This window comes from Peromyscus leucopus, chromosome 6, assembly GCF_004664715.2.
Source record: "Peromyscus leucopus breed LL Stock chromosome 6, UCI_PerLeu_2.1, whole genome shotgun sequence".
Taxonomy (NCBI): Eukaryota; Metazoa; Chordata; class Mammalia; order Rodentia; family Cricetidae; genus Peromyscus; species Peromyscus leucopus.
This window is the reverse complement of record NC_051068.1, coordinates 55,507,315-55,579,403: the sequence shown is the minus strand read 5'-3', so window position 1 is coordinate 55,579,403 and position 72,089 is coordinate 55,507,315.

The window sequence follows — 72,089 nt, the reverse complement described above, 5'->3', positions numbered from 1 at the left end:
GAGTTGGTCTTAGTGATTAAAGATGTTCTTTAAAGAAGTTGAGCAGAGAATACTCTTGGTGTGATTTTTCAATCACTTTGCCTTTCAGTTGTGGTTCAGACAGCTATTTTTCATGTAGAAGCATTTTGTTATTATGCGATCAAGTCTAACCTTCATTTTTATTATGTTTTACTCTTTTGATGGCCTCAGCTTTTCTGCCATGCTTCGTAGTCTTTTATGGCCCCTTAACTTCCTTTCCCACCTCTGTCTGGCTTTCCCCACTTGGCTCTGCTGCAGCCTGGCCCTGCTTTGGGCACACTTGTTTTGTCTGTGCCTCCTTCCAACCTGTATCTCAGCACAAACCGATCACTTCAGAGGAACATCAAAGGGACGCCTACTACATCTCTCACTATCACTTTATTAAAATTGTTATTGTGTACTAGCACTATCTAGTGAGTCGATGCTGTGCTTTATCTCCCCCTTTTAGAGTTTATTTTTATTCTTAAATATGGTTTTAATTGAAGTAGAATTACATTCTTTTTTCCCTCATACCTTTCCTCCCATCAATATCTCCTAGCTCCTCTTCCTCAAATCCCTTCCATTTTCCCAATTCTCAAATTGATAGTCACTTTTTCTTTGATTATTATTGTTATATATGTATGTGTATGCACATGCCCAAATATATGAATGCAACCTGCTATGTCCAATTCAACTACAACATGCTAGCCTGCTGAGTCCATTTTTGTTGGTTGTATGTATCATTTTGAAACTGAATACACACATGCACACACATTTTCCCTCAATCTTGATAGATGAAAATTGCACTACAAATACACAAATCTCACCACATGCGTTTTCTCTACAAAACAATGACCTCTGAACAAGTAGGATAATAAAGACCATTGCAGGGAATATACATGTCATGTGAATTGAGTCATTTGTATTTCACAGTGACACTAATGTAGCTTTTCCATAAGACTCCATTTTAATCATTTATACCATTATTCACATAGTCAACCATAACAGTGGTTAACTTCCCAGTCAAACAGATACAGATTCACTGCTAATCTGTCATGAATGTACTGGGTGGTGGGCAGTCAAATTGTATCCCTGCTTCATTGTGAGAAGGAAACAGGACCCAGGCAGTCCACGCAGCAGCTCCTTGAGTTGATTTCATTATGTATTGGTAAACAGCACTTTAAACAGAAACAACCAGAATAATTGAATTATCATTTTCTGTTTTGAAATGGTGGTGGCTGTAACTGAATCATCAAAGATCATCTAGAACCGTTTGTGACTACCCACTAATAACAGAGTTGGTGGTGACCAGCTGTGGTATTTTCTCATTACTGTGGAGCTGGATCCTGTAATTTACTTATCTATCGACAAAGCCATTTGTCCACAGCCACAAACAAAGAAAAAGATTGTATTTAGAAGGCTTCAGAGCAAGAAATCCACTACTGCTTTTTTATGAATACTTTTTATATCAGGGAAATCTGTAGCCAAAGGCATTTCTTGGGATTCAATCTAAATTATAAGAACAAACAACACACACAGTTCCTGGCTGAGTTGTGGGCCCCAGTGACACGTCTCTATCTCATTCCAGCTTTTATATGCATATATTTCTCTAGAGATAAGAAAATAATGCCTCAAAATCGTAGAAGACGTAATCACTATTTGTAATGATTTTAAAAGTATGAAACCAAGTTTGTATAAATTGGGGAACAAATGACACCTATGTGAATAAACACATTCCTTCCATTGAGTGTGCTGTTGCCAAAGGCAGAGAAACTCCCTGTGCAGACCTTATTTCTGCTACAAAAACGAAATGGAGCTCAGAGGCTATTGAATCCACTTGCATTGTCCTTAGTCAGAAAAAAAACCTTAGTTCCTGTATTGCTTTTTCCTTCTTAGGTGTGCTATAAGATTCCTTAGAAGCATAAATGTCTGTGATGTAAGTACTAAGTTCAATATTTGCAAGTAATTATCAATTAAGTTTGGCTGTGATCTTTTCATATTAAAACATAAAAATATTTATTTAGATATTAAAATACCCAAATAAATTTATATTAATCATTTTAAAGAATGTGACTTTTACACTATAAACCACATATATTTTATTTTTCTGGCTTATTCCTTAGAATACATTGGTTAGAGTAGTATTTGGAATGGGTTAGAAATTTTGAGATGTATACTTTTTTTTCATATAAATTACTCCTTAAATATGTAAGAAAAGCTTGGTGTGTTTTGTGAGAAATGTATTGAAATATCTGTTCCCATGAATATGTGTTCTGGAGACTTCAGGCTGAGTTTGCACTTGAAAGTATGCCAATTTATAAAATAGATTATTGGCTATACCAGCATGATCTGTTCAGACTTTGTTGATAATATAGTCCAGCCTTTTATCTGGGAGCTTAAATGTTTGTGTTTTACTCTAGTAATTACCACTCATTGTAGCATGTGAATGTTTATAGGATCAAAACCAGATTTTCAGTTTCTGGAAATTTTATAATAAAATTCTGAATGTGAACATCTCAAAGGTATAAAGTTTGGGTAATATGAGAAATGGATTTTTATAACCTATTCTAGGCAGCATTGTATATTCCCAAAGTCTTTGGGATGTGATTCTATCTAATCCCTAAAAATCTCAGGAAGATGGTGGGTTTTTATCTCTGTGTGCCCACAAGGTAGCTTGTTTTTATATTGTTGAAGGTTCTTAGAAATGTGATTATAGCAATTCTCCTAAGAATAGAAAAGAATGTTATACAGAAACTTCTTAAAAATCTATTCAAAAGTTTGCCTGCCAAACAACATTCAAACTCATACTCAATATAGTCGTGAAATGGCAGAAGGATGACACATTTAAATTAAAATGATGGTTAGTCTTTTGCATAGCTTTTCTAAACCTTATCAACATTTCTGAATTAAAAATAAAACAAAATAAAATAACAAAAAAAAAAAAAAAAAAACAATGGCCACTCTGCCTGTGAATCAGGTGGGTGATCTTCCTTCTCCCTCCTGTCCTTCAATTCTAGTCTCCCAGTCTTATCCCAAGCCCTGTAGACTTCCCCATGCTGGTGCCTCTCCTCTATCTCTCTGCCACCATTCCTAGGGTATTGTGTAAAAGATGTTTCCTAGATTAAAACATTACATCCTGCAGGAATATCCTAAAATAGGAAGGTAAACTACTCAAAGAAGCTTCAGGATGTCCCTGAAACTGATCAGATTCACTAGGCCCCTCCTTGTCAGGGTGAGCAATAAATCCACAAAGAAGACTCAGCCTTGACCAGCTATTTGGAAAAAGCAGAGTCTAGCTGAGCTGCATGGGGGAGGTTTTGACCAGAGTCACTTGAAAAGGACATGCTCCAATTTTGTCAATCTGCCTTCAGGCTGTGCACTGTGCTCCAGGTTTCCAGGTTTTGTGAGCTGTCACTAAAGCTGGGGTGGGTTTTGGTGATACAGCTGTAGTTGAGTCATTTCTGTTTCTGTAAATAACCTCTTAGCACATTCCTTTATGTAAGCCCAATAAAACTTACTGGTTCACCAACCTGGATGTTTATGGTATCCATACTTTGGTCTGTTGTAATTTCTTGTCTGGAGGGAGAGAGAGAGAGAGAGAGAGAGAGAGAGAGAGAGAGAGAGAGAGAGAGAAGAGGAGAGGAGAGGAGAGGAGAGGAGAGGAGAGGAGAGGAGAGGAGAGGAGAGGAGAGGAGAGGAGAGGAGAGGAGAGGAGAGGAGAGGAGAGGAGAGGAGAGGAGAGGAGAGGAGAGGAGAGGAGAAGAGAGGAGAAGAGAGGAGAGAGAGGAGAGAGAGGAGAGAGAGGAGAGGAGAGAGAGGAGAGAGAGGAGAGAGAGGAGAGAGAGGAGAGAGAGAATGCAATTTCCCAGGAAAAGTTTTGTCGTACAACACAGGGGATCCCACAGGTCCCTCAGGACTCTTCCCTCACTCCATCACTTTGTCTCAGTCACCAAAACCAAGAAGCACTTTTTGTTGGACACCCACTGGCCACATCAGCCTGGGATCTAGTTGATCTTCAGTCACATTCCTGTTCTCCAACTTCAGTTTCCTAGTTTTATCCCCAGCCCTATAGCAGCCCCTCTGCTGGGATCTCTCCTCTTTTCTCCTATTCCCAGTGGAGCCCACAGATCTCCTTCAGCCTTCCTACCTCTCCTTTTGTCTCACCTGAAGGCACTCTTGCTCTGAAACACTGCTGGGCAACTCTGTCTGGGAATCAGGTAGACAGATCTCCACCCCCTTCCTGTCCTCTATATACAATTCCCGTCTCATCCCCAGCCTTGAAGCAGACCCATAGCAGGACGGAGCCTGTCCATCTTTCCTGCCTCCACTCATGAGGGACTCCATGGAGCCTCTCATTGGACTCAATCTTCCTTGCTTTGGCCTGAGAAACAAGTAGGCTGTCTTTATTCATATTCCTGTTCTCAGATTTCCAGTTTCCTAGTCTCATCCACAGCCCCTGTAGCAGACTACCTGTAAGGAGCTGTACCTTCTCTCTGATTCTGCTCCCTGAAGACCCCGCCAAATCTCGTGGAGAACTCAGATTTCCACCTTCTTGTGGACCCTTTTAGCACCCACCCCCTTTTAGGCCACTCTATTCCTTTGCGTAAGCCTCCAAAGCTCAGAAATTCATTCTACCCTGAACCACTGGTGACCAAATGTGACAGAGACTCAAAAGCACTCTACCAAACAACTCACAACCAGTGCACATTTTAGCACACAGCCAGCACACAGATCTGTTGCAGAGAAGGCAACAGAAACCAAAGAACAGAGCATCCAGCTGACAAAGACAAGATACCTAGAAAAACAATCATCACCCCAAACCCAGATGCCTAGACACCAGCACAAAAACACAATCAATAACAACCAAAATAGTGTACCTCCACCAGAGTTACCCTACTATTAATAGGCCTACTATAGTAGGCCCTGAGAAATGCAGTATATCTGAAGTACAAGACAAGGACTTTAAAACAGCTATTATAAATATGTTCATGGACCTTAAAGAAATGAACAAATTCAATAATGAAATCTATGAAAATACAAACTAACAGTGGAATAAAATGAGCAATCCAATACATGAATGTAAAAATGGAGACACTAAGGAAAACCTAAACTGAGGTAAGATTGGAAATGAAAAATTTAGAAAGTCAAACAAAAACCTCAGAGGTGAGCCTCACTAAATACTAAAGAGTTGGGAGGGAGAATCTCAGGCAGAGGTGAGGAAATGGATACTTTAGTCAAAGGAAAGTTTAAATAGAAAATATCCAGGAGCAAAACATCCAGGAATTAAAGACACAGTGAAAAGACAAAACCTACAACTAATACGAATAGTGAAAGAGAGCAAAGCCAGGTCAAAGGCCCAGAAAATATTTTCAAATAAATAATAGAAGAAAACTTCCTAATCTAAAGATGCCTGTCAAGGTGTGAGAAGCATAAAGAATACCAAACAGCCTGGACCAGAAAAAATTTCCCATGATAATCAAGACTGTAAATGTACAGACTGAAGAGAGAATATTAAAAGATGCAAGGGAAAAGAAACCAAGTAACAAAGGAAGATCCATTAGAATAATACTTGATTATTCAGTGGAAACCCTAAAAGCCAAAGGGCCTTGGCAGGTGTTCTACAAACACTAAGAAATCATAGATACCAGTACAGACTTTTATACCCAGAAAAAATTCAATCACAATAGATGCAGAAAGAAAAACATTTTATGTTAAAACAAAATTTAAGCAATGTCTATCTATACATCCAGATCTATAGAAGGAACTAGAAGGAAAACTTCAATCTCAAGACATTAACCAAATCCAAGAAAAACATAAGGAACAAATAATCCCCGAACAACTAATCAAAAGAGGGGTAACAAAACTCCACATCATCATAGCAAAATAGTGGAAATCAACAAACACTTCTCATGAATAATTCTCAACATCAATGGTCTCAATTCCTCAATAACAATAAACAGACTGACAGACTGGATATTAAAACAGGATCTATCCTCCCATTACATCTAAGAGACCAAGGATAGATGTTAAAAGTAAAAGGACAGGAAAAGGTATTCCAAGCAAATGAACCCAAGAAATAAGCTTCTGTAGCCATTTTAATATCTGATAAAATAGAATCTAAATCAAAACTATTTGGAAGAGATAGGGAAGGATGTTATATACTCACTAAAGGAAAAATCCACCAAGAGAATATTACAATTCTAAGTATGCATCAAATAGAAGGGCAAAAAAGTTCATAAAAGAAGCACTAGTTCAATTAACATCGCATAATAACCTTCACCCTATAGTTATGGGTGCCTTTAATGCCCCACTCTCACCAATATACAGGTAATCCAGACAAAAACTAAACAGGGTAGTGCTGGAGCTCACTGACATCATAAATCAAATAGACTTAGCAGATACTTACAGAACATTTCACCCAACCACAAATAAATACACCTCCTTCTAAACACCTCATGGAATTTTCTCCAAAATTGACCACTATACACAGACACAAAGCAAGTCTCAACAGAAACAAAAAAAGCAAAATAAGGCCTGCATCCCATGTGATCACATATTAAAGCTTGATATTAAACAAACAAATAAACAACAACAAAATCAAACAACCAGAAACAGCAGAATGCTTACAAACTCATGGTAACTGAACAACTCACTGCACAATGAAAAATGGGTCAAGTCAAAAATCAAGAAAGAAACAGGAAACTTTTTAGAATTGGATGAGAATGAAAACACAACACACCAAAATCTAGGGGACACAATGGAGGCAGTTCACCGGGCAAGTTCATAGCACTAAGTGCCTACATAAAAGATTTGAAGAGATCTAATATGAATAACTTAATAGCATACCTGATAGCTCTACAACAAAATTAAGAAATAATCCCAAAGACGTATATGGAAATAAAACCCAGGGCTGAAATCAATAAAATAGAAACAAATAAACAAAACAATGCAAAAACCAGTTGATTATTTGAGAAAATCAAATTAATTAAAAGGCAGAGAGAGAAGATCCAAATTAACAAAATTAGAAATAAAAAGGAGAACATTAAAACATATACCAAGGAAATCCAGAGAATCATAAGGACACACTTTAAAAACCTATATTTCACTAAATTGGAAAATCTAAAAGAAATTAATAATTTTCCTAATATATACCACCTACCAAAGTTAAGCCACGATGGGATAAGCAATTTAAATAGACATAAACCCCCCAGTGAAATAGAAGCAGTCATTAAAATCTACAAACCAAAAAATTTGTAGGGACAAATGGTTTTAATACAGAATTCTAACAGATTTCCAAAAAATTACCACCAACATTCTTCAAATTATTTCACAAAACAAAAACAGAAGGAACATTCTCCAACTCTTCTTACAAGGCTTCAGTTACTTTGATATCTAAACTTCATAAAACAAGATGATTACAGACTAATCTTTCTTTTAAGCATGGATACAAAATTTAAAAAAAATTATTCTATGTGTCTTTTATACATCATGTATCTTGATCCTATTCATTTCTCCATTCCTTTGCATGTGCCCTCTGCCCCTGTACCCTCTCCACAATAAAACATTTAAGAGAAAAAGGGGATAAAAAGGGAAAACATTAAAAATCTCGTCATGAAAGCTGTTAGTGTGACATAGTAAGTCACACTGTAAACCCTATCTGTTCACAATCATTACTTTCAAATGTTAGTTGCAAATCAAATACTTGTAAACTGAATATAAGAACACATCAAAAAAGGTCTTTCAGAATGATCAAGTAGGCTTTATCCTAGAGGTGTTCAACATACAAAAAAAAAAAAAAAACATATGATCACCTCATTAGATGCAGAAAAGTAATTTGACAGAATCCAACACTCGTTCACAGTAAAAGTCCTGGAGATACTAGGGATACATGGAACATAACTCAACATAATAAAGGTGACTCATAGCAAGCTCATAGCCAACTACAACATAAATAGAGAAAAATTCAAAAGATTTCCACTAACATCAGGAACAAGACAAAGTTGTTCACTCTTTCTATATCTATTCAATACAGTACTTGGGATATTAGCTAGAACAGTAAGACAACTGAAGAAGAGCAGGGTGATATAAGTAGGAAGGGAGGAAGTCAAAGTATCTATTTTCAGATGATACAGTTGTATACATAAGATCCTAAAAACTCCACACTCAAACTCCTACAGCTGATAAACACTTTTAGCAACGTAGAAGGATACAAAATTAATACAAAGAAATCAGTATTATTTCTATATGTAAATGACAAATGGACTGAGAAGGAAATCAGAAAAACAACACCTTTCACTCTAGCCTCAAAAAATAATAAATAATAATATTCTTGAAACATTTGGTTAAATAAGACATCATCAAAAAAGAAATAAAAATAAAACTGCAGACTCTTTCCATGTTCACTAATATTTGAAGAAATATGTACAAAATGTGTCTACTCAATGACATGTAGTAATTATGTTAGGTTGATTTAAAATTTTAAGGATTAAAATTTAAACTTTCTGTAAAACAGAGACCGGAAACGATTCTGTATGTGTTAATTTATAATGAAAAGGAAGCAGTGGCCACTGACAATTTTCTGATCTCATGGTTAATGCTAGCTCATGAACTCATTCTAAGGCTACCCAGCTTCTCTACTATATAACGGGTTAATAAGCAGAGTTACTATAAACATGATGGGAGAAACCTTTTCATGTTCCCCTTTCCATGATGGTCTAAACTGATGACACATAGTAAACATACAACCTGCCATGCTCAAGAAATCTAGAGAAGTTGGATCAAGTTACAGGAGAAAAGTCCAATCAGTTGGCCCCATGTACAAGGCTTCATTTGTTTGATGTTGTTCAATGGCAGCCTTGATTTGAATTGCTTTGAGTTAGGTCTTGTCTTTGGACAGATCTGAACTCTATATTTCTTAATATTAATGTGACCTTTGGGCAAGCTGTACACTCTATACCCTTTAAGTGACTCTCCTTTATTCATTCCTTTGTGAATTTTCTAATATGGGACAATACCACCTCACATCATTGTGTGGTATTTGGGACATTAATTTTTCATTTACTCTTCACTTTTTTTCACAGTAGTGAAGTCTGAAGCCCAAGAAACTTCTGCACATTTTAAAGTTTCATACTTAATTCTTATGTCATTCATCCACACTTCAATTTCTCACACATATCTAAAATTTAGTTACTTCAATTTATTTTTTTAACTGCAAATAAATTATCCTTCATTATTGTCTCTACCCTGCTTCAAGTACAAACTAAAATCATTAGTAATCCTGATTGTTAAACTTCCTTCCAAACTATATTTCTACCCTGTTAGAAACTAGTTTTTAGATTTCCACTGTGGTCTGCAACCCACCTCTTTTCATTCAGTGTCTGTCCTATCCAGTGTTCACACTGTTACAGCTGTTCATAACTGGATCAGTTTCTTTTTCCTCAGCTTCTGTCTCAATCAGCTTTTGGTTCTTGTGACAGAATACATGAAATGATTGAGTTACAAGAAAGATAGGTTTATCTTGGCTCATAGTTTCAGAAGTCCCTTTGACCGGTGGGGTGACAGTGCATTGTGGTAGGAAGTGTGTGATAAAGTACAGATGCTCGCTTTATAGCAGCCTGGAAGTGAAGAGAGAGAGAGAGGAAGAGAATCGATTTCTAATATCTGCTTTAAGGGCATTCTCCTGATGACCTACACCTTTTTCCTGCTGATGTTTCTATTACCAGCACTGTGAGATGGTGAATGAGTCTGTAACACCAATGATGGAAACCTTAGTGTCTTCTCCAAAGGGTTGCTATGGATCTTTTAATAAAAGTACCTATTTCTTCAGCACAACTCACATGGTGGTTTCTTATGATCATGTGCTGTATGTATTGTAAAACTGATTTTGGGTTATATTCCTCTTTCTGCTGGCTTACAACTGTTATTTTTGTTTCCAGTTCTGCAACCAGTCCAAGTGCTTACTGGCCTTCTACAGTTGACACATAATAGTTCTTTTGCTCAGGACATCCCCTTGATCTTTCCTTTGTCTCTCAACTTTGTGTTCTCATATCATCACTTAATTGTAGCAGGAATCTTAAAAGTTCTTATTAATAAAATCAAACCTGAGGTGAGTTATTGGGTTCCATGCTGGTAGATCAGAGAGACAGAACAAGCCACAGCTATCTCACCTCGCCGGATCCTCAGCTGGTCTTGTCTCCTCAGACTGGAGGCCTCTGAGTCCTCATCTGGAATGGGTCTCAGCTGAACTGCTGCTCAAAAGCCTGAATGCTTAACCAGCCACATGCTTAACCAGCCAAATGCCTCTAGTTTCTGGTCCTCACGCCTTATATATCTTTCTGCTTTCTACCACCACTCCCTGGGATTAAAGGCTGGCTTTCTGGGATTAAAGGCGTGTGTCACCATGCTTGGCTATTTCCAATGTGGCCTTGAACTCACAGAGATCCAGAGGGATTTCTATCTCTGGAATGCTAGGATTAAAGGTGTGAGTGCCACCATTTTCTAGTCTTTGTATCTAGTGGCTGTCTGTTCTCTGACCCCAGATAAATTTATTAGAGTACACAATATTTTGGGGAACACAATACCACCACACTTAATTTTAAGACAATTTTCTTGAGGATCTTTCCCAAGTGCCCTAAATAAAGAATATACTTTTATTTTGACTTGTTGACTTTTTGTGTATTTCTGGGTTGGTGTTTATTATGAACTGAAATTATTTTATTATTTATCACCTTACATTCTTTCATGTCTGTATTCTTCATGAGAGGTTGAATTAAGTAAGAGCAATATCTGCCGCAACCTAGTCTATTACAGGTTACCTAACATAGTTTCCTACATATAGTTGACATGGAAACATACATGCATATTAAATGAGCATATTTAATGAGATGTGTCAAAAGCACAATATGCAGCATCCCACTTTTATTAAGTGTTTAGTGAGAGTGCTTTGTGATAATTTGAAATTATATCTCACATTTTGATTTCCCTTGTATAATCGGGGGATATAAATATTCTGTGAAAACATCAGTGACTGATTTTTTTCCCTCACTCTTTGTAGTCTTTATATTTTTTCCGTGAAGGTAATTTTTTTCCTTGTTTATTTTCCTGCCAAGATTTTTTCCTGGTGATTTTGAAGTACTGGCATAGTGAAAGGATTAATGCTGTCCAAAGAGATAAGAAGACTATAGCCTTTTAATGTGACAGGTTAATTTTTAAATAACAAAAATAGTTTAAAGAGTATGAGGTTTGTATATTCAGAAATTAGGGGGAGAAAAATGAATCTTAGAGAACAAGTGCTGATAGGAATTTATGTATGGTGGGGTAAAGAATCCACACTCATTGCTGGTGATAATACAAATTAACACAGTCAGTATGAAAACCAAGATTCCTCAAATAATTGAAAACAACAGAGTATGGTAGCACATACTTATAATCCTAGAGTCAGGAGTCTGAGACAGGATTGAGATTTCAAACTAGTCTGGGATACATAAGCAAAATGTTAAAAATAATATTAAAAGTAGACTTTTCACATGCAGTGTTTACTGTAGAACTGTTCAATGCTGTGGGATGTTCTGTATGTCCTGTGGAAGCCCTTCTTGGGTTCTTTGTGGCGTTACCCAGCAGGTCCGCATAGAGGATGATTAGGACCATGGGCCTGAGTGCAGGTGTCTGAGATGGTCTGCACTTGGCTGTGCTGGGGGATGGTCTGTATGTCAAGTTGTTCTGATTGATCAATAAATAAAACCTGATCAGCTGTGGCTAGGCAGGAAGGATAGGCGGGACTAACAGAGAGGAGAAATAAAAGGACAGGAAGGCAGAAGGACTGACTGCCAGATGCCGCCAGTACAAGAAGCATGTGAAGATGCTGGTAAGCCACGAGCCACATGGCAAGGTATAGATTTCTAGAAATGGGTTACTTTAAGATATAAGAAAAGTTAGCAAGAAGCCTGCCACGGCCATACAGTTTGTATGCAATATAAGTCTCTGTGTTTGCTTGGTTGGGTCTGAGCGGCTGTGGGACTGGCGGGTGACAAGGATTTGTCCTGACTGTGGGCAAGGCAGGAAGACTCTGGCAACAGTTCATAGTGGCCAAGATATGGAATCAGATTAGATGCCCATCAACAGAGGTGTGAGTGAAGAATATACATTGTGTAGTGGTCATAATAAGAATAGCCACTATAGTCTTTTGTTTGGATGCTTGGTTCCTCTGTTAGTGGAAATGTTTGGGAAGGATTAGGAGGTGTGATCTTGTTGGAGGAGGTGTGCCATTGGGAGTGGGCTTTGAGGTTTCAAGAGCCCTCTCCAGGCCCAGGCTCTCTGCCTTTTACATCCAAATCAGGATGTAAAGCTCTCAGCTACTGCTCCAGGGTCATGCCTATCTGGTTATAGCCAAGATGATCATGGACTAACTCTTTAAAACTATACGCAAGCTCCCAACTAAATGTTTTCTTTTATAAGAGTTGCCTTTGTCATGGAGTCTCTTCACAGCAACAAAACAGTGACTAAGACATGATATATACACAGAGGAGTTTATTCACCATAAGGAAAGATAAAAATGTGTCATTTTCAAGAAAATGAATAGAACTAGAGATCATCAATTTTAAGTAAAATAAGACAGACCCAGAAATTAAATATTTCTCTTATATTGAGACTAGCTGGGGAAAAAAGAATACTAGAGATATGAAAGGCATAGGGAAGACAGGATGAGAGAGAGTAATAGAGGGGCTGAACGGATCAAAGTGCATCATACAATGCAGGTGTGGAAATGTAATAAGGAATCCCTTTATATTTTACAATTTGTGAGTGATAAAAATAGTTGCATGTCTCCCCTTCTAACTCCAAATAGGTGACATTTTGTGGCCTCTATAAATGATGGCTAAGTCTTCTCTGGAGGGAGCCTGTGCCTTAGTTCAAATGGTGCAGTGGGAGGTAGTCTGATGTTGTCTTCCTCCAGGCCAAGTTCACTTGTGCTGGCCTTTGCAAATCAATTCCCAGGATTGGAATAAAGATCTCTGGTCACTTTCAGTTTGTTTGAAATTCCATCTCCTTTCAGCCATGAGTCCCTCTAGTCAGTCCAAGTCTGGGTGAAGTAGCATTTCCTGTAAATTACTCCATCTTTCTAAATGGACTCAATATTGCTATCTCAGCTGACATTCCTGGGTTTCATCCACATTAGAGAATCAAACTGATATCCCTTGAACGGGTTTAGAACTCTTTTCAAGTGTATTCTTCCACATTCACAGCAGCAGCATGAGAATATCCCCACCACAGAGCATGTATCCCTGATGTAGAACTGCAGGAAATGGCTGTAGTACTAGAGATGGGGCTGTCTATCTCCAGGAAAGGGGGCTGTGCAACTCCAGGGAAAGAATATTCTGGAACTTCTAGGAGGATGCTATTGAACACTGTTGGGGAAGGATGTCCAGTGCAGGCATCTGTTCCTTGTATCTTCCCAGTCTCTTTCCTTCATAACCTCCATAGGCTAAGAGAACCTTAGTCTTTATTTTAGTTGCCCTACTTTGTAATGTAGCATAGTACTATTTCCCCAATAATGAAACACTTTTTCTATTTTTTGATCACTCTGTTGCTCCCAGTTTAGTTCTTACTATACTTCTGAGGACAGGAGGGAATAGGGATATCCTATTAGGGAGGGAATAGAGAAATCCTTTCTTCAAACAGGAACCCTGTTTTAAAGAATTTTTCTTCCTGCATAGTTCTATTTTGCTGAAAACATAAAACATTACCAGACTTCTCATTCTCCCTTTTATTATTTCTGCAGAATGTCACAAGCTTATATCCTAAGCAAATGGATCCCTTTTATGGATAAAAAGTAAAGATCATACAAAATAAATGTAACCATTAAGGTCAACAATCATTATACTCATAGTGGCCTGTGTAGGATCTCTTCTATGTAAGACATTTTCACAGAAGATAATATTGAGTAGAAGAGTAGAAATAATTGATTTCAGGTGATCACTTACTTGTAAGACTAAAAAACATGAAAAACCTCTAAGAAAGATGAATGTTAAAATACATTTCAATGCATCTTAGACTTTCGATATATCTGCTGAGTGTACAAATGATCATATAGGAGATATATTGGCCTCACCCATGTGCTAATATATGTCACTCATGAATACACACTATGGCCCATTTAGGCTGGCAAAAATGCAATTTGAAATTATCTGTTCAATCGTCTCAACTTTGAATTCTTCCCTGCACCACTTGCACACGTTCTGTTTGTCTCCAATTCATCTAGATTTAGAACGCAGCAAGGTCTGTCTAAAGACACTGCACAGTCAGCACTCGAGCAGGGAGTAAAATTTGTAGGCTTGGCTCTGGTGGCAGATAAGCTGTAAGAAAAGATTGCAGTTATTAAAATAAGATAGTGACTGCTGGCTGCCTTTGCCAAGAGGTTTATTATAATGGGATATGGATCTTGTTAATTAACTCAGTAAAAAGTACTAAATCTAGAAGGTCCCCTCTGGAAAATTTAGAAGTGACAATTTATATGCTCTAAAGAATGTTATTAAAACCATTAACTTTTTGCCCAAATGTGTATAGTACCTACAATGCACCCTGCATTCCACCATTTTGTTTGAGTGAGTCACGAGGATATTACATTAAATTTCAAAGTGGGGTCCAGATCAAAATGAAAATTCTTAAGGGAAATGCCAAGCTGCAGCTTGACACTTGATATTTATAATTTATCTGAGATCATAATACAACAAAGAATAGATATTGAATGAGAGAACTTTTGGAGATCCCTGCTGCTGGGGATTGGCAGGTCTATGTGTCGGTACTCCAAGCATGCTTCTGACTGAACCATCTCCCTAGATAAAAGCTGGCTTTTACCATATTGTAAGAGTAATTTTAAAATTAATAATTCAAATAGGAATTGCATATAATTTATTTACCTATAATGTAGTCAATTGATTGATCAGATACATGTATAATATATCTATGAAACTCCTTTTGAGAGAGAAATGATATTGGTCATGTGAAAATATGTAGGTATCAATCAATAAATGCCATATAATTTTGGCTTTGTTAGAAATTTGTCAAGGGAATATATCAAATGGATTTATTTAGCAAGCAGGTTGTACTTATGCATTTAGGAAATATATATCTATAGTACACATGTTATGATAATTTAAAAAAAGAGGCCGTGAATTTTAAAGAGAACAAGGAGGAATATGTGGGAGACCTTGAACAGAAGAAAGAGAAAAGGGAAAGGGAAAATGATGTAATCATATTATAATCACACACACACAAAGAAATTTAAAAAAAATCTAGCAAGGAGCAATGAGAAGTCATAGTAAGTAAAGCTCAGAGTGGCACAAATAAGTAAAGCCTGTATAATCTCACGGACTGTGATCATGGTCTTTGATCACTATGGGATGCAAACTCTTGGATTTGAGAAAAAAAAATTTCAGAAAAGCTTGATTTTCCAGTTTTTTTTCTTTGAACTCCAGAAGCCATCTGGAATCACAGATGAGGAGTTAGCTCTAGGACAAAGCTTTGTCTCCTAGAATTTGGTCTGCCCATCTCTAGCTGGATGATTGAAAGGAAATCATTTATCCTCTCTTGCTATGTGTTGTATATCTTAAAAGTGCCTTTTCCATTTCAAAGCCTATCTTTAGAATTAGAAAATTATCTCATTTACGTTGTCAAATACCACTTAAGTTGTTATTATTTTAGAAATAGACCTGGCTATAAATCCTGTCCCGAAGAGCTCAGGGGATTAGAATTCTGCTTTTAGTTCTTATTAATTGTGCATCTTAGAGCAGATTATTTGATCTTTCAGTGTGTCTGGCTTTGCACATCTATTATGAATATCAGGAGGATTATAAATTAGGTAGGTTTCCAGTTGAGGTATTAGTATGTATAGGTATTTATAATAACAACAACTATTTATTAATAATAAAATAATGTTGTATTTCACTTAATGAGAGGAGCGTTTTCTAGGGGTTGAACTGATAGACTAGTTCTTCATTATGAAAATATCACATATGTTGTGGGATGTCCTGTGAATATATTTTGCTATGATTTATTGATAAACAAAATGCTGATTGGCTGGTAGCCAGGCGGGAAAAATAGTGCAGGTGGGACAAGGAGAAGGCTGGGTGGAAGAAGGCTGAGTCAAGAGATGCTGCCAGTTGCCACCATGAGGAGCAGGATGTAAAGTACCACTAAACCACAAGCCACATGGCAAGGTATAAGTGAATAGAAATGGGTTAATTTAAGATATAAGAACTAGATAGCAAGAAGTCTGAGCCATTAGGCCAAACAGTTTAAACAATATAAGAGTCTCTGTGTGTTTACTTAGCTGCGGGACTGGCAGGTGAGAGAGATTTGTCCAGACCGTGGGCCAGGCAGGACCAGGAGATAACCCCAGCTACACACAGCAAGGTGTACTTTACTCAGCAAGGTCAGATAGCTATAATCTCATTAGATGACTTCACTTTATGGGACAGCTCTCATCTGCTACTGACCAAAACAGTCACACACTATGCCATTATGATATAACTTGTCATTATTATTATTTAGTCTAGACCCTCTATCCTTTCTCTAATTATTTAAGATCAGAACTTCCAATCCAGTCTTGATAGTTGTGTTTAATTTTTTTAATCTACCTTATCTCCATATAGCTGACAGGTAGGTAGATACACTGAGCTGAATAGGTCATCCAGAGCTTCATGTTTATGATGTTGGTCTATGTTTCCTTATTTTTCTTGTTGCTGGACTCTGTGTGCATGTGTATTTTTGCAATTCTGCAACCAACACAGTTTTGGTCCTTTTTTTTCAGTACTGGGAATTAACCTTGAGGTCCTCCTATAAGTCAAACAATCACTGTGCAGCTGAACTAAATCCCTTGTTCTTCACCCTCACGCTCTTGATAGTAATTCTCATCTCATCATTCTTTTTGGAAGAGATTTGAGATCACTTAAAAATCAAATTTATTAGAGATTTTGACTTCTTAACTCTGAATATGTGGCTAGAAGTCTTTTTCAAAAAGTGCAGTTGCCTCTGTTCCTGCATTCCTGTCAGAAAGACACCTAAGGTGCTGTCAGCCACTCTAACTCTGATCAGTCTATGTCACCAGTCACATGGCTTCCCAGCTTAGCTTGCCTGTAATGCAGATGGGCATGTCTTTTCTCACTAGCAAAACTGAAACCAAAATTACAGTGATATTCTTGTGAGCACCCATACTCAGGGTAGATATTTGTGCACTTAACAAAGCAAACCAACCAACCAAGCCAAACCAAACCAAACAAAAACAAGCAAACGAAGGAATAAACAAAAATAACATACCTTTTAAAATGGCCCAAACCCCATTCTCTTGAATGGGGTGAGACAGGTGGTTTAAACATTTGTCGTGACAACTTGCTCCTTAAGCTAACTAAACTACAATAAAAAAGAAGCAGAATGTTTCCCATCCTTGGTCAACCACAGATTGCCCCATGCTCCAGGATTCCAGGAAGGTATTACTGGCCCATATTCCACTATCTGACATTCTTAGTCATCTCTAGTGAAGATATTTGAGATTTTTAGAAAGGTGTTTTTATAGCTGCCAGAGATCATTTGCAATGCCTTGTGATCAAGTATGTTTATAGTTCTGTCAAGAAACATGCAATTGTCAAACTTAACTGCACAAAATAGAGACTGTAAAGCTGCACATTATTCAGGCTGTCTTTTGCTTCTAAACTCAGTTATAATATTCCAAGTATTGATGGTAAATGAGTTACAAAAACAACTTTGGGTTTTAGAAATTGTAGATCATGGACTTTCTCACAGAAATGGAATATATATTAGAGTCCAAAGCACTGTATATGGATGTATGAGATAATGACTAAAAGTTCTGAATTTGTAATCATATCATGCAAATGCTCTGGACTAATTCAATTCACAGGGAAGATTTAAATGACATCATAAGCTAACAAGATTGTGTTTGGGTGTTCTGTTAAGACTGAATTTTACTAACTTTTCTTACTGCTCTGGAGGTTGCGTGTCTAAGATCAAAGCATCAGCAGCTTGAGGGCTTGACCACTACCTCAAGGTGGTTCCTGGGACATCACATTCTTTAGGCGCTGAAGCAGGTGCAAAACTCTTTTCTAAAGATGTTTATCTTTCAAGAGGAAGGAACTCTCTAGACCAGTGGTTCTCAATCTGTGGGTTGAGACCACTATGGGGAGTGAAATGGCCCTTTACCAGGGGTTGCATATCAGATGACCTGCATATATGATATTTATACTATGATTCATAACAGTAGCAAAATTATAGTTATGAAGTAGCAATGAAAACAATTTTATGGTTGAGGGTCACCACAATATGAGGAACTGTATTAAAGGTTCTGTCTCAGCATTAGGAAGGATGACAACTACTACTCTAGACCTAGTCATTTCTGAACACCATGTACCTACATCTTGGAGGGAGCTCATACAAACCAAAGCATGGATAATTTGAGATTTCAGAGATCCAGTTTTATCTGTGTACCTTCTTAGGTCATAGTAACACAACATTCCTACCTCAGCAGTTTGTCCTGTTGTCTCCTAACTCCTGGTTCTGCATACCCACTGCAGTACATACCATCTTCATCCAGTCATTCCTAAATAAAGAAGTATTATTTCTGTTTCTGCTTTTTTCTTCCTGATGGTTTACCAAGTCTGACTTGATGATTCATTATTTAGCATAAAAGGGACCTCAAAACCACTCCATGTTGAACTAAACTGTTTCTTCATCAACACTTCGTGCTGTGCCAATGCATTACTTAATATGCCTTGATGATTGCCCATTACACTAAGCAGAAAACTAATTCCTCACTAGACCTGTCCCCCCTCTCATATCCCATTATCTTACATTATTTTGATATAACTAAAATTATTTTTTTTCAAGACAATATGCCTTATGTCTGTTATGAGAGTAGTTTCCCCCACCCAACTGCACATGTCTTCTTTTCTTTCCTTTCCTTTTCTTTTTTCTTTTCTTTTCTCTTCCTTTCCTTTCTTTTCTCTCCCCCTCTTTGTTTTCATTTGGTTATACTCCTTTAAAGTCTAACTTCCTGAAATCAAGGTAAGTTTATACTCTTATTGTTTTGCATAGGACTCATGAATTCTTTTCAGTTGATCACAGTTTTAATTACATACTTCTCTATTCTCTATATTTCTCTTAGGCTTTGAGATCAATTATATCTATTTATCAATCTATCTACCTATCTATCTATCATCTATCTATATTTTTGAGTCATTTTGATGTGCTCAGTGCTTAAGATTGAGTTGACACAATAAGCTAGGAGCTGAAAAAAATTGGATAAATGAATAACTTAATTGACAGTGACCATCAGTTAGGAAACAGTCTTACTTCATTACCAAGTTTAATCTCAAATCAACCATGTGAGGTAAGCAGGACATGTGCAATTATCTCCAGGTTACACATAAAAATTCCAAGTTGGAAAATATTAGCTGATTTGACTATAATCACATGACATCAAGAACAACATCTTAGTCAGGTGTGATGGTATATGCCTGTAATATTAGCACTTGTGAGGTGGAGGCAGAAGGATCAGAAGACCAGGTTATCTTCAACTACACAGAGAGCTTGAGGTCAGCGAAGGTTATATAAAAACCTGTCTCAAAACACCTAGAAACAGCAACAACAATAACAACAACAAAAAACCCAAATGGAGGTGGGGTGATATCTTGAGATTTTGTTCATAGCCCATCTCTTCTTATTACAGCTCTCCAATTGCTGTATCTACCATTATCAAAAATGAAAATAGATCCTGAAACCAACCTCAAAGCTTCTAACAGAAAAGTCTATATGACATATTTAGCAGGTAATTCTAGAAAGAAATCTTCTTCCTCATTATTTCCTGTACCAAGAAGATTTTGCCAAATTTTAGGAGATGATAGAACAAAGGGAATTGGCTTGGAAATTTAGAAATGCATTTATGAAATGGAGAGAGAGAGGGAGAAGGAGAGGGAGAGGGAGAGGGAGAGGGAGAGGGAGAGGGAGAGGGAGAGGGAGAGGGAGAGGGAGAGGGAGAGAGAGAGAGAGAGAGAGAGAGAGAGAGAGAGAGAGAGAGAGAGAGAGAGAGAGAGAGAATGCTTGGTTTGAAAGGTGTGCTTTAGGAGGAAACTCAAAGGGTTGAGACTCTGCCTGCCCCCAATAGAGAGGGGAGTATTCCTATGAAAGGAAATAGATGCTCTTTATTGTTTGCATGAGATTGATTTCCAAGGCCTTATCTGTCAGTGAGGCAATCCTTTATCTCTCCTACTTGATAAAACCTCAGGTAAACTGAAGGGTGAGCAAGTGCTCAAAAGCCATCCTGGACAAGGACACAGCAAGTAGAGCTAGGCTTTCAATGGAAAGGCTGCCGAAGCTGTCCACACTGCCCGTTTCTCCTCTCTATAAAATGAAAAGATTTCACTAGGTGTTTCTTAGTCATTTCAGTCTTAACATTATGGATGGAGCCTAAATTAAGAAGGAATGGTGGAATAGTATTTATTACTAAACGGGTAAATCAGAGTGAGCTGTTTCTCAGATGTACATCATTTTGTCTTGAAATGAGTCTCTTGTATATGTGTTCTCTCTAAAAAACACAGGACTTAGCCTTCCATGGGTCTATCCATGAACTGTCAGATGAAAAGATCAAATCTGCATGTAGAGTGGCTCTAGGTATGTGTGATGCATTGAGGGCGTTCATTTGTTCGCAGTCCATGCAGGAGAGAACTTCATCACAATGTTTAGCCAGCTAAGAGCTAGGTCTGAATCCTAGCTCTGAAATGCCCTCCTTCTGTGGTATTGGAAGCACAGTATTCCATCTGTGCTTCACTCTATCATATTCCACAAATCTTTTTATTAGTCAGATAATGTATGTAAAATATTTATGTTCCAAGTGTTACTGTTACATCAGCTACTCCTTATTTAATAAAATTATGGATATTTTAGTATAAATTATTCATACTTCCATGTTATGATTAAATTGAGGGAGAAGAGAGAACAACATCATCCTTGTTAGCATGATTACTAAGAAATATAGCTTTAGACTTTGATTGTTTTAAATTATTTTACTAATACAGAGTGATAATGAATTTATTTTGAGCTAATGGAAACCTGCCTTAATTGGTAAGCTGTCTCTCTCTCTCGTTTTGCAAAGGTATTTCAGTTAATTCATCTCTAGTTCTGTGACTTTAGATGAAGTGCTTTCCTCAGCTAAGCCAGGATTTCTGGGGTTACTCTCCCTGGTCACATGCTTATGTCTTTCTGCAGAGCTCCCAGGCTGGAAGGCAACAAGTACAGTGTGGGGATTGTGCACCGTTGTAAGTCCTCCCACTCAGCTTCCATTTTTGTTCATTGTAAGTAATTGCATTGTTGATCTCAGCTGGATTGTGTCCTGTACATTTATTGACACCGGGGTTGCTACTGGCTACACGTTTATTTTGGAAATGGATTTAAAGTAGAAGCACATAAAAATCCCAGTTCAAGAATTTCACTTATTTAAAAATATTTGTGTGCAGTTCCCAGAGAAAATATGCCCAGATTTTGCTCATGATTACTTTGATATGGTTAGGAGCTTATTTCTTAGGAAGTAACATGAGAACATATCATCTTGCAACAGGTGCAGAATGGGGTATTTTGCCGGGAGATGGAGAGAGGTGAGAACAGTTATAAACACATTTAAAACATTTAATTCAATTCATGTACACAAGAGTTTTGCCTGCATGTATGTTCACTATGTGCATGACTGGTGACTGAGGGGTCCAGATTCCCTGGGACTGGAGTTATGGATGGTGGTGAATCACTATGTTTGTGCTGAGAACAGAACCTGGGTTCTCTGCAAGAGCAACAAACGCTCTTAACTACCAAGCATTCTCTCCAGTAGAGTTATTTGTCTTTTAAAGCCTACAAATTGGACAAGAAAATTGGAAATAACCTAGAAGTGAGAAGAAACACCAAAAAAATTTCTGAATCTCACCCTCACCGTTCTTACCATTTGATGCATCAGGGTTTTCCTAGGATGTATCAGATAATGCAATGTCTTGAAAATACCCAGATGGTCCAATAAGTTTTTTAATATTCCTTCCCAAGCACAGTGTATATGCACATATTAAAAAATTGAAGAGTTACTACACTAAATCATTTTTTCTTTCTTTCTCTCATCTTTCTTTCTTCATTTATAATTTGACAGTTTCATACAAGTATATAATGAATTTATCACTTTTGTCCCCTATAATCATCTCTGATTCCCCTCTCCTCACCTCCTATATCCATCTCTCCCCACCTGCCTTCACCCTTATTACCATTTCTTACCCCTCCTCCATCTACTCCTGAACCCCTCCTTCTTTCATCAAGTCTTTCTTCTACTTTCTTGTCTTTTTGTCTGTGTGATGGTCTGATTTTAATTAAAGTTACTTGTTTGAGCATGGATGGAAACTTATTTATTGGTGTGTGGGCAATTTATCAGTGGATATACTGTGGAATAAAGTATTAATCTCACCTTCCAGCCATTATTTAAATACTCACTATCTCTCATGGAGAGGTGGGGACTCATGAGTCCTTTGCATTTCCACAATGGATGTTGAGGGCCCCCAAGGTTGCATCATAGCTCATGTGTGGTAATCCATAGCTGCCATGATTTCATGAATACAATGGTCATGTCCTGTCTAAAACAGGTTGTTTCTACAAAATAACTTCCAGGTTTTTTTTTTCTTTTTTCTTTTTTTTTATTTTACAATACTATTCAGTTCTACATAATAGCCACAGATTCCCTTGTTCTCTCCCTTCCTGCCCCCCTACCCTTCCCCCCAGCACATCCCCCATTCCCACCTCCTCCAGATCAAGGTCTCCCCCGAGGACTGGGATCAACCTGATAGACTCAGTCCAGGCAGGTCAAGTCCCCTCCTCCCAGATTGAGCCAAGCATCCCCGCCTAAGTCCCAGGTTTCAAAGAGCTAACTCATGCAACAAGCCCAGGACCTGGTACCACTGCCTAGATGCCTCCCAAACAGATCAAGCCAATCAACTGTCTCACCTATTCAGAGGGCCTGATCCAGTTGGGGGCCCCTCAGCCTTTGGTTCATAGTTCATGTGTTTCTATTCGTTTCGTTATTTGTCCCTGTGCTTTATCCAACCTTGGTTTCAACAATTCTCGCTTATATAGACCCCCATCTTTCTCACTAATTAGACTCCCAGCGCTCCACCAGGGGCCTAGCCGTGGATGTCTGCATCCAGATTCCTCAGTCCTTGGATGGGGTTTCTGGCCCAACTATTAGGGTGTTTGGCCATCCCATCACCAGAGTAGGTCAGTCCCGGCTGTCTCTCGACCATTGCCAGCAGTCTTTTGTGGGGGTATCTTTGTGGATTTCTGTGGGCCTCTTTAGCTCTTTGTTTCTTCCTTTTCTTAATTGAGGTTCCCTCCTTGCAGATGGCTTCATCTTGTGTCATTTGACACAAAATTATCCAGTATAGTCATCAATAGTTTTACTCAACTGTGAACCCTGTGAGTTACAACAGAAACTAGCTCAACAACACATGACCACTAGGACAATAGTGGCATGGATATTATGTGGCTAATCAAGCACTTTCTGGTTGGAATCAAGACCCCCTCCACAGGAGGAAATGCATGCTTGGTACTTCAGGCCTGGTCACAAATTAGTGCCTGTGGAGACCATAGGCCCTAATGGGAACCTACTACTATCATTTTGCTAAGTGTATCTGTGAAAAGACTACCTTCTAAATACTCATGGTTTTGTATCTGTAGATTGGTTCTGCCCTTAGCCTTCATCAGAGAAGCTTCTCATTGTCGAGGGTAGTAGTTAATGTTAATTAAAATGCTGAGGATAAGAATCCTTTCAACACTGGTCAATCTAGCATTTCCCAAATTTATCTTGTCATGGTATTTTACTTTTTGGAGTTATAATTATGAAACTGGAGACGTACATATAGCGAGTTATTGGTTAAGTATTGCCTGTGGAAAGCAGAGCCACTAGTTGCAGAAATACTTAGCTATAACACTCAATATGAATAAAGCTTACACTACCAACATTTCACATGTCTTTAAGAATAAATTACTAGTATATAGTATACTACTGAAATGGGGTTAAAAGTGATTATTTTAATAAGTATTATTTTGAAAAGTCACTATAATCTGCTTTTATGTATGATATTAAGTATTTAATTTTATTTAAAGTTCATTAAAAATCTAACAGACATATATTTATTCAATCTCTATCTTCAGAAAAGTAAAATGATTAAAAATAATAATCAACTTAAAAATATCACACAGTCAACTAAAAAAAAAAAAAACCACCTGAGAATCCCCCCTGCATCTCTCATGTACTAACCTAGATTGAGTGTCAGGGGGCAGGAGTAACAATCTATAAAGGGAACACCTCATTCCCAGGGATTTTGTACAACCAAGGACAGAGGTCAGAGTGAAAGATGACTGATGGTGTGTGGGAGGGAAGGAAAGACAGAGATATAGCTGTGTTCATAGTTTATCCATGGTGGGGCTGACTTCAAAACCACAAAAAGTTATGGAACACAAAATATTTGCCGAGCTCAACTTTTAATAAAGTAACTTCAAAAGTTATCATAGGGCCTAGTTATTCTGAGGAACTCCTCCCAACATCTAATTTTGCAATAATCTGACAGATGATAGCACATTAATCTTATGACTAATTAATGAATTTTGCCTAAAGGCTGATGGGTTTATATTAAAAAGGACTCTTAGCAGTGAAAGAGGTGTAGTTGTTATTCTTAATTATGTATATAATTCTAAATCCTAAATCTCATTTTTAAAAATTCTGGAACTAATATTACAATAATAGTTGATAACGAGCCAATAAAATCAATAAATAGGAAAAACAGCTTTATTCCTTATAATAGTTAATTAGAGGTGACAGGAATTTAATTTCACATTGGAAGGCTAAGAGGAAAATTAATTAGACATGTTACCTACAAAATGTTGATACTAGAAAAAACTGCATCTTAGCATAAGTACTTTGCTCTTTCACAACATTTGTTCACTTTCCACAATAGACCATTCCCTAAAACCTATTGTGTCTGCCTATGAAAAATCTCTCTCTGTGTTACATCTTTTGAGCCTTGATGTGCTACAGATCACTTCTTGAGTGGGCATTTGCACCTGGGTGGTCATTGTCTTTAGTACCATGACCTCTTTTAATCCAACTCTAGTGTAGACCTTTGAGAGATGGTTTTGAGTGTCTCATTGCCCACTTAATTATTTCAGTGTCACAGTGACTCCTATCATCTTCACTCACAGATAGCCTGACCTTTTGGACATATTTTTAAATATTATCTGAGCTGCAGCTTTGTTCCCATCAAAAAAACCCACCTTCCTTGCAAACATACATATATACATACATACAGACAGACACATTTAATGCATACATACATATATACACATACACACACACATAATATATATATACCATTTATCTCAATTCAACTATTCTTCTGAACATTTTCCCTGGGTAGAAACTACTAATTTTCAGTTTTATCTTACATGTCATCTCCTCTAGGAAGCAAACATCCCTGGAGCTGAGTATGCTTTCCTGAAAATATTGCAGAATTGGATACAAATGTTCCTGTTACAAATCTTCTTGTTTCTCTCTGACTACCATGGTGGGAGATTTTCTCATTTACTTCAGAAACACAACTTGCTAAATATACAAATATCGAATATGTTTGCAAGTACAACCATCACTAGATCCTGGACACCAATACATAATTTCTGATATAAGGCAAATAGTAGTTCAATTGATGGCTGGAGATGTAAAGACAATTCCAGTAACATAAACTAAGTATGATAGGAAAACAAATGCCATCAAAATGAAATGATCTAGATGAACAACAATTATTTGGATACCACAGACAGCATATTAAAAATTAGTCCCTTGGGAATACAAAATTAAATAACTCCAAGATATATTTTGAGCAATTACAGTATTTTCCCCCTTTATAAAAAAGAAAATCTATTTTATGTAAATGTAAATTAATTGCTTCTGGTATTCTGGTCTTGTACCCACAGGAAAGGAGGCTATAACAGGTTCATAAAGTCTGTCATAAAATAGATAATGCCATTACAAATGACACTGTATCTTTAAAGTAGAGCATTTGGCTCAAACAAACTTTACCCATGAAACAATGACACCAAGACTTAAAGTTACTTTGTCACATGATAAATACATGCCGTGAGCAGGAAGAGAACATCAGTGCTTTGTTTCCAAGACCAGTGAACTCTTTCTTGAACAGAATTTCTACCCTGTTTATCTTGTAGAGAAATGAGAAATGTGGGAATTCTTTTCTCAACAGTGCAGCAGATAGATGCAAGAAGTAAGTCATTAGTAGTGATTTTAGGTAATTATAAATCTTGTGTGCTTCGTTCTGATAAGGAATAAAAAGGGAAACCCATCCTGTACCTGAGTGACCCTCTGAGTGGGGTGAGCAGATACTGTTCTGAAAGCTCAGGAAGCCCCGGGCACAGAAAGGTCTTCAACTGTTACCTAACTGTCAAAAATGAACTGAAGCCATTCTGTAAGCTTCAGGGTCAGTGCATCACATCACTGTATTCTTATCCAAGCCTAATTATTATAGAAGGTAAAATATTATTGAATGAGTTCTAATTGTTAGATAAAATTATGTATTTTTTGCACAATACAAAAATAAGAAATATATTAAAACTATCTATCTTTTAAAAAATTACTGATATTCAGTTGCTTGAAGGCTTATCAGTTCAGTTACTTGAAGGCTTGCTAATTTTGCTTATCTTTTAAAAAATCCAATTTTTGTTTCATTGTTCCTAACTCATCAAATGTCTTGTTTTGTTTGCTCCTGTTTGTAACTTACCATTTACTCCTTCCTCTCAACTTTGGGTTTGGAATTTCTTGCTTTTCTAGTCCCTTGAGTTGCCTTGTTCAGTTTCTTATTTGAAGTGTTTCTTTCTTTTAAAAAAAAATTTATTTATTTATTCGTTTGTTTGTTTTGTTTTTTCAAGACAGGGTTTCTCTGAGTAGTTTTGGTGCCTTTCCTGGATCTCACTCTGTAGACCAGGCTGGCCTCGAACTCACAGAGATCTGCCTGGCTCTGCCTCCTGAGTGCTGGGATTAGAGGCATGTGCCACCACTGCCCTTTTCTTTAAAAAAATGTAGATCTTAATTGCTGTCAACTTGCCCTTAATTTTTCTTCTTTTTGAGACAGGGTCTCTGTTTAACATCCTGACTATCCTGGAACTCATTTTGTAGACCATGCTGGCCTTGAACTCATGGAGATTCCCCTGCCTCTGCCTCCGGAGTGCTCAGATTAAGAGCACGTGTCACTATGCTTGGTCCTTTCCCCTTAATATCTCTTCTGTTGTATTCTATAGGTTTTGAGGCACTGTGACGAAGTTTCATGTATTTCAAGACATGTATAAATTCTCCTTTATTTTGTCATTAACTCATTAGTTATACAGAAGAACTATAACTAATTAGTTATACAGAATAATAATAATAATGTCTTTCAAATTATTCTACAAAAATATAAAGAAAAAGCACATTATCAAATTCATTATAAAAAACATTTTTATATTGATATAAAATAGTGGGTGTGAAAATAACAACCAACAAGAAAGAAAAAAGAAAATAATAAAATTATGGGCAATCTTTGGGACATTGTATAAAAATGCAAAATTTCCCATTAAATACTTACAAGTCAAATTGAATTATATATAAAAAGATCTCTCATTATGACCAAGTAGACTTCATTTCAGGCATGCAAGGATGGTTCAATATAGGCAGATCAGTACACCATACATTTACTTAGTAAACTCAAGGACAGAAATCACATGATCATCTGTATAGAGGCAGAAAAGATCTTTGAAGTCCAATGTTTGCTCATGATAAAAAGCCCTGAAAAACAGAACTAATATTTTTCAACATAATGAAGTCTGTATATGACAAAGAAGAGCCAACACAAAATTCAGTGGCAAAATTTCATAATATTCCCCCTAGAATTAAGAATAAGACAAATGTGTCCATTTTCTCTACTTTCAATTCAATACTTAAAATTTGAGTTATGCAGTACAATAGGAAGAAATAAGACATACAAATAAGAAATGTGTTGAAAGGACTTGCTGGTCATAGGTTGCAGTCTATCTTGGCCTGTCAGCTTTATCCAAAGCTTGGTGACATGGGGATTCCCTTCCCAGATGAGAGATTTCCTGCTTTCTACCTACCCTTATCTGGAGAATGTCCCTGGGCCTGGAGGACTGACCTAATCTGAAAGCTGTCTCTAAGCCTGGATGCCTGATTTATCCTTGGCACAGTGTCCTGCTAGAAACCTCCCTGCTAGAAATGCTGCACATATGGTAACTAAGACTTATAGTAGAAGTTTGCTATAGAACCCTGCTGCCATATATGAAGAGATAGGACTGTGGCACTTAAATGCAAACTAGGGTTTGTCCCCAGGCTTCCCAACCCTATATATTTTCCTGTCGTCTTCTCTTGGAGGGCTTTTCCCACTGTACCTACAGCCATCCCAACACTGTTCCCCGCTTCTGCTCCCTCTGCCCTTGTGGAGCAAATGTAGCCAACAATCCCAAGGAGGAAGCAGAGCCACAGAAATGAAAACTCAATTTTTTTTCTAATTAAAGGTAATATAATCCTAGATATTAGAGCCCTCAAAACTATTATGTCTGTTAACTCTATTAGCAAAATATGATACAAATTGAACATACAAAAGTCATTGACCTTCTGACATACCAAGCATTCTGACCAAACAGTCAAGCAGCACAATTCACAATGTCTTCAAAAGAAATATCATGCAAAATGCCTAATCAAGAACATGGAGGATTTTCCCAGTAAGAACTTCAGAGCGCTGAAGATAGAAATTGAAAAAGACAATAGAAGATAGAAAGATCCCCCATGTTCTTGAATCAGCAACACTAATAATATGAAAATGATTTTATTACCAAAAGCAATCTAAATATTCAATAAAATCTTTATCATACTTCTACTAATATTTTTCAATAGAAACAGAAAAAGAGACTAAAATGTATATGGAAGTACAAAAGATTCAGGATAGCCAAATCACTCCTGAGATATCACCATGTCTGGTTTCATGTTACTAGAGCAACAAGAACAGATACACAGATCAGTGGAATAGGAGACAAGACATATAACAAACCTATGTAGCTAAATCATCTGATTTTTCACAATGTCAAGAACACACACTGGAGAAAACGCAGTCTGTTTCACAAATGACATTAGGAAAAGTGGATATCCACTTGTAGAAGAATGAGTCTAGATTCATATCTCTTATTCTTTACAAAATAAATTTAAAATAGGTCGAAGACCTGGAATGCTGAAATCAATAGAGGCGAACTTGGGAGAAATACCTTGAGATATTGGCATAGGAAAGAATTTTTTAAAAAGGCATCAACACACTTGTTGCATGAAGGTGAAATATCTTATACACAGGTAAGGAAACAATCACATCAACAGACAGTACATCGAACAGATTAAAGAGTTTTCTAACTATGAATCTGACAGATGATTAATATCTAGAACATATACAGAACTAAGAAGCCCTAAATATCCCAAAACATCCAGCAAATCAGTCAACAAATAGGCCAATGAAATAGACCGTTCTCAAAAGCTGTAGTATAGATGCGCATAAGTCTATGAAAATGTGTTAAAAGTCCCTAATTATCAAGGAATGTAAATGAAAACTACATTGATATTTTTACCCCATTCCACCCATCATAAAGAAAATATGCCTCTGCCTCCTGATTGCTGGAATTAAAGGCTTGTGTTACAAAAAAAGAAAGAAAATATGTAACATCAAGTGCTGATGAAGGTACAGGGAAGAGAGAATCTTCATATAATGTTGGTAGCAAATGCAAGTCAGCTCAGATGCTCAAAATCATTTTGGGCTTTCTTCAAAAAACTGAACATAGTTATACCATTTCTGAGTCTGTACCCCCAAAAATTCTAAGTAAATATACCACGGAATACATAGCTGTCTATGCTTATTGCAGCATTATTTACAATAAGTGTTTTTTTTTTTTTCTGGTTTTTCAAGACAGGGTTTCTCTGTGTAGCTTTGCGCCTGTCCTGGAACTTGCTTTGTAGACCAGACTGGCCTTGAACTCACAGAGATCCACCTGGCTCTGCCTCCCGAGTGCTGGGATTAAAGGCGTGTGCCACCACCGCCCGGCTACAATAAGTTTTAACCTCCGACTATGCGTGTCAAAAATGAATGGATTAAAAACTACTGTATGTGTGCATGAATAAGTTCGATTCAACCATAAAGACAAATGAAATTATGTGGTTGACAGGAAAATGGGTGAAAGTGGAGCTCATCACATTAAGTGAAATGTTTGTCTCAGGAAGGCAAAGGTCACATTTTCTCTCATTTGTTCATTGCAAGATTTATATAGATATATAAAATCATGTGATGCCCTTGCACTTGTGTGTGTGTGTGTGTGTGTGTGTGTTTGTGTGTGTGTGTGATGAAAATAGAAGAGATACTGGAAAATGGAATTAGAAAAGGGCAGAAAGAGTAAAGTGTTGGGGTGGTGAATATGGTTAAAGTATGTGACATGCGTACGAAAATTTCACAAAACCCATCAGTATGTGTAACAAATGTACAACACATACTTTAACAATAATTTTATGTGAACAAGTACATTAATTAGAAAATATGCAGAAATTAATCTAACAAATGGTGAAAGGACCACCAAACAGATTCTAAGCGTCACTCTATTTCTCTGGGGCAGTGGACTATACTTTTTAAATTTTAGTGACTTTCATTTTATAGTTTCTAGCTTAATTTTCTTGGCTTAGAAAATAGTTGAATGGTGGAGATAAATAGAATTATACCAGAAATACTCTCACATAGAAAATTGATGATAGAAGGAAAAACAGAAAAATTAGTGAGAAAATGTAGAATAGTGAGAAAGTGTGGTATAGATAAAATAGGCCAAGTGGTGTTCTCCAGAGACTTAGATGAAAGAGCTTTAGCACCTGCAGTAAGATCCATTGGGTAACAGACTCCTAGCAACCTAGCACTGTTTCCAAAGTCCCGAGAGACTCTTCCTTTAGTTCAGTTGTGATTTGTGTTTAACATGCTATATTACATTATTTAAAGTCAGCTTCTCACTAGGCTTATGTATCGTCATTATTTTACATATTGTAAAAAATGCCAAAATATTAACAATTATTTCAGGAAGCTTAAAATATATACTTTCTATAGATAGTAATGGTACAACATGAAAAATGTTTCTCATTTTGAATGTCTGTATTGTTTATGTCAATATATTTTCTCAATTTTGCCATTGTAATTCTCCCAAAAACTTGACCATATATTTCAAAACACACATTGTAGAAATATTTGACATTGACTTATTATTTATAAAATAAGGATATGACAAGACCCAGAGTTTTTCAGTTGCTATACAGCTTGCATGAGACACAGAGAAAGTCATTTCACTTGTGATCCAAATGCTCAGAGTCTGTTTGAAGATTCTTGAAAATGACCACAAAGTTATGAAGAACATGCCATGCACAAGCAGAGGTAAGAGTTTGGGGTTGTGGGAAAGTTTACCACAGGAAGGGTGTTGTGTGATATTTTGTTTGTTTTCTGACAAATAAAGCTTGCCTAGATATCAGAGGGTAGAGCTAGCCACTAGTTAACCATAGAGATCTGGAGGTCTATACAGAGAGGAGACAGGAAGTGACAAGGTAAGGTGGAGACAGGAAGTGATAAAGCAGTGAGGAGACAGGATCTCAGCCCTTTTGGACTGGAGGAACAGAAGAGGAAGGAAGTGACTGTGGCTGCTCTCCTGCTTCTCTGATGTTTCAGGTTTTCCACCCCCTGATATCTGGCTCCTGGTTTTTATTGATAAAATTACCTAGAATTATGCTTCAGAAGGTGGAGCTGAATGAAGCCTTGAATGAGTATACAGAGGAAGAGCATTTTAAGGAGAACACATAAAAAGGCATGACCCTCAAAAGGTCAGCATTACTAAATGTTGTGCTTGGTGCATGTGAAGGTTGATAATCAATGAGTTTAGAGAACTTAGATCTTGCAGAATCTAGAATGCCCTGTTAAGGATGTTTAGATCTTTTCTAAAGGATATGGAAAACTAGAGTTTAAATTTCCCATTCTTGAACTAGATTGTCAAACGAAGTCTTCTAAGGTGTGTAGTTTGGGAAGTGATATGCCAGCTCTCTCAATGTAAGCAGCTTTGACAGTCAACAGAGGCTACATTCCTGTAATTTATAACTACAGAAGCATTCCTCCCTTGGCACTGAGAAGGTTAGACACAAAAAGAATTAATGATTCATTCCATGACAGAAGAATGAGCACATTAATTTGTTCCCATGAGCATTACTATGATCTATATTAACTATCTTGCTTTAGCTCATTCTTTAGTTTAGCATCAACTAAATACCATATACAGGCTAGTTTATAAACAGCAAACATTCCCTTCTTACGGTTCTGAAGGTTAGGAGGTCCAGGATCAAGGTGTCAGCAGAGTAGGTGTGTGCTGAGTACTCCTTTCTCATAGAGTGTGACATGTGTTAGCATTTAGGCCTGCCCTTAGGGTCCTGACAGGATATATCCTCAGATGTAGTCACTAAGGGCACCTCCTGTGTGCTTATAAAAGGCAAGCCCTGCTCACCTCCTGTCTCTTTCTCTTTTTTTCACTGTCATCCCCAGGGACTGGTTTCTACTCCCTTCTCTCTCCTCCCCTCAATAAACCTCCCACCTGGGCCCTGTTGTATGGTGTGACTCCTTCCCACCATTTTAAAAATAGATCAACACGTAGCTGAGTCATCACCTGGTACAAAGGGCAGGACAGCCCTGTAGGGTTTCCTTTATGAGGGCACCAATCCCAGTCTTGAGAGCTCTTTCCTTTGCCTACCTGCTATGGCCAGTATGTGTACCCAGTGCCATCCTCTGAATCTTAGGACAGTGTGAACATTCAGACTTTTATCACAGCTGAATTTCTTCTAGGGATTGGCCGTTTTGTGAACTTAGCCCTTCAGTTAAATGCTTTGCACTTAGGTCTCCACTTCTGTCTTTTCTAATCCAGAAGCTATTTCATGTTTGATTTTTAAACCAATGCATTTAAATCTTTGAGGAAACACAGAAGTATTTGTTCCATAAAAATGAAACTGGACACCTTAAAAATGAAGATAAATATGACCATTCAAATAATCACTGCTTATCACTTCATTTCCCATGAAGCCATGCAGGTAATAAGAACAGAGTGGAAGATGTCTTGGGTCGATTAACACAGCATAGTTGACTACACATTCACAGTGAGTACACAAATGTTCCTCCATGAATTAGCCTTCTAATATAGGTAGAAAGATTCTCTTGTTTTGCATAATAAAAAACATGACATGTGAAACTAGATTTGGAAATGAGAATACATTGGAAAGTCACTATTTTGAATAGGACTTATATAGACTGATAATTTTCTCAGATTGATCTTTAAATGTGTAGTTTATTTTAATTTTTCTCACAATATTATATTAGTGGGTTTAGAAATTTCTTCTGCAAGGGTTTTCCACTTTATGCAATTAAAATAAACTAGTGATGGGAAAACAGTGTTGCTTTTAAAATGTGTAACACTGGACAAATTCAGAAAATATTAACTTATGAAGCTTATGCTTGGAATATAGGTTAGGTTTACAACAACATTCAATTTTATAATACATACATCATATAAAGCAAAATATAGGTTAAAACATAAAACTCCTGTGAGTTTAGAACTTAAAACATGGACATCATTTGACTGGGAACAATAAATTAAGAACTACAACAGAATAGAATATATTGAGAAAATACAAGGACCAGGGGGCTCTAAATCATTTTACAGTAATATTGATTCCTGTTCCATCATGGTAAGATGGATAACTCCCATTTTACCATGCTTTTTCTGATAGTCTCTTTGCTGCTATGTAACACTCATTAATTTGCCTCTGTAAACTCATGTGGTATTTACCAAAAAGACTTTAAAGAATCATGGAATTGGGCAGAAGCTGAACATCACTCATCAGGAAACAGCCAGCTGCTGCAGAAGTTTAGGAAGCCTGGCAGGCCAGATCTGCCATCAGTGCTAGCCTGTATGAGAATTTCCATCCAAATGCTGTGTTCATGAAGAGGACCCATGCTTTAGACATCACTCCTTCAGTTTTATAGCCCAAGAGGAAGCAATTGATTAATCTGTTCAGTAACTGTACAAGGACAGGGAGCGCTCTCTTTCACTTTCATGGTGGGATGTGAATGCTGGTTTGCAGGGAAGCCTCTTGAGAAAGACAGAATGACACTGGGGTAGGGAGCAAGAAGTGAGACAATAAGAAGAGAATAAGTGTTCACGGTATAGATTTGTCTTTTTGGGACGTGCAGTTTATAGTCATATTTTTGAAAAGTAAGTTATAAAGATATGGCTGTACTGTACTGTCTATAAAACATCACTGTCAAGTCAGGCGGTGGTGGCGCACGCCTTTAATCCCAGCACTCGAGAAGCAGAGCCAGGTGGATCTCTGTGAGTTCGAGGCCAGCCTGGTCTACAAAAGGAGATCCAGGACAGGTACTAAAGCTACACAGAGAAACCCTGTCTCAAAACAAAACAGAACAAAACAAAACAAAACGACAATAACAAACAACCCATCACTGTCATTGTTACTTAAGAAATATGCAGGTTTTTGTTAAAATATATCAGCAGAAACAAAATATGTGGGAGTTACCACTCAGAGGAAATGTGGATATTTCTCTCTCATCTCTGACATTTTTTCAGATGTTATTTTATCATTTTAATCTTACTCTAAGATTACCTTCATTTATAAATTATTATTTTCTCCTTGATTACCACCCTAAACTGCCACCCAACCTTTATTTTTCTGAGAGTGCTTTGTCTGCTGTAAGTGGCTCAGTTGAGGTGAGGCTGTTAGGAAACAGACTGGTGGCTTGAAAGAGAATGGGAGGAACTGCTTCACTGGGTGTGGCATTTGAAGTTTCAAACACCCATGCTGTTCCCAGTTAGCTCTCTTTGCCCCATGCTTGCAGGTCAGATGTAAACACTCAGCTCCTGCTCCAGCGCCATGCCTGACTGCCTGTTGTAATGCTCCCCAGCATGGTGACCATGGACTCTAGTCCTCCGAAACTGTGCGTCTCAATATACTTTCCCTTTTCTTAGTGCCTCGGTCATACTGTCCTATCACAGTCTTAGAATAGTGACTAAGACACAGACCCTGAACAAGGATTTGCTCAGTTATTTTATTTGGTAGAAATAAAGCTTCATTAGTGAGATCTGAAATGAGACAGAGAAAAAGACCTGCAGTATATCATTTGTAATCAATAAGCTGCCACCGTGCATAACTTGACCTTGATACTGCTCAGGAAGTTTGCAGTTGGAGCAGGCTGGTGTTTTGTATTCTAGTTTTCTTCATCAAATAGGGTCTTAAATAGGCCAGTGAGCCATGAGAACTAAGATTTTTAAGGATGAGAAGGTTTGGGAGGAAACAGAGTTAGCCATTTTGCACTGAAGGAGTGTTGAATAGGATCTGCTAGGGCATAAATATGCATGGGGAAAAACACACAAAAGCTGGGAGGAAACCCAAGCTATGACAACAAGGTTCTGCCAGTTCTCCCTTCAAGATGAAAGTGCTCAGCCCCAGCTGCTGTGGATGCTGCTGGCTGACTACCCACTATGAGTATTTCTCTCAAATTCATCTTTGAAAGGAAGTCATCTTGCTTAATGAAATGCTGTTCAATCAGGACCCGTCCACACCTCATGACTTGAACATGCAACGCGGCAAGCTTCCGGCTCCCCACCTCACTATCAAGCTCCTTGTGAGAGTCACTAAGGCTACTCTTTTAGCTTTTCCCTCCTGTTGTTGTGATAAACTGCTCTGAGTAAAGCAACTCAGGAGAGAAGGTTCATTCTGATTCACAGTTCCAGAGTGGAATTCATCATCATGAAGCCAAGACCTGTGGAGCTTGAATCAGCTAGTCACATCATATCCACAATCAAGAGATATAAAGGAGTCAATGAATGCATCCTAGTGCTCAACTCACTTTCTCCATTTTATAAAGTTCTGAATCTCCTGCAGAAGGAACAGTCTTACCCATAGTTAAGATAGGTTTTCTGACAGCAATTGAAACAATCAAGGTAATCCTCCATAGGCATGTCCAGAGGCTTCTTTCCCATGTGATTCTAGCTCCTATTAAATTGAGATTTAACACTATGACACCTCCTGCTAGAAATGCGTCGGAGCTTCAGGCTGCCCCTATCACCACACGTGCCCTGCTTGTCTCACCTTTTTTAATTGGTGTTTTTATCTCTCTTCAGTGAATGAGTATGTAGTATGTTCATCAACTTTACATCTCTATAACAAATACCTGGGCTAGTAAATTTATAAAGAAGAAAGGCTTATTTGGCTTACGGTTTCAGAGGTTCTAGTTTTCAATTGGCTGGCCCCTTTGTTTACACACTAGATTCACAAACCATAAATGACCAAAAAAGCTCTCACTAGGCTCACCTCTTCAAAGTTCCAGCACCTTCCAATAGCACCAAGCTTTTGACCTTAGAGATCATGCCAGATAAAAGTAAGCAGCAAGCATCCTTGGTAAACCTCCTGTAATCAGATTTCCTTCAGAACATTGGTTTTTAGGGAACCTAACTAAAATGAATACACATTAAGGAGTACAATACTTAGAAGTGAAGAGGATGACTCTTGCCCAACTCTCCTGCAGTGGGGTGGATGGTGATGGTTACTGTTACACAGAAATGAATTCTGATCTGAGTGCTCGTACACGTATAATCAGTGCTGTTTACTGATGCATATTCTATCTGCACTGTAATAGGGAGCACTTGTATATTACTTTGACATCTGTTATATTATACACACCAAATAAATGTTCACCCACAAAGCATCCGAAAATATTATTTTATGTATTGTTATAAAAATAAGCAACTTTTGGATTTGGGAAACTAAGAGAGTGGAGAGAGGCTGGCTGCATCATTCACTCACCAGGCTTGGCGTGGTAGTGCTGCTCTCATCTTTTCCCAGCATTATTGAGAGGCAAGTGCTAAGCAGGTTACAGCAATTAGTTTTCCATACAGATAATGGCCTGCATTATAAGAATCTTGATGCTGCGTTGTTATTTACTCTTCACAGCTTCTGGTTAACTCATAACAACAGTCTGCTCCACCCTTGCAGACATTTATTTTGCATGGAATTTTTCATCCCTCCTAGTCTTGACTAAAACCAGGGTTTTTTAACTTTGCAATGATCCTCTCTTCCAGAGCTGTGAAATCATTTTTCTACTGTATGAACTCAAATCACTTGCTGAAAGGGCTCTCTCTTATTCTCAGAGTTAAGAACTCATCTCTTTCCTATTTATCTTAATATATCTCACAGTTCCTTAGGCTAGGGAATAGGAATGGCAGGAAAGAAAGACCCATTGTTCTCAGGTCTTCTTTTTTGAGAGCTAGAAAATTAGGCTTGCCCTTTACCTAGGAGACTATTGTGGAATAGCTGAGGCATGATATGGGTCTGAGAAATAAAAGATCATGTCAAGAAGACTAGAATGGAAGACAGACCTTTTTTTTTTTTTTTTGTACTCTGGGAAGGAAAAGTGCTTCCAGTTCTTGACCAGATAAAGATATAAAGAGGATGGATCCTTCATATGCTTGACCAGTATGCATTTTTAATTTTTGTCAAATAAGTCAGTGAGTAGATCTTTAGCATTTCAGCAAAGTGATCTCATGGACATCATGAGCCTAGCAAGTTAAAAGTGGGCTCTTAGGCTTAGAAAAAAATAATTTACTCAAGAAAAAATTTTTAATTAAATGCAAAGCCCTTCATCCAAATAGAACAATTTGTTAGGCAGAGATAAGAGCGAGAGATAGGCCTGAGAGGAGAAGATAACCCAGTGTGAGGTTGTGGGGGTTTAAAATGCCAAGTGTTTGTAGCCTTCAGCATCCTGGCATTGCCACACAAGAAAGAAACAGCACAGAGTAAGTCGAGCGGCAACATTAAGGCCCTTTAGCTCTGGTGTAGACTACTGTGGAAACTTGCACATATTGCACATACATCTTGACTAATGTCACAAATTACTACAAAGTGCCCTTAAATAGTAGAAAGTTATTCTTTCACGACTCTAGAAGCTAAAAATCTGAAACCCAATCATTGACAGGTCCATACACCTTTCAGGGCTCTAAGACCCTTCCATGACTCTTCCTAGCTTCTGGTAGTTGTAGATTGCTGCTCCTCATGTTCCTTACTTGGTAGCATATGCTTTTACTAGAAGTCACAGAGAGTCTATGTCCCTATTCTCCCTTTCCTGCTTCATACTCCTTCTGTGTTTTCTCTTCTTACAAGTCTTTGGATCAGAACACATCTTCTTCTTAATATTGCAACCAGAAGTTCCTTTCATGTAAAAAGTACTTCCAAGCAAGCACTTCAGATTAGGATGCACTTTCATGTTAAAGTCTGGTTTGACTTCATGTTTGTTCTTCTCTTCTTGGGCATATAATGCTGTTATAAATACTTTTAGATAATTTTGAGTTTTTAAAAGTGGCTTTTTTCATACTCTGTTCTAAGTTTTTGTATCTAATAAATAATTAGCTTAGAACCAAGAATAAGAAGAGTTAGTTCTTAGAAAATTGAAAATATTGTCTACTGAGTTTGAATTCTTATTTAACTTGGGAGGATACCAGAGAGCACTGTTTGTTTTTGTTTTAGAAAACTTTTACATATATTGGAAATTTATGAACAATGATATGCTGGTGAGATTTTGGTCAACTTGACATAAACCAGAGTCAACCTGGAAGAGTGAACTTCATTTTAGGAAATACCTCTACCAGATTCTCTATAGGCAAGTCTATGAGGCATTTTCTTGGCTAAATGTTTTATGTGGGAGGGCCAAGTCACCATTGGCAATGACACCCCTGAACAGGTGGCACTGGATGTTATAAGAAAGCAGACTGAGGACCGGATAGATTGTTTAGTGGTTAAGAATACCTACTGCATAAAGCTTCAAACCATAGGGAAGCAGGGGATGAGGTGAGATGGGGATAGGCAGGAGGGAGCAGGAGGAGGGGAGGGAGGGGGAACAGGGGTTGGTGTATAAAAGAAAAGAAAAAAAATAAGTAATTATATAAAAAAAGAATACATGCTGCTCTTGCATGAACCCAGTTCTATTCCCAGCACCTAGATGGTGGCTCACAACCATTCACAGCTTCTAGTTCCAAGATATCTGATACCTTCTTTTGAACTCTGGGATACCAAGCACACATGTGGTACACACACATATGTGTAGGCAAAATACTCATACACTTAAAAATATAAAATAAGTAAATCTAAAATAAGTATGTCGAGTAAAAAGGATGAGTATGTCATAGAGAGCAAGGCAGTAAGCAGGGTTCCTGGATGGTCTCTCCTTCAGTTCCTGCTTCCAAGTTCCTGCCTTTGAGTTACCACTTTGGCTTCCCTCAGTGTTGAACTCTGATTGGGATGTGTAAGCCAAATGAATCATTTTCTACCTGAGTAGCTTTTGGTTTGTTTTCATTTTCTTTTTTTTTTCTTCACACTAAGTGAAAACAAACTAGGATAAGCGCTCTCATTATGCACTCATAGTTTTCATATCAGGTAATGTCTCTAGTTATCCCCATAATTAATGGACAAATATTATATTAGTATTGGTTGAAATTGTACTTTACTCATCTTCTTTTTTTCTTTTCCTTTCCCAGCATCCAGTGCAGGCAAAACACAGTATGTGATAGTAGACTCTCGGGGTATCTTTGCTATGACAATTTCACAGCCTTCTCATCTTCAGAGACCTAGACAGTTTGGATGAGTCCTGGTTAGATATTTTGTAATAACTTTGGGTTTTGCCTGTATTTCCCATTTTCATGAATAATTTGGAAAAAAGGCCAAAGATATAAGTGCCTATTTCATTAAGTCACACCAAGACTAAATACTTTCAACATAACTCACACTGTTATTTTAACCTTTGCCACCTGGAAGACGGTGGCTGTCAGGTTTCTCTAGTCACTCTTTCAGTCCCCACTCAAGACTACATTACTTTTAGAAAATGGCTATTCACAGTCTACATTTAAAGAACAGGGAGTTTGCATCATCTTTTGGATCAAAGACTGTCTGCAACATCTATTTTGTAACTTACCTCTATTGGGTGCTTGTAAATTCTCATTTGTGCTGTGGAATACTTATTTACATCAACATGAAGCCTCTCTTTTCTATATTATGTCTTTGTTTCTAATACTGCTCACATCAGAGACTGTTCCTTTCATCTGCCTCAGGGATGCTGTTCCCTGCATTTGTAGTGGTCAAATTCTTTATTACAGTCTGTGTACACTTAGCACCATGGACCTCCTTGATTTTCTTTGATTATTTGCATACAGTAAGGTTGATTGTGTATGATAGAAAATTATGTTTTGATAAATGCTTATTTTCATGTGTCTATCATTGTTTAGCACACAAAACAGTTACAGCGCAGAATTCCATGTGCCTTACTAAATTAAGCCTCCTCTCTATTTCACTGCCCATATAACCATTGATCTCTTTTTATTTCTCTATAGTTTTGCTTTTTCCAGGATATGTAAGTGGAATTTTATGCTGTGTTTCAGACTGGTGCCTTTAAATTAGCTATATTCATTTAAAATTCTCTTAGGTTGCATTGTGGATTGATTGCAGCTTTGAATAGAATGCTGATTTGTGACATGCATGCCTTATCTATTTAATCTATTTATTATTTTAAAAGACAAATGAACAGATTTTGTGAGCTTCTAGTTTTTTATATTTTGAATAAAGGTAATATATGTTTATATATTTGTCTTCTGTAATGACAATTTTCAGGTCAGTTGAATAAAACTGGAATGTAATTTGCTGGTCAAATTTATGTTTAACCTTATAAGAAGCTACCAGAGTCCTTCCAAAGCTTTTATAGCAGTGTTTATTTATGCCAGAATGATGGATACTCATTTGTTTCATACACCAACATGCCATTGACACTGTCCCATTTTGAATTTCAATGGCTTCTGTTGGCAAACAGTAGGATGTTATTGTTTGTACAGCATTTCCTTCAGGGAAGATGTTACAGCTAGAGATGCTTCTGTCCCTGGCCACATACTCTGTCATTTGTTTATATTTTTCTCCCCAATTTGAAATTGGGTTCTTTTCTTACTGCTCAGGGTTAGTAGATTTTTAATTATTATTTTGCATATTTTTCAATATATGTTTTATTTGAATGCTGATCTGTAAATATTTTCTGGTTTTGATATTTTACCACTCGAATTTCTTTATAACATGAAAATAATTGAGTGTTGAATGTTGACCTTATAACCAGTAACTTTTCTGTATTCACTAATTCTTCATAATTTTTTCTTAGCTTTTATGTATTTTGATAATAGTACCACCTGCCAACAGACAGTTTTATTTCTCCATTAACTTTGCATAATCCTGCTTTCTCTTCCCTTTTCTTATTAAACTATCTAGACATTCTAGTACTCCACTGAATAGTGATGGAGAAACAGGGTGCCATTCCTTATCTTCAATACTAGATGCATTGCAAATTTGAGTCAACATTTATAAGTCAACTAGTGAATCCCATCACACAAAAGATGAAGAGAAAACATGATCATGAAATAATTACAGAAATCTATGTGAAAAATCATTCTAATAATTATTGAAAAATTAAAAATATCCCAGACATTTAAGAGGCTGTTCTTTACTTAATAAATGTGGGAGGATTTTCCTTTTCCTTTTTATGTATTGCTGGGCTTGGTTTGATATCATAGTATTAAGTACTTAAGTGTCTATATTCATAAAGGATAAGGTTCCCTTGTGAAAACTGTATCTAGTTTTAATTTTAGGATCCTGATAAACCATCTTTCTATTGCTGTAGCAAAATACTAAGATAACCAAGTTCAAAAGAACAAAGATTGTTGTTGTTTTTTTCTCTTTTTTTGTAGGGCCTGCTACCCAGCTCCCAGATAAATCACACATGGAGGCTTATTCTTAATTTTAAATGCCTGGCCTTAGCTTGGCTTGTTTCTTGCCAGCTTTCTTTAACTTGACTTATCCCATCTACCTTTTGCCTCTGGGCTTTTCTGGTTCTCTTACTTATGTAAATCTTACTCTTACTATCACTCTGTGACTTGCTGTGTAGCTGAGTGGCTGGGTGGCTGGGTTACTGATGTAGCTGGCCCCTGGAGTCTTCCTCCTTCTCTCACTCCTTCCCCTTTTTTCACCCTATCTCTTCTTCTCCCAGATTTCTCCTTCTATATATTATCTCTGCCTGCCAGCCATGCCTGTCCTTTCTCCTGCCTTGCTATTGGCTGTTCAGTTATTTATTAGACCATCAGGTGTTTTAAACAGGCATAGTAACATAGCTTCACAGAGTTAGACAAATGCAACACAAACAAAAGTAACACACCTTAAAATAATATTCTACTACAAATTGTTTCAGCTCATACTTACAGAGATTTGTGGCCAACTGACTTCATTACACCTCATGGTGGGAGATATCTTAGAGAAGGTTTGCAAACTGGGCAACAAAAAGAGAGATATGGAGCCAATATCCCGACATCTTTTCAAGGCCATGTTACTTCTTCCCTCCATGCTTTACCCACCAATGGTCTCAAGGCTTTCCAATAGTGTGACAGGGGTAGGAATGAAGCCTAAAATAAATGGACTTTTGAGGATACTTATCTAAACAATAATAGATGCCATGATATATAAAATGAGTTGGGAAGTTTTCCTTCTATTTTTTTTGGGAAGATACTGTAGCAAATTGGTATTATTTCTTCAAAGGATGTTTAAAAATTAAATCAATGAAACCATCTTGACTGGGTAGTATATGTCTTGTAAGACCAAAAAAATACTAATTCAATTTTTTTGATGGATGTGCAGATGTTCAGGTTATCCATTTATCATCGATTGTGATCTTATAGTCTATAGCTTAAGGAATTTGTCCATTTCACCTGAGTAATTAGAACCATGGATTGAGAGCTTTTCAAAGCCTTCTGATGTCCATGCGCAGCAGTGATGGTCCTTTCAGTTCATTACTATTACTGGTAATTTTTGTCTTTGGTCTCTTTTCTAGTTTAGCATGCTTAGAGGTCTATCATTCTTATAGAGATTTTTCAAGAACTGACTTTTAGTTTCACTGATTTTTCTCTTTTCATTTGTTGTTTCAGTTCCATTAATTTCTGTTCAGTTTTTCATTATTTCTTTTCTTCTATCTGTTTTGGGTTTAATTTGTTCTTTGTTCCCAAAGTGGATTGTTATGTTATTGAGATCAATGTCATTTGGGTAGCATATAGTTATATAGTGAGATGTTCAATGAACAATAACTGGGAATTGTTCTTTGCTCTAGTGAGGCTAAGAGGCAAAGGGATAGCAGAAATCAGTTTCTTTTGATGTGCTAGCTTTGGGAAATAGGCCAATAATATTAGTCATGTTGGTAGAGCAAACAGAGTGCTGAGAAGAAAGTAAATGTCTACATTGTCAGATAAGACTGTCTAATATGATTTGAATGTGATTTTCCATTCTCAAAACAGTGTTGAAGTTTAATCTTCATTATGAATATTGAAACATCACCTGGCTGTAGTGCTTAAAGTAAGTCCATTGGCAGTGATTAATATTAGACTAATTTATCAAGATGAATCCCTCATGGTGGACTATAAGAGGCAAGATTGATATATATATATATATATATATATATATATATATATATATATATATAAAACGAACAGAGGAGGTACATGAGTATATACTTCCTGTGTGATATCCTGAACCACTTCAGCTAATCTTCCTACAAGAAGACCCTCATCAGATGCAGCTCCTTGACTTTGAATCTTTATAATCATGAGTCAAAGTAAATCGATTTTCCTTAAAAGTTTCTCATTTGTTGACATTATTCCATTAGCAAAAACACAGACTAAACCAAACATCTTGCATGTTTTTAAAGGCCTTTCCAATTTCTTGTCCCCTTGAGATACATGAGCCACAGATTGATACTATGTAGAAGCTATCACAGAACTTACTTCTACTTGGGAAAACTGAACAAGAGGCTCAGCAAGGCAGTGTGGTGCTCACTGCAAACCAGGACCAGGTTCCCTTCATCAAAACCAACTGATGGAATCAATAATACACATTTCCTTGCATGCAGGATAGAATGAGGTATAGGAACTGACTAATTGGTAGTTCTGATGATAGTTCCTGACTCTGGAAAACTACAAGATGAGCTAGCATCTAGGAGGAATGTCTTCCTGGGCAAAACAAGACCACAACAGAAAAATGAAGAAGAAGGAACCTAGATAAATGGGTCAAAGAAACCCTTTGCTCTAGCTCTGTGTGGTATGCAGTGCTATCTTTAGTAGCTAGCTAAATGACATATTAAAAGGAGTGGAAAAAATACGCCTTGTTTATTCCTGAAGTGAAGCCAGAGTTCTGTGTCTCTGTCTGACATTATCTTCTGTTCCAGGTCCCTGTGTCACCCACAGCTTTGCTGACAATGGCAGGGGATGGTAAAAACTTGCCATAAGTGTGTTAATACTGGTTTTCCTGTCTCACAAAGGATTCTAGTTTCTGTGTTCTCTCTCTCTCTCTCTCTCTCTCTCTCTCTCTCTCTCTCTCTCTCTCTCTCTCTCTCTCTCCTCTCTCTCTCTCCCCTCCCTATGGTTGTTTCCTTGACTTCTCACAACTGCTCCTCTCTTGCTCTCTTCCACTTTCACCACCTTAGTGTTGCTTTGCTGAATGTTGCTATGCTCTGTGTTTTTGCTGGTGTTTTCATTTTGAATTGACCCTTGTGTTCTTCACACCCAGGGTTACATATTTCCTTAGTGTAAATATTGCTTATATGATGCACAGCCTTTCCTTCTGAGCTCTTGAGTGGCATGGCCTTTAGTTCTGTCTCTTCACATTCAGCTGTCACACTGCTAACTCAAAAACATGTCACTACATGAATTATGATATTTGGTCTCCACTTAATTTCTAATAGTGTGGCCCAATTCAGAAAATTATCACTATTTACACAATTCTGTGAGTTACAATTCAAGAGTGATTTCACAGCCTTCCTTTCACTACCTGCTTAGTAGTCACCAATATCTGAAGATATTTTCTTTAGCTCTATTTCTGATGGCTAATTTTAATAGTGTTGAATGATGCTGGGGGAGAAAAATATCAACAATCTTACTTAGTTGGACCCTGTATGCTACAATACTGACCTGCCAGGCAAGAAATACTCATCGGTGGAATTGTGGCACGGTTGTTATAGGAGTATCCAACTGTTTTGTGATTGGATATGAGACCTGATTCACAAAAGGGAATTCACACCTGGTATTGTAAACCTGTTTTTTTATGACCCTAGCAAAGATTTTACTGTAGTGGTTTTGATAGTCATGTTGAAAAAATGTCTTCTAAATGTTTATGTCCAAGTATTTGTGCTTCTTTCAACTTTTGTTAGAGTAACTTTGTTGTACAGTGGGCAGAAGTTAATACAGAAATTAATGATCATGGCTGATCAAAGAGTTGAGAAAAGATAACCATGAGTGCTCAGCCATGGATGGAACACCTATATCAATATCCTGCCATCAAGGTTCATAGAGCATCATAGGAGAGTGGAAAGTATAAGAGCCAGAGGATATATACAAGTACTGTGAGATGCTCTCATATAGACATGGCATGGTTTCTGCATACAAAAACTCATAGCAGCTTTGGTAAATTGTCCTGCACAAGGTATAGCATAGACATGAGAGGCACTTGCAAAGATCCACATCTAGCTGAGGAGCCATACAGTTGGCGACTATTGGGATGAAGGGACTCGCTATTCTTTAGGGATGTGGCCTCTGATACATTGCCTATTCCTCAGTGGTATGACCTCATACATGTGTACACATAGGCAGTACTAACTGTACTCAGCTTATATTTCAAAGGAAAGTCATGGAATCTGGAAGAGGATGTGTTAAGGAATTGAAAGGAGAAAATGGGTTCTTAGATATAATCAAGATACATTGTATTTATGTGAGATATTTTCAAAGAATAGATGAAATGTATTTTTAATGAAGTCAAAGTTTCTTATTTCATGTAATTTCCACCATTGATTCATCTATTATGATTTCCTTTGGCATTGCTTTAAGTTATAGGCAAACTTCCTCTGCTTTACTGTCCTAATTGATAGATATGTGATTGACACCACTTATAATCTCTAGAAGTTAGTTATTTCCTGAGATGAGTCCTAGATAACTACTTGGTGTTCTTCTCATAAAATTAAAATCTTGTTTAGGTTTTGATATTTCCAATGTAGACTTTACAAGATGAATAATCACTGCAGTGTTGATGTATAATATCATCAGGGCAGTTTCAGTTTAAAACATGTAGACTGCTTAATGTAATATTTAGCAATTAAGGATCATAAAGAAGACTCAGCTTCTGAGAATTAAAGTGGGGATTTAACAAGGCAGCTTCATGTATTTTATCTGGTAGCTAAAAGAAGGTTTATTTCGGGGTAACTTACAACCAGTAAAGGTGCTGGTTACAGGATCTGGGAGAGGTGGGGTGCAGCCCAGTGTGGCTCTCTGGAGAACTCTGACTTGATCTGCAATCCAGCATCCAGGATTACAAGGAGCCAAGAGGGCCTGCACATACAAATCTCTGGTATTAAGGGATCCCTGCTCAGCCATGCCCCAGGGGCAGGTCATAGGTAGGCATGGCAGTTACAGGCTGCCTCACTAGGGGCAGAGCTTCAAAGCCAAAGCTGGAACAGCTACCCACTACAGAGAATAAAGAATGTCTTCTCCTATCTCATTATTTACACATGTAATTCAACCAAACATTAAATAATACTTTTGAAAGCTTTGGTGCTATACTGTTTTTTGAAAGTTTTGGTGCTATACGAATACAATGCTGTCCTTTCTGGACAAGCGGGACACAAATAAAGTGACCACTGTACTCTGCCAAGATAGGGCAAGATGGTCTTTCAGAATTCCTGCTTCTGAAAATGGTCTGTCAGATATTCTAGGCCTGTAGCCAATTTGAATGCACCAACAATGCTGAGAAACATTAGGTGACTGTCCAGGTTGCCAGCTGTCTCAGTCTACTCTTGCAAGATTCCTGAAAGTTGCTTGCATCCATCTACAATTTCTCAGGCAGCATTATATTCCTTCTCAGGTCTTTGATGGGAATGAAGACTAGCAGTTATAGTTACAACTGTATATATATTATCTTAGATAGAACATATTAAGTATTAGGTTCAGGTTCTTTAGGAGAGGACACCTTTTGGAATGATCTTTGTAACATACCATTTACTTACACTCTAGACTTCTCTGGATTTTAGTATGTGTTTCTTGCTTGATATTGTTTGCATTGATTGTAGTTCCATCTTATCTAGGTCATTATCCCTCATTACTCCTAGATAATATTTGATAACCATTCCTTTGTATATAATCTTGTATTAAGTTAGAACCTTCCTATTTAGACAAAAAGGGAGAGATGTAATGGGTAGCCATTCCAGCTTTGGTCTGGAAGCTCCAACCCCCATTGAGGCTTCGGTAACTATCACGTCTACAAGGCAGGGCCAAGGGAGGGCCCTGAAGACCCAAGATCAGGACACGTGGCACACTCTGCTCCTGGACCCTGGACGGTGGAGGTTGACAGAGCAGAGCTCCAGAGAACACCGCTGGACTGCAATACACCTTCCTCAGACCCTGTGACCTACCTATCCCTTCATTTGTAAGTTGTGCCACTAATAAACTTTCCTTTTAACTACGTGGAGTGGCCTTAATGATTTAACCAATAATACTGCTTTTTATCAAGTAAACTGAGAAAACATATAATACTTGGTTAACGGGATTGTAGCCTACACATTCATTCACTCACCCATGTTGTTAATCACCACTGCTTAAAGCAAAGTTTTATCCTTTAAAATCATGTAACTAAAGTTTTATTTTTTCTTCCTCCAAGAGAAATTCAAATTTGCAGTATAATAACGTTTTTTTTTTATTCATACTGAATTTTTTTTTCTTTTGTGGGCCATCAATCCAGTAAACTTCTTAAGTCCTGAACTTCACAGTTTCTAGGTGATAGAAATTCATTGTTTTCAGGTAGAACATACTGGGAGGCCAACAGAATGTGAAAAAGAAACCATATATAGATGAACTAGGACCCCAGCACATGCAACACAAAGGTGCTCTCATTTCTCCCATGGCTTTGTCAACTTTTTGCAGCCCTTCTATCATTTCAAGGATTTGGTTTCACTTTCACAACAAGATGTGAGTATTCTGCTGGGGAATGTGAATGAAGCCACAGAGGCAGAACTAATACATGGAGATACCATATTTTTATAAATGATTTTATTCATTCAGGACTTGTAAATCCTATCATGGATTTCTGCTTCATGTGTGTCTTTTTATGACTATTGTTTTTGTAGATTGGAAAAAAAAATCAATGGATTAATTGGTGAGTGAATAGATCAGAGGGTATAGATTGCCTGTCTCCAATAGAAAGGAAAGCCATTTGGTTCTGAAAGCAAAGCATTTCTGTTACCAATAAAGAAGAATTACTGTATGCCGATGATGAAGAACCCAAGTAGGGATGCTACCCTTTGTCTGATGTTGCCTCCTAAACTGGTTCCCCAAATTAAGTGCATTTTCTTCTTGCTGTACAATCTGCTGAGACAAAGAGGATTTGTAAGTTGACAATGGCTGTGAGGTCTAACTCATCATTTTTAACCTAATGAAACAAGACAGTCCTTCAGTTTTCCACTTGGACTTAGAGGAAAAAAAAAAACAAATAAAAACAAGTCACGTTTCAGAATGGTGCTTGTTTTGCCTGTTGTTTCTGCTCTAGGCCATGGGAAAATGCCAGGTAACAGAATGGTGTTATACAGATTGGAGGGCTGTCAGTGCTGCTACTAAAAAAAAAAAAAAAAAAAAAAACCACAGTGCATGGAGATGAATTCTACTAAGTGTTTCTTACAATCAATATATCCAACAACCATATTTGAAGCAATTGTGGGTTATTGATAATAGAGCTCTTTAAAACAAACAAATAAAAAAAAACCTGCCAGGCAGTGATGGCTCAGGTCTTCAGTCCTAGCACTCGGGGAGGCAGAGGCAGGCAGATCGCTTTTCAAGCGCAGGTTGGTCTATAAAGCAAGTTCCAGGACAGCCAGCACCATTACACAGAGGAACCCCGTCTCAAACCACTCCCATCCAAAACAAAACTAAAAAGCAAAGAACAACAAAAACAATGTTAAAGCCCTGATCCTTTAACCCAGACAAATCTAAGGTTTCCATTGCCATGTGACTTCTGCTTTCCTGGGATGCACCGATGGTCCAGACAGAAGCGTAAGGCACAGTGAGGATGTTCTTGGTCAGATGTAGGAACATGCGGCTTGAATAGTACTCTGTTCCTGGGTAACCTAACTTTCTGTAATGGTGTTGGCACTGGATCCCAGATGTGTAGGTCTTAGGCCTGAAGTACTCTACTATGCAGCTACACCCCAGCTCCCCCAAGTGACTTTCCCAGGTTTCATTGTTCAAATATGTATAAAGACCACAAACCCCTCCTGGGATAGTCTATTGGGAGGAGACATCTGCCCGGGGCTTGCTTTTGGCTGCAGGTCTTGGTCAGCATTGCAGAGGAGAGTGAAGAAAAAGAAGATGATCATGAACAACCAAGACATGTTTGTATTTCTATAAAGTGGATTATTTACTCCTTAAGATGGGACAAAACATCCCAGTAAGAAGTATTTATCTTAGAATCAGGCAGTTTTTAATTAAACCTCAAGTGTTCACTGTTTGATATGTATCTTTTAATGTCTCAGCCCCACTTTTTTTCAGGGGAACCTAAAACAGATCCATTGTAATACTGTTAGGAAAGCTGCCATTTATTCAACAGTCATTAAAGCTCATGCTTCCCTGTATTCTTAGCAGACTATTAAAACATCTAAGGTAATAGTCAAATCCACACACCATTGGAAAGTTACACGCTTCTATGGCTGGTTATGCTTGGTTTCCCTTAAAGTAGAAGATTCCTCTACAGAACTGCAGATGCCAGAAACAGAGGTGTCTGAGAACTGAGGTATGATTTGCACAGTAAGGTATTGCATAAAATCACGACAACACTAGGGGAGCCACAGGTTCTGTGTTCCCAGATTCTTCTTTTTTCTGGAACAAATCAAATTATTTCAAACAAGCCTTGATTATTCCACAATGTTGTTTTGAGAACTCTTCCCCAAAGCCAGCCTCTCACTGAATGAGTATAATCAATCCACAGAGACCCTCATAATTTCAGTTTCCTCATGACTGTGCTTCATCCACTCAAGGAAAACAGCATTCTCAGTGGGTTTCTGGAATGCTAAGTGTGGAAGATGGGCTCCTGTTGCTGCTACTTTATGCCTTTGGATTATCAACTTACATGCTGATGGGCTTGAAATCTGTTTCATCTGAAGGCTTTGTGCACCTCTCTTCTAGAATGAAATTTCGATAATGCTGCAAATGCTCAGTGTGTGGCAAGCCAACTGAAGTGCTTCTGAGACAGCCGGATGTTTGTGGCTTGGTATATGCACATCATTTTCTAATTTCTAGTATGTTTCATCATGGGTAAATAATCCATGTTCATAGGAACCTAAGAATTTTCAAAATTTGAACATCCCTTTGTACTTAAAGTAACTCTATATATTCAGCTCCCCCGTTCTACATTAATGGCTTGGTGCCCCTTGACCATATGTGAAATGATATAACCTCTGGAGCAGAAAAACAGATGAGAAGGCTTTTCACAATGTAAGGAAAACAGTGTTGCAGAATGGGCAGAAGATAATGGAACCAACCTTTATGTCCTATGGTTATAGCTTATTAACTTAGCAGAGGAATATACGATAGTGAACTGAACCTCTATCTCATTGCAAAGACTGAGGAAGTAAAACAACAGATATGAATTCTATGTAGAACAGTGAAGTGTAAGAAACTGGTATTACTTGCTGTTCTTATGAAGAGAGATAAGGCTGCATATGTAGGAATGAATATGATAGCATGTATGCATAAGAAGCATATACTATGTTTTCTATACATGTTATAAGATTCACATATATGTTCATCTATGTGAATATATACACATTCTATATATATCTGCATCTATATAAATTTGAGTAAATAATTATATATCCTCTGGCCCCTAAGTTTAATCATATTATATTTAATGTTAATATGGTTTTTGAAATATTTGTCATAGTCTATAATAAACATTACCAACTCTAAGCAGTGTGATTCTTATATTTAAATCTATTTATACTTTCAGGTTGGTTATAGGAAGGGTGGGCAGATCATTTGAATTGTAAAGTTGGATAAGAGAAAAGTTTTACTGTCTTGATTAAAAACCATCAGAATGCTTGTGATATTCAACATTTATGTTAGACTCTGTCAGGTAGAAATATGCCACTCAAAGGCTTCACTTCTTTTGCAATCTGGCCTGAAAAATCTGATGGAAAATGAAAAACCATTATGGCAACCTAGTAGCAAGTCCCATTACAAATGACTCTGGAGCCCTCGGCAATGTGACCTGACTCCAAATCTTGTTTTAGGATTGTCAGCTAGTTGGCCGGCCCTCTGCTTTCTGTCTGCTCACATGCAATTGGGAAATGGAAGGCACTTACCTGTCTTGTTGATAGTGCTGGCTCATTTGATAACAGTTGCTTCACAAGAGCCCAAGAAGGAAGGGGCATTTGCTGCAGCTATAAATTCACCCCGGGCTGAGTAAATCACCAGCATTACAACTGGATAAATAGTTACTGGAAGGAGAGGTTTGGATAATAGGCCTTTCTCTTGAGAGAAAAACAAAAGAAAAAAAATCGCTTTTTCCTCTACCCTTTTTGCCTAACTTGTGTTGTCTTGTTCGTGGAAAAGTACAGGAAAGAAGAAAGCCACAGGGACAAGGTATGGAGGGAGTCAGAACGCCATCACTGGCTGCATTCTTTGCAGAAGGAGAGTCTAACATAAGCATCAGGGGAAGATGTCACTCCCCTGATCCTTCAAGATCGCCATGTGACCAAGGAGTCTCTCTTTGCTCTCTGTCCTGACACACCTGGAGATGCACTATTATTCTTACTGGGTTTCCTCCAAGGCCAGCTTGGCAGGCAGTTTGTGGCTGGCTTGGCCATTTCATAGGCCTAGGCGCCATCTCTGGCAACTTGCAGTGTGTGGATATTCACTGCAGGTGCCCAGGGTGAAGAGTACAGATTTCTACAAGCCAAGTGACAATCAAGGAGTCCATTTAAATGTAAGAATTTAATGAAGGGGCTTTATGTTTTTATACATTTTTTATGAATTATAAAATATAAATGAACACAAAGCCACATCTGTAAATAATTGGCAGGATCTCACACCGTATTTAGAGACTTGCAGACAAGGATTTTCACCTTGGTGAGCTCTGACGAGTGTTTTGCTAAAGAGCTGTCACAGTCAGAGAAGCAAGGATTTTGCATCTTTTATTAGCACTTTTAATTTAGAAAGCTGACAGGCACTTTGACTTATATGTGAGAATGGAAATGCTTAACCCAAACCTTTCTTTTCTGTAATAAATCATTGTCTACTTCTGAGAACTGTTTCATATCATTTTCGAGGAGGAACATATTAATAGCTGAGCCCTTTCTTACAGCCTAAAGCGAATACATTTATTTTGGACTTTACAAGTTTGATTTTTTTTTCTTTTAGGAACAAGAGGAGTTTGATGAATCCATGGGCAGTTGTTGCTTCGAAAGCTTGAAATTCTTTAAAAAAAATAGAAGTAATTATTAGTTTAATATTGTTTTAAGCCAACACAATACTAATAAAATTGGTAATTAGAAATCATATGATCTTGGAGAATTCCTTCTATTTAGTGTTACAGAACTCCTGGAATTTTTGATGTTGCTGCTGAAACAGCCATTCGTGAGCTCCCCAGTGCATCTCAAGTTCTGTGAGATGAAGGCACCTTGCTCAGAGCCCAGAGCAGAGCTGGGATTAAAGCGACTGAATCTTTACCGCTAGCCCTGCCTTTCTCTTCACTCAACAACACAGCATCCAGCCAAGGAGCAAATCAATAACGACATCAGCTCTCCTTTCTCCCTGGAGTGTTCAAGAGCAGTTCTACAGAGCGGTAACTGTAGCAGCAGCTGGCTGCTTGTTGCCCAAGACCTTGGTCTCTTGGAGTGGAAAGGCAGGACTGCTTAAGACAGTGGCCACAGAGGAACATACAGTAAATAATGAGACCAGTGGAGAGGAATGCCCTATGAACTAAACAGAGGCCTCCCTGGCTGACTCTGATTGACTGTATCACTTTAGGCCAACCATGCAATCCTTCTGCCTCATCTTGGCCACAAAGAAAATGGGACATGGAGGAAGATCACACATGCTCTCTAGAGTTGTGGAATTAAATCAGTTACTGAGAATGGCTTTTTAAACACAGCTGCCTAGGTGGACTTTTCTGTGTTGATCTTAAATCTAAAGCTGATAATTTTAAATTTTATGGTAGGAGACTGATTAAGGCATAGCTCGCTTGAGATAGGGTGTGATGAGTTTGAAAACAAAAATAACTATGATTGAGACCAGTACATAGTGTGCAAACTGGGCTTAGATGACTTTTTTTTAATGATAGTAACAGGAAAAGAAGCCAAGGTAGGAATTTTTACTCTTTTTTTTCCAATAGTAGTAATTTGGGTTTGTTTTAGCCCAGTACGAATACCCCTCTGCCAGGTCCCTAGAGACTGGTTTCAGAACTGTTGTCCTCCCCAGTATGGCAAGGTCTGTCACTCAAGGCTCATCCTCTGCCTGCTGGACCTTGCCACTGTGCATTCCACCAGGAGAAGCCATGCTCACCTTTTGCTGGTGGCCTTCCAGGGTGGCTTTTTCCCATATATAGCCTGAGCTGGACAGGATCTCCAAATGCATTTTTTAAAATGTCCCCAAATGTAAGGATTTCCCTCCCAATCTAAAAAGCACAGATTTCTTAGACTCTCTTTCAACTTACCAAGATTTAGAAAACACTATTCTATGTAGAGATAGAGGGATTAGCTAGACTCATCCTACCTACCTTCCAGGTCACTTGTAGAACATTCTTTGTTTTCTTCATTCAGCCTGCACACTTACCTCTGCTTCTCTTTTGTGAAATTCTGGCAGGAGGATGGCACTGTGGCCCAGCGGTTCTTAGTCCAGGGCTGGAGTAGAGGGGATTTGCCTCAGATGTAACTATTTCCCATTTTGAACAGATTTGAGAAAATATGAAATTTTAGATCAATTTCTTTAAAAAATAGTTGTAAATAAAATTTTAAAATGCTTTCTTTCTGAATTGTAGACAGTATTTCTCACTGTATACTACATATACTCCAAATGTTCATATATACATTAACAACTCCTTAGTAAATAATAGTGTTTGCTAGATTATCTATATAAACTTTACAAAAAATAAATACTTTGACCTATAAACTTAGCAACTTTAGAGTCTATATAATTTATACTCTACATACACCCATTCTTCCTGAAAAATATTTCGTTTATATGATGTTTACTAAAAAGATATGCTTAAAAGAACAACATTCAATTTAAATATCAATCTATGATCTTATTAGGGCATTTAATCATATATTTTGTGGTCAAGAAGCACATAGTTATGAATCATTCAATCTAGGCTCTTATATATTTTATCTATATATTGATATTCTGAAATATCACAATGAAAATCAGACTTTTTCTCATTTCCTGCTTTATACACAACTTCAAGTCTGAAGAAGACATACCTGGATATTTAATTAAAAAACTCACTTTTCAAAAGAGAAAATGCTAGCATGAAAAGTTCAGCTGCCTCCTTCAAACTTGATCAGTTCAAGTAAGCAGAATAAGGCAGGAATAGGAGCTGGAACAGCTGGAATCGACAGTTAGACAGTGGGAAGTAGTTATAATTGGGAAACCAGGCCTGTTGGTACACTTCTGCCACCCCAGCGCCCAAGATGCTGAGGCAGAATTGGAAGAATTCTAACCTAGCCTGGGCTACATGTGGAGATTGTACCAAAATATTTTTTTGAAAATGAAAAAAAAGAAAAAAAGAAAAAGAAGAGAACAGAAATTGACAAGCATCATCTAAAATTCTGGGAGGTTGATTTACTTAAAATAGTTCACTCAAGCCTCACCACTATTGAACTGTCACTGTGGTTGAATGATCCTTGGAAGTGGTGCAGACCCTCAGATTTCACAATGTCACTTTAGGCTTCCTCGTGCCCTTCAGAACCTCCTTGGATATTCATTTGGGCCTCACTGAGACTGTATTAAAAATGTCACGGTTGTCAGATGAGCAGCTGAGAGACAGTCCTGCAAGATTGAGCAGGGGGAACCCACAGTGTCTGTAGCCAGAAGTGATGAATAAGTCATGTCTCAGGACAAAGATAGCTTGACACCTCACCTTTTTCTATTCATGCTCTTCAAGGTCAGTGAGGTCTCACTGTGGTTGCACAGAGATGAATTTCAGCTCAATGGAGAGAGGGCACGGTGACTTCAAATGCCCTTCGGTTGCACAGAGGAGAGGCAGGAGAGACAGTGTGGTGCTGTCGGGGTTCCTTCTGAGCGGTAGCCTCAGGGAATTCTCCATGGCTGTGAGGAATAAAATGTCCCAAGGCTCTCATATTCTGTTAATTGACCACAAGATTGGTCTGAAAATAGTGCATTCTTTCTTTCTCTTTTCTCTTTTTCTTTCTGATGGACACTTTAAAAACATGATTGAATGACATTCTTCAAGGGGATATTTAAGTTTTCATTTATCTACTTTGGTGTCACTTTTAGACCAGTCGCAAGCAAGCCTCATAACATTTCCCTTTCTATGTTCTTGTTTGTAAGTATAATATTGCTTCAAGGTGAGTGACATCAGCAAGACTAGAGGGTCCTCTTCAAAGACATAGAAAGCAATGACAGGCACTGCACAATGACGCAGCTCTAACAAGACTGCAGCAGAGAGCAGGAGAAAGCCTGGGAGAGGGGAGGGTGAAGAACTGAGGTGGCCAGTGTTATCACAAGCCCCATGCCAGAGCTACTTGGTGCTAAGAGCAATCTCCTTGGAGGATTTTCTTCTGGGTTATGGGGAAAAGGACAAAAGAGGGACCTCAGAGATCCTATCTCATCTGGGAGCACCAGCAGCCTTTCTCTCACAATCATTCCAGGGCTTGGGTCCAGGTGATGGGTCCATTCTATAGCTCTTCCCTTTCAGAGAGCCTGCTGCTCTACCCATTCCCCTGGGCTGTAGCTACTGCTGTGTTCAATCTTGCTCTTGGGAGCCCGAACACCCTTTGCACCTCACCCTAGAGGTGGAGATAACACAGGGTCTCACCATCTATAAACTACTGCTATACTGTTCCCTACTTCCTGGATCTGAGTTGCGGTCTGTCATCATTGGGACTGTTGTGCCTTGTGATATTCCATGGCTCTGGGTCCTAAGTGGTGTTTCCTTATCTCTACTCTTTTCTCCAGGGGACAGAAACATACCAGCAATGGGGCATCATGGGGCATTCTAGTGCTGTACCCTGGGTCTGGCACTCAGGTGACTGCTGACTCTGTATTTCTAAACCTCAGGCACCTGTCTCACTTCACCTCATCAGGGCCAAAGTGACCCTGACACACGCTAGAGACCCAAGTCCAAGTTACATGGACAGTCTGTATCTGCTCATGTCTTGTGCCAGGAACATAGAAAATGAACCCATGCTGCAGGCCCCAGATGGTAAAATAACATCTTCATGATTTTAAGCCTAGGAGGATGTTCTACATTCTTCATGTACCTTCACTACTGCTAAGAGTTGCTCTAGATCCCAAGTCCCAATGCTACCTTGACTACATGCATGAAAGTGCCTGACTTGGCTCCAAATAGAACCTACTCAGCTCAAATATCCCTTACTGAAGAGACAATAGTAGCCTAACTTCCGCTTCTCCTGCCTTGGCCACTGTGAACCCACAGTTTTCAACAGCTGATCTCAACTGGCAGATTTTCACGAAGACTCCCTAGTCATATGTGGTAATTTGAATATAATTGGCCCCCATAAACTCACGGGGAGTGCCACTATTAGGAGGTGTGGTTTTGGAGTAGGTGTGGCCTTGTTGGAGGAAGTGTGTCACTGTGGAGGCGGGCTTTGAGGTCTCATACATGCTTAAGCCATGCCCAGTGCCTCAGACCACTTCCTGAAACCTGTGGGATCAAGACGTAGCTCCTTCTTCAGCACCATGTCTGCCTGCATGCAGCTGTGTGGCACCATGATGATAATGGACTAAACCTCTGAAAATGTAAGTGAGCTACACCATTTAAACGTTTTTCCTTTATAGGAGTTGTCATGTTCACAAAAATAGAAACCCTAACTATGACACTATACCTATGTTGAGATGGGTGATGCTGCATTGTATCTGTTACATTTGTAACACCAACATGTGAAAGCACTTGACCATCAACATGATTCTGAAAGGGTAGAAAGTACAGAAAACAAAAGAATGCTACTAGAAACAAATAAGAAAACATAATTCACCAAAGGAACACCATAATGTTTATGTAACTTGCCTTAAGGAAATATAAGTATATGGGTTAACTGAAAAGGAACCCAAAGTGATTAAAGCATCTCAAGATAATAAGACCATAGATTCACAATGAAATGAAATGAAGAAATGCATGAAAATTTCAACAAAGTGATAGAAGTAATTAAAAAAAATAAACCAGGGAATTCTAAGGTTGAAGATTTTCTAATGAAAAATGCAACAGACACCCCACCATGGACTCAATCAAACAGAGGAAACAATCATAAGTTCCTAGACAGGGTTTTGAAACATGTGGATGGGAGAAACTGTAAGAATGAAAAAGAGGAACACCTGTGGGAGTTATTGCTAAGCAAACCAACACATGCATTCTGAAATTCAAAAACAACAGAGAAAGGGCAGAAAGTTTGTTTGAAGAAGCAGTAGGTGAAAACATCCAACCCTTGGAAGAGGTATTCATAAGCTACAAAGGTTTCAAATAGATTCAGTTCTATTTGAATATGATGTAAATGATAAAAAGGACTTCATTGACAAGTTCAATTAAAGTGTAGCTTACGTTTTTATGAATAAAATTCTTCACTTCATAGAAATATCAGAAATATCCAAAGATACCACTAATGGGTAGAATCGTAAATAAATCAAACGTAGAAAATAGTGAATAGAATGTTTGCTGTCAAGGACTGGGAGTGGGTGAAGGTAATGGATGTTTGAACTTTCAGTTGTGAAACCAAAGCACTGGGGGTATAGCTCAGTGGTAGAGTTCCTATCTAGCATGATTCAAGGTCTTAGATTCCATCTGTGTGCTGTCAAAAAAAATAGTAACAAAACAAGAGTCCGATAGATCTAACAGAGAGCATAGTAACAATAACTAATGGTGTTCTACTATGTATTTGAAATTTGTTGATTCTACTATATATTTGAAATTTGTTGATTGAGCAGATATTAACTGTTACACACAAAATGTAACTGCATAAGGTGATGGATATGTTACTTTGTGAGAATTATAGCACAAAGTTTACTTAAATCAAAATATTACATTATGCATGATACACACATAGACCGTAAAACTATTAGTTTATATGCCAATAAAACTGAACAAAGTTGTCTTGAATATACCTTTTTAATAGACAAGAGTCTTTTTTAATGAAATACTTTTCATCTGACCATTCATTGCAATCTTTATATTTCTGTTTACAATTTCATATTCCTTGCCAAAGATATGCATAAAAGAGAATCCATAGAGGCAGGCAGTCTACATAGGACAAGTGGGAGTTGTCAGTTGATGTGGGTTCTGGGAAGAATCCAGCAGCCTGTCTTTTCATTTTCAAAAGAAAACACGTTATCAGCAGAGTTGAAGCTGGTACTCTTAAAAAAATAAACAAATCTGTGACTGTTCTTATAAAACTCACAGATCTTGTCACAGGAAGCTAGATGCTGTTGACAGATCATCAATTAAAGGGTGCCTATGTGAAAACAAATGTGGGAAGTGATTGGTGTGTGGCTTTTTGTGGGGTGATGGTGGCTCTCATTAGATTTAGAGATGAACAGGATCCATTTCCACTGACTACAGCTGGAAAGCTGTGGTAGCAGACTTCCAAGAGCAAAGATTAGCTGAGACTGTCACTTTACCACCAAGTTCTATCTACAGAGCCCTGCTGTGACTCAAACCAGTTCATTCCATATCTCATTCCTCTGTAGATATATAATTCATCGGCATTTGTATTCTTCCTACTAGAACAGTGGACATGCAGAGTGGACTGTGATAGGGCATAAACTAGACCATGTCTGGTATAGATAAGTGGCTAGATTTCAACAAGAAAACTTAAAGTGATGATTGGTGAATATTTCAATTTTGTATGTTTCAGAATCATGGTGAGTTTCTTTTCTGGTTGTCTCCACATGGGAGCATTTCTAAGGTGGAGTTTACCAAAAGCATCAGAAAGACTACTCTCAGTTCCTCTGTAACAATCCAGAAGCAGGAACATCAAAAAGTAACCACAAAACCCATAAAGGGGCATCAGTGAACACAGTTTACCAAAGGGATTGGTTCTAGCAAATTTAAACGTCTTGGAAAGGAGCTACTTGTAAAAGCTTTGATGGTGTATCCATAGACTGCTCCAGCCCTCTTTACCATGGGAAAAGGAGATGTGGAAATGCACAGACTGTCAGTTCCCTTGCAGATGCTCTTTAGGTTATGACACATTCCCTCTCATTAAACAGGTTGTCAGTTGAAGATATCCTAAATTGAAAGTTCAGTTAACTCACCCCACCTGAACTTAGCACATGCACATAGGCATAGGCACTCTCTGGACCATCACTTTAATGTCTTTGGTTATGCTGCTGACTGAGGGTCACAGCCCACTGCTGCTGCCCTGCAGTGTGAGATGACATGTTCTGAAGATAGCAATTCTGAGGAAAGTTCCTAATTCAAGATGGGAAGCATGATCTTCATCAGATATGGCTTTTGCACCATTATAAAGTTGGAAAATCATAAGTTGAACTATTGTAAGTTTAAATAGCATGTATTTCTGCATGCCTACCATAAATCGTGTTTAACTTACCAATGAGGGGCAGTAAGAGAATAATGACAATAAATAATATTTCAATAGGGGATTATGACAATATTGAATCATAAAGGCTATTTAAAAGATAAGACACTTTTGCTTATAGAATTTTCCATTTAGTGTTTTCAGACTGAAGGAACCTCAAACAATAGAAAGCAAAGCTGGATGCTACTGTGTGAGTTTCAGATTCACTGTATTCCTGTTGTCTAAGAAAGTCACTGAAGTGCAGAGATTCAAAGTCATGTCAGCAAAGGCACACTCCAAGCTTTGCAATCTGTAGATCTTTCACCATCCTAGTCATTCACGTCTTCTGTCTCTGCACTAGAAAGATGAAGGTTTCAAGTCACACACAAGATGTTAGAGTTACTCAACAGTGACCTAAATACTAAAGCTGCTTACAGACATCTGTCAAAGCCTGATGATTTCAGTACTTTGCATATTTAGTGAATTTGAAGTGATTCAAGATAAAATGGGTATCTGGTGCACTTTTTATCAAAGCAATAACATCCACAAGAAGAATAAAACAACTGCATAGTTCAAAAACTGAGGAAGCTGTATACTTTGGTTTTTTATTTTTATTTTTATTTTTTTGGTTTTTTGAGACAGGGTTTCTCTGTGTAGCTTTGCACCTTTCCTGGAACTCACTCTGTAGCCTAGGCAGGTCTCGAACTCACAGAGATCTGCCTGCCTCTGCCTCCAGAGTGCTGAAATTAAAGGCATGCGCCATCACTGCCCAACTTGTTATTTTTATTTTTATTTTTTTACAAACAGTTTTAATTGGTCAAACATTTTAAAAAACAATGCTACATTTAATTTACCTAGTATATGATCCAATAAGATGACTTGCATAATGGCTTCACTTTAATACTGGTGCTTTTGAAAACAGTCTGAGGATATGTTTCTATGTAGACAATAAATCACGCTATTAAAACCACTTTAACTTGAAAATATATAAAGTCTTTATAGGGTATTTCTTAGGGATGACATTTTAATACCTTTTATCAAAGTTACTGAAAAAGTACGAGTAATGCAATTTAGTTTTTCAGCAAGATTTAATCAAATCTATTACCTGGGCAGTTGACTGTGTAAATATTTGCTGAGTGATAAACTTCTTAGAGGGACTCTTTTAACCCAATAATATTGAACTTGGTGACACTGGAGCTCTCCTAGAGCTAATCTAGGTGAATGATGACGTGTCTCAGAGGGAACAAAGGGTCTAAAACAAAGATGAAAGTGACCTGAAAACTTTTTGTCTTCAGTTGTTGCTGCCTTACACCTACCTATTTTTGGAGGGGATTATGATCTTTAGCACCTCGGTGTTTAAAAGTACATGAAAAAAACTGCAGGACACTATTAAAGAAAGATGTGTTTTTATTACAAATCTTGGGATTCATGAATGACAGTGAGATTTACAGAATTTTCAGCTTCAGATTCAGTGTGAGGTCCTTCCGCTGCCCCCAGATAAATAACTGAGAAGTACTAAGATATGTTTATTTCCTTTTAAATTATATATCTGGCCTCCAACTATCACTCATGTGCTGAGTTGAACTGAGTGACCAACCTCCTTTGGATGTTAGAACAAAGTGTACCCTTCTATGTACCCAGTTTGGACAATTCTTTTCAGCACTGGCTTTTACCGCAGCTTCTCTCCTAAATTCGAAGTCATAAGCAGTATTTGCAGTCCCCCAAACTATTACCCAGTATCATCTTTGGAAACTTGATTAGTTTCTTCCTATATTGCAACTCACAACTTGGTCTAAAGTGCTGTGCAGTGATGCAGAGCTGCAAAAGCAAGCGCTGACAGTAGATGTCTTCCCAACTGCAAGGGATGTTGGGAGAGGCTCACTTTCTTCAGGCAAGCTACCATTCTGAAAGGTTGGTGAAGCTTCTTTTTTTTTCCCCCTGCTCAGGTTGTTGATCATTTTCCTGTACCTACTGCTCATATTTGAAAAGCAACATGACATATGGGTTCTCCTTGTAGTTCAATAGATGAATAGGGCAGCAATAGTCTTATTTTCAGATGGATAGATTTTGCAGTTAGAGCCATACAATGGTGAATGTGATAGTGCACAATACCCTTTGTTCTGATAGCTTTGCCTTGTTGGTAGTATACTGTCTGTTTGAAAATCATCTCTTTTCACATAACAGCCCTCTACAGTTTGGCTTCAAGTCAAGGATAACAAGGCAACAGCGATAAGGCGCAAGTGCCATACAAACTCTAAATTGGTTTTCTGAAGTCATAGGAGACTTGACTCTGGCCATGGATAAGCAGATATGAATGTGGTGCTTAGTGATCCTTGGGGTTATACTCACTCAACAATTGTTGAGTCCTGGATGCTCGTCTATATGGTGGTATCCATCTTTTCAGTTAATGAGTGTGTTAGGTATAATTATCGGATCAATTAACTTTGACAGATTCCTGTGTATGTAAATTCATTATTGTTAGTTGTCATCATTTCTTTTGAACTCTCTAGTGTCACTAGTGTCACCTTTGTTAGAGCAGCAGAACATGGTTTAAAAAATCCTTTCTCCCACCTTTTCTAACTTTTGGTCCCTTTTATATTTCTTATTCTTGCAAGCTATAATTCATCTTGCACGTAGAATGCTTGATGAGCCAGGCAATATTAATAACACTGCTTCTTATTCACCAACTCATCAAAACAGAGCAGGCTGATTAAAGAGAAAGAAGACATGAATAAAATGACAGAATACACATTAAACTTTAATCGCTACAGGTTCATCAAAGACATGTAACTGACATTCTGAAAAGGAATTATATTTCAGCCAGGGAGATGGAAGCGTTGTCTAAGATGGAACCTGAAATCATCCAGCTATGGAGAGGAGTGGTGAGGCTGCTCTGTGATGCTGTCATTTAGACCTTTCAATCCCAAGACTGAAATCATAACTGGCAAGATGTTTCAATGCCACTATATTTGGATTAAAATGTGCGAGAAACTTCAAGAAGCCTATCCAGGGTAGAGCCCTTTAATGTCCTAATTTAACTGAGCAAAGGTCCCTCAGAATGCTTGGGGGAAGACAACTGAAATGGCCCCCATCTATCAGACAGAAGCACTATGATAAATTTCAAGTACTAAAATGTTTAGGATAGAATACTACTAGCCTATTGGTTATTGTGAAATTGTACACTTTTACTCTGTTATTTCATTGTTCATTGGGAGTAACTGACCTTGGTCAGAATTAGACATAAAGCTGCTTTAGCTGCCGATCTGAAAGAGCCCCCATTCCTCAGCCTAGGATTCAGTGGAACCCACACTCTGAAACTTCTGCCTGTCTTACCTTGCACTTGTGGGAATTCAAAAATTCCATAACTTGTAAATTCCCTTCAGAATAGCTGCTGTTTAGAGAAGATGGGTAGGGGGAGCAGAGACACATCAGGAAATCCATCTTGAGGGGAATTACCAACACCTGTGTATCCTACAGGCTCACACATTCTCACAGTTTTCTGACTTCCCTATCCTTTAAGAGTGAGAAATCTTTTCTTCCTTGTGATTATTATTCTTTATCTCTGTCTCTCATTTGTAACTTCTTACTTTCATGTTTAAAGACAATTATTTATGCTATTCATTACTAATCTTCAAACAGAACTCTTGAGGAACAATACCTTTTTTATTGTAAATATCACAGAATTTCGTATGTCAACTATCTAAGTAATTCATTCATGTAACAACTCATTTACTTATTTATTTACACTGTGAACTCTTATGTTCCAGCAATGTTTCTGTGCATAACAGACAGTAATGAGAGAGAGAGAGAGAGAGAGAGAGAGAGAGAGAGAGAGAGAGAGAGAGAGAGAGAGAGAGAGAGAACTATTTTGTATGCTTTTACAATGATGTTTGGTCTAAGTAAATGGTTCAGAATGCTAGGAAAAAAGATATTTATGTATTCATAAGAGATGGAGAGGAAGTTGAAGAGATAGAGTGGGTCATTAAGCTGTTGTTTCTGAAAACATGTGGGCTTTGTACTAAAGGCATTGAGCACTTGCTAAAGACTTTAAATTCCAAGCTTATACACTATAATTATGTGAAAGATAGGTCTCCACCTCTAAAAATTAAAGTAATAAACCTGGTTGGGATGCTGTGTGGAAGAACATTTTAAAAAATTAAAATATCAGAGAATGACATTTACTATAATGCAGTTGATGCACTGAGGGAAAGGAGATGTATTTGAGAACTGCTTTTTATCAAGACTTGACAAAGTCCAGTCATTGAACTGATCTAGTGAGGAAAGTGATAGAAGAGTTTAGACTCACACTGAGGTTGATTTCATATACAACTAGATGGGCATATGGAAAGAAAAGGGAAGTGGAACAGAGTAGAAAGACTAGAGAAGAAAAACAAACAACATTCAGCTTTAATCCAAACAAGTTTGCTGTGTATGTATTACGACAGTTGAAGATCATGGGATTTAAAGGGCTCAGAGTGAAAATTGTGTGTCTCATTCACATGAATGTCTTCCCTGACCAGCAACATGGGAAATGCTAAATAAGTGGACACAGTGCTAAGCCAATGACAAAATGCACCCCCCCCAAGTGTGTCAATTACCTGGAGGTAGTTCGTGAAAGCCAAAGAAAAATCAGAAACAGAACAAAACAGACCACTGCACCCAAAGTGTCCACTATGGCTAAGAATTGTATTCTAAGATTGCTACTGTGAATGTGCAAGAATCAGAAAGTAAAACACTTGAGCAACCATCACCATTACGCTGGTAATCGTCCCTGATAAAAGAAGCCCCAAATGGAAGGACAAAAATAATCACTGAATAGTTGTGAACGATATGTTGCTTAAACTGTGCAGGTAGCTTTGGTGGTTTATCATTTATTTTTGAATGTTTCAAAAGTAGGTTCTGCTAGCTAAATAATTTAAACCAAATACTACTAGGGGTGACTCAAATTTCTAGATGGTTTTCTTTCTATCAAGATAGGATGATTGATAAGTAAGAATGATTGATAGTGTGGGCAGACACCACTTCACAAGCATTATGTACAAAATATAGTGAGCATTAGACACCATATTTCACTTAATCCTCTTAGTATTCCTAAGGAAAAGATGTTAAGTCTGATTTAATTAGACAAGGGACTGACACATGTAAAGATTAAGTGATGTAATTATTATTAGATTATTACTACATAAATTTTAAGAATGGTGAAATATATGTTCAATTCCATATATTATTCTTTTAAAAATGATATATGTTTGTTACTAATTTAAATTATGTGTGTATGTCTATCTGTGGGTACAGGCATTCATGAAAGCAAGTGCCCCTGATGTCCAGAAAAGGGTATAAGATCCCATGAAGCTATAGTTAAAGGAGGATATAAACCACCTGATTTGAGTGCTGGGAATAGAGCTTAAGTTATTTATAAGAGGGTAAACAGCCTTAAATGATGGGCCATCTCTCCAGCCCCTTGCAGCTCATGTTCTTATCTACTATCCACATAGTTCTAGCCCCTTTATTTGCTAGATAAAAGGCAAGAATTGACAGGTTAACCTTAAAATCTAATGTATTGGCCAAGTGCTCTTACTTCAAGAACTCTTTAGGTGTCAGGTGCTCTAAGGGTTTTATTTTGCCATTGTCTATACTCATCATTTCCTTCTTGTCCTTTCCTCAAAATATTAAAGTCATATCCAAATGAGATACCACATCTTATGGTGATGCTCTGAATATTGGCTGTAAGCTCCTCCAAAGATCATTAGAAACTACTATATTTCAAGCAGCTAACTCATGCAATGAGCCCAGGACCTGGTACCACTGCCTAGATGCCTCCCAAACAGATCAAGCCAATCAACTGTCTCAGCTATTCAGAGGGCCTGATCCAGTTGGGGGCCCCTCAGGCGTTGGTTCATAGTTCATGTGTTTCCATTCGTTTGGCTATTTGTCCCTGTGCTTTATCCAACCTTGGTTTCAACAATTCTCCCTCATATAAACCCTCCTCTTTCTCACTAATTAGACTCCTGGTGCTCCACCCAGGGCCTAGCCATGGATCTCTGCATTTAGATTCCTCAGTCTTATGCAGGGATGCTTGGCTCAATCTGGGAGGAGGGGACTGGACCTGCCTGAACTGAGTCTACCAGGTCGATCTCAATCCTTGAGGGAGGCCTTGCTCTGGAGGAGGTGGAAATGGGGGGTGGGCTGACGGGAAGGGGAGGGGGGCAGGAAGGGGGAGAACAAGGGAATCTGTGGCTGTTATGTAGATCTGAATAGTATTGTAAAATAAAATAAAATTAAAAAAAGAAATAAACAAAAAAAAGAAAGAAAGAAACTACTATCTTAAATTTCTATTTGGCTTCAACACATGAAAGAACTGCTTCCTATATGTTTGTAACAATTCAGATAAGATATGTGTGCTGGTTAGATTTTTTTTTTTTTTTGTCCACTTGACACAAGCTGGAGTCATCTTGGAAGAGTAAACCTCAACTGAGAAAATGTCTTTGTCAGATTGGCCTGTAGTCAAGCCTGTAAGAATTAATGATTGATGAGAGAAGGGGCAGCCCACTGTAGAATATGTCACCCCTGGACAAGTGGTCCTTGGTAGTGTAAGAAAGCAGGCTGAGAAAGTCAAAGGAAGCAAGCCATTAAGCATCATCTCTCCACGGCCTCTGCTTTAGTTCCTGCCTCCAGATTCCTGCCTTGAGTTCCTATCTTGACTTTCCTGGATGATAAAATACAAACTTCAATCCAAACATATCCTTGCCTCTCCAGGCTGATTTTGGTCATGGAGTTCATCACGGAAATTGAAAGTAAAGTGAAACAAGATGGTTAGTTAATTCAGTTGAGTTTAACATTGTCATTAGTCTCTTTTGTTGGGATGAGTAGTGTTACTCAAAACTTGAGTTAACTTTTCAATCAGGGAAAGGATGTAGCTCAGGCAAGCTACTACTTTAGAACAAAACGTAAGAACACAAAAAATGTAGGACAATGACATTTACAGATTGAATCATGTTAATTATTTGTCAATCAAGTCAAGCCTAGCTATCTCTTAAAGATAGAATGAGAGAACAGAAAGTCAATTCCAAGTATTTGGAGTCTGACATCACTTATTCCTTTCTCTTCTAGAGATAGATAAGAATCTGCTCATCCTTTAGTGGCTGTTAGTTCATCAAGAAGTTTGATAGAAATCACTATGCATAGTAACCACCTGTGCTAAGAATTAAGCATTTGAAGATTTGAAAACCTAAAAAGTACATATAAAATCTGTGAATGAAAACAGAACAACTGAATTACCTCATATTTTCAGAAAACCTCACACCTGTACTTGCCAAGCTGCAATGTTTCTGTGTCAATGTGTTCATGAGAAATATGTCACCTCTGTTTCCAACAAGTTTTAAAAAAAGCACTCAGTGTTTTAGGTGCTCAAAGCATTGAAAGTTTTGTTTCATCACAACATTTTACTCTCAATGTCAATTTCTACCCTTTTTACAAGGTATACTTTGCATTCTAGCTGTATAAAGTTGGATTATTTTAGTTAGATTTCAGAAATATTTCAAATGTGCAGGATAAACCCATGACTTGGCACATTCTAACCATGGTGGATGCACTTAATTGAAACTTCCAGTTTATGACTCCACGACATTTCCAACTGATAGAACACTGTGATTCCAACAGTAGCAGTGACAGTGACAGGATAGGTCACATTCTCCTTGTGTCATGAAGACAGAGATAATACAACAATTTAAGGATTTTATGAATGCCATGCAATAAAATTTAGATATATTGTGTATTGAAATCAAGAGTTTCAGGATTGAGATTCTATCTACCCTACACCAGAAAGATTTAACTGGGCACCAAAACTGATGTTCAATGGAGTATCAGCTGTACTATATTTCTGTCATTACTGTAACAGATTTTCCACAAATGTAGCAGCTTAACACACCATCTCTTTGCTGTATCTCTTTCCCTGGGCCGTGTCTGGCACAGCATGGCTCAGCTGCTTCTCAGCAGGGTGTCATAAAACTAAAGTCAAGGTTTTGGCCTGCAAGCTGTAGGGATGAATCCAATTCCAAATTACTTCAGGTTAATGACAGAACTCAGTTCCTGTGTTTCTGAGACTGAGGTCCCCTTTCCCTGCCAGCTGTCAGCCAGGAAGCCATTCTAACCTTACATGATTCCTGATTCCTTGGCTTGTGGACCTTCCCCTCCAAGCTATGAACACTGGATTAAGTCCTTCTCAGATGGGGGTTGGGGATTTAGCTCAGTGGTAGAGTGCTTGCCTAGCAAGCACAAGCCCTGGGTTCAGTCCTCAACTCTGAAAAAAAAAAGTCCTTCTCAGATGCATCTTCTCCTCTCTGTTTTTCCTTTTAAGAGTTGGTGGGACTGTTATTAAGGGCTATGGGGTTACACTGGCCTTCTTAGACAGTCCTAACACCTATGTGTCTATAGTTAGTTGATCAATAACTTCAGTTCATTCATCACAGTCCCTTCTACTCTATTTGGATTAGAATTTGATTGAATAATGAAGGGCCTGGAAATTCAGGTGAAATATTTTGAAGATTATCTAAAGTAACAGTGTATGTATGTATGGAATGTATAAGAAATCTTCTGAAAGAATCACAATTTTATTAATGCTTACTTTTTATGTATACTAATCAGGTTGTCTTTGATACTTCCATACAGGCATATAACATGTACCAATCAAACTTACTTTCCCTTTCACCCACTTTTAAATCTTTATTAACCTTCAATTCCATCTTTGATGTGACGTTTTTAGCATCCATGTATCAAGAGCATGCAATACTTGTCTTGCTGTGTCTGATTTATTCTACTATTTCCATTTTGCTGAAAACGATGGATTACATTCTTCTATAGGACTAATACCCTTTTTGTGTTTCTATTTAAAATTGTCTTTATCCATTTTTTTCTGTTGGCAGGCATGTATAGTGGTGATTCACTACTTTAGCTACTGTGAATAAGAGTGGTATCTCTTTCTGTAACAGTTCTATTTCTCAATCCTATGGCAGTTGGTAGTTTTATCTTCAGGTTATTTTTTTTTTTTTTTGAGTATTCTTTCCCTCAACCATGAGGTTATTGCTAAGGCTATTGGTTGTTCTCCACAAAACTGATGATAAGCCCTTTTTGCTGAGGGCAACTGCTACATAATTCACTGATTATGAAGGAGTCAAGCTCATGCCCCCTAGGGCCTTCAGCCCTATTAGTTATCACAGAAAACAGTTCTGACTAGTTTTCACAGAACTGGAATGTACTTTGCACATTACCAAAGGAGAAAGACAAGCACCAACCCAACTACAAAACCTGTTATCTACAATCACGACCTGCTAAAAGATACACTGATGCAAGAATGGCACAAAAGTTGTGGGAGTGACCGGCCACTCTCTGATTGGAATTAAGGCCCACTCCATGAACTACATCCTGTGCCTGACACTTCCCAGGTGACCAAGAAGCTGAGATTATATTAGTTGTAGACCTAAGAGAAAACCAAACATTACTGTTCTGCTAAATGAACATAGCAATAAGCTGACTCCTAAGTATAACATGAATCTTAAAATGTCTTAATAATAATAATAATAATAATAATAAAACCTGGAGCTAGATATTGGGGTGAAAGCTGAAAGATCAGAGAAACAACAGAATAAGGCAGCCACATTCTTGCCTCTTTGAAATCCTCAGCCTCAAGAGAGAGACTTCCTGTTTATTCATGCCTTGTATACCTTTCTGTGCCCTGCCCTCTTCCTTCCTTCCTAGTGCTGTGGTTAAAGGCATGTGCCACCACACCTGGCTCTGTTTCCAGTGTGGCCTTGAATGGATCTCTACCTCCCGAATGCTAAGATTAAAGGCATGTGCTACCACCACTGCCTGACCTCTATGTTTAATATAGTGGATGGCTTTGTCCTCTGATCCCCAGGCAAGCTTTATTGGGTACACAGTATATCACATTTCCCCTTTTTTTGTCCTAAATAATAAAATTAGGTTATAACTAATATAAGAAAAACTATATACATTAAGTACAATAGCTATATACAACATACACAGGCAATAAATACATCAACAATGTCTAGTCCATTTGCATTTGACAAATTCAGTGAAAATATTCCATTATTTATCTTATTTTGGTAAGTCCAAAATGTACCTAATTCACTTTATATCCTAACTTGTATTACCACTGAAAACTATCTTTTGATGTTTCTCAAACACACTTTACACCTCTTTAGTGAGTTTTAAGGACATTCTTCTATAATTATAGATCAGTGTCTTGCTCAGCCATCATCAAAGAAGCTTCCTCCTGCAGTAGATGGGAAAAAATAGAGAACCAAAATTTTGACACAGTGCAGAGCGTGAGAGACCTTCAAACACTCAGTTTCCTTCCCATAAGGTTTCAAGGAATTCTACTTAAGGGAAGGTGGAAAGATTGTGAGAGCCAGAGGAGATAGAAGACACTAAGGAAACAAGGCCTTCTAAATACAACAAGCCTGATGCACATATAAACACACAGAGACTGTGACAGCATGCAAAGAGCCAGCATCTAAGCCAGATGGGGTCCCTACACTGAGAGGGTATGTAGACACAAGTTCCCAAGCCTCCAAGCCCAGAAGCTATCTCCAATTGATAACAGTTCACAGAGGAAAATTTTGTATTTTCCAGAGGAGTCTCAGTGGTTATATAAACCACAGTTAAGGGTATGCTCCATGTCCAGCATTATATGGTCAACATAAAATAAAATGAACTCAAAAGTATTTTTGGAGAATTTTTTTTTGTTTTGTAATACTTTGTCAGAGCATTTTCTCCCTTCTTCCCTCCTTCCTTCCTTCCTTCCTTCCTTCCTTCCTCCCTCCCTCCCTCCCTCCCTCCCTCCCTCCCTCCCTCCCTTCCTTCCTTCCTTCCTTCCTCCCTTCCTCCCTCCTTTTCTTCCTTCCTTCCTTGCCTTCCCCCTTCTCTTTCTTTCCCATACAGATTTTGTTTTATGGGTTTTCTATGTATGGGAATGTGCTGTGGGATGGTCTGTATGTCAAATTGCTCTGATTGGTCAATAAATAAAACAATGATTGGCCAGTGGCCAGGCAGGAAGTAGGTGGGACAAGGAGAGAGGAGAATTCTGGGAAGCAGAAGGCAGAGGCAGAGAGACACTGCCAGCCACCGCCAGGATAAGCAGCATGTAAAGATGCCGGTAAGCCACCAGCCACGTGGCAAGGTATAGATTTATAAAAATGGGTTAATTTAAGATAAAAGAACAGTTAACAAGAAGCCTGCCATGGCCATACAGTTTATAAGTAATACAAGCATCTGAGTGATTATTTTATATGTTGATTGTGGGACTGTGGGGCTTGGTGGAACCTGGAGAGAAGCCCTCCAGCTACAGGAATGTTTGTTTCTCTATAGCTATATGTGTTTCTTATGTTTTTTCTTTGTCTTTTTTTTCTGTTTTGTTTGCCCTATTCTTTTTTGTTTGTTTTTGTATTTATTACTACAACTGCTGCTACTATTATGTTATGCCTGGATAATGGTGTCTTGTTGTAGCAAGAAAAGGAATTAAAACAGATGGGAAGTTTCTCATGGTTTCTGAGATTTTGGTCCTTGGTCATTAGGTCTATCTATTATGGGTATATGATAAAGCAAAACATGGCAATAGGAGGGTGTGGGAAGACCCACTTTTAATCTGAATCTTTTTTTTTTTCAGAGCTGAGGACCGAACCCAGGGCCCTGTGCTTGCTAGGCAAGCGCTCTACCACTGAGCTAAATCCCCAACCCCTTAATCTGCATCTTTTGAGGCAAGTAGATCCACTTTTAATCCGGGTCATACTTTATGCTGGCAGCCTATTTAAAACACACAGAAAAACGAAGCTTGCACTGTTAACCTTCTTGTTCTCACTCCTGCTGGCCAGTTCATTCTTTACTGACATTAGAGACAACTCCTTTGGGATTTTGGCACATACTGATAATAACATCCAGCCCCGAAGACTGAATAACAACTATATTTTTGGACTT